Source organism: Acipenser ruthenus, chromosome 24 (assembly GCF_902713425.1).
Source record: "Acipenser ruthenus chromosome 24, fAciRut3.2 maternal haplotype, whole genome shotgun sequence".
NCBI lineage: Eukaryota > Metazoa > Chordata > Actinopteri > Acipenseriformes > Acipenseridae > Acipenser > Acipenser ruthenus.
In genome coordinates, this window is record NC_081212.1 from 28770207 (window position 1) to 28842295 (window position 72089).

General features: G+C 41.2%; 2 protein-coding genes across 4 annotated transcripts; both read right to left on the reverse strand.

The window, feature by feature from the left end:
* Positions 1 to 14327: 14327 nt before the first annotated feature.
* LOC117429258 (lysM and putative peptidoglycan-binding domain-containing protein 4-like) lies at positions 14328 to 16887 on the reverse strand. Of its 2 annotated transcripts, none has more exons than XM_034048577.3 (3): positions 16761 to 16887; positions 15470 to 15750; positions 14328 to 15191 (listed from the first exon to the last, which is right to left on the reverse strand). In XM_034048577.3, the coding sequence occupies exons 2-3, from the start codon at positions 15737 to 15739 to the stop codon at positions 14541 to 14543; spliced, it is 921 nt and encodes a 306-aa protein (XP_033904468.1). In that variant the 5' UTR covers positions 15740 to 15750; positions 16761 to 16887; the 3' UTR covers positions 14328 to 14540. The 2 variants fall into 2 exon arrangements, with proteins under 2 accessions (XP_033904468.1, XP_058855145.1); XM_058999162.1 differs by lacking the exon at positions 16761 to 16887 and adding an exon at positions 16321 to 16339.
* Positions 16888 to 48804: 31917 nt separating this feature from the next.
* On the reverse strand, positions 48805 to 56188 carry LOC117429222 (arrestin domain-containing protein 4-like). Of its 2 annotated transcripts, XM_034048493.3 has the most exons (9): positions 55840 to 56188; positions 55277 to 55603; positions 54473 to 54551; positions 53560 to 53707; positions 53002 to 53104; positions 52320 to 52576; positions 51914 to 52076; positions 51402 to 51556; positions 48805 to 50903 (listed from the first exon to the last, which is right to left on the reverse strand). In XM_034048493.3, the coding sequence occupies exons 1-9, from the start codon at positions 55880 to 55882 to the stop codon at positions 50862 to 50864; spliced, it is 1317 nt and encodes a 438-aa protein (XP_033904384.3). In that variant the 5' UTR covers positions 55883 to 56188; the 3' UTR covers positions 48805 to 50861. The 2 variants fall into 2 exon arrangements, with proteins under 2 accessions (XP_033904384.3, XP_058855148.1); XM_058999165.1 differs by lacking the exons at positions 53560 to 53707; positions 55277 to 55603; positions 55840 to 56188.
* Positions 56189 to 72089: the final 15901 nt, after the last annotated feature.

Genomic DNA, 72089 nt, shown 5'->3' on the forward strand with positions numbered 1-72089 from the left:
ACTACCTTGACTTGTGTTTTCCTTAGAAGTTTTACATATTACAAGCCAGTATGATCATGTGTATAATGAAATAAAACACGCTAACATTGCTGGACTGGTGACCAGCATTACGCTACTTGAGAACTGAACCTGTGCATTTGTGTTCAAGCCCAAGATATGGATGAATTGCTCGAAACATTGAGCACAATGTAAATGCATCCATATCGGAAAGTAAAGGGTTCTATTTTGTATGGACATGTTGAATATATATATATATATATATATATATATATATATATATATATATATATATATACACACAGTATATGGCACAGCCAGGTTGAAAGGTAAAACTTGATCCTAACAGTTTGTATTTTCAATCTGCTTTTCTACTCAACACTGCACTGCCCAAATTTGGATTGCCAAGCCTAATATCCAGTCTTGTTATCTTAAGCCCCAATTAAAATCTATGACTGATTTTTTTTTTTTTTTTTTTAATTAGAGAAATTAGAAACCTCAGCTAGGGAGCAGATAGACTTTTATTTTTAAAGCTGTCTCAGTATTCAGTTCTTTTTTTTTTAATTAGAGAAATTAGAAACCTCATCTAGGGAGCAGATAGACTTTTATTTTTAAAGCTGTCTCAGTATTCAGTTCTTCTGGTTTTCATTGGCAGTTGGGGCCTAGAACTATCCAACAAGAATTGTGGTTTAAATTGCGTCTCAGTCTGAAGAAAATAACAGTCTGCATCTGGCCTGGCACAGCTGTTTTGCCCATAGGAATGATCAATAGTGTTGCTATTGTTCGACAGGAGGAAAGCGATACAGAGAGCTGCATGGAGGAAGAAACGTCCACTGTTGAGACAAGCTTGGGACAGCAGGAGAGGTGCCGTTACTGGCTGTCTTTTAAAGAAAACGATGTCTGCCTTTTAAAACGCTGGCTGAAGATAAATGACCAACGGAAGGAACTTGGACGAGTGTTATGGGAACAGCTGGACCAAATTTCTACAGAATAGAGAAACCCTTCTGAGTTAAATAGAAACCGACACGCCATTCAGCAAGGGTGGAGGCAGTAACTTTACTTTTCCAAATGCTACATCACCAATATTTCCTCCATTCCATGTTTAAAATGCAGGCGTCAGCTTTCAAACGTACACTACCAGCCCAAACTGACAGATGACATTCCTTGGATATGCGTTTTTATTTATTTGTAAAACATGCCTTGGGTGAAAGCAACACAAGACAGATGTCCAGGCAGTGCCTTGAAACCTGGCATTGTTCTCACCTCTCCACCACCTGCTCTAAAGACAATATTATTCAGCCATCAGGCTGCTGTATGACAGATAGAGACACCGAGTGCTTGCAGCTAGCACCATGGCAGTTGTAAAAGCACAATTTGTTTATTTTAGGATTTTATTTGAAAAGGTTTTTGTAAAAGACAGTGTTGAAGACAGTGTTAAGCAGGAATAGCCTAAGTAGGTGGTCTCGCTCTCTTTTGCTCTCTTTCGCTCTCTCTCACTCTCGCACTTTCTTTTTTTTAAGACTTGTTATCCTTTAGTGTTTGGCACTGAAATGAAGTGTCTTAAAGTCTGACACAGGCAGCCCCTCAAATCACTCATCATTAAACAGTTATTATGGCAGTTTCTGTGTAAACATGTGACTCACCTAGTGTACAATAATTCCTTGGTTAGGGGGTATAGTCAGCTCCAAAACGCAAACACTAAACCATAACAACTTGAAGTGGTACATTTGATATGCAGTCCAGCCCTATGATCCCTCGAGTTCAGCGCTACAAGCTCAGGTGGGTGTAATTAAGCCAATAGGAAAACCTGTAATGCTATGGGTGTCTTAAAACCCTACGCATTGTGGATGAGCTGCTGTTGAGGCTGTTTGATCAAGGTGTGTGCGTGTGTGGGGAGGGTTGCTGGGGTTTGTCAGTCAGCCCTCACAGTTAATTCAAACTAAACATATTTCAACATGGCAGTGAGCCAGGGACACTGTGCCCAGGGAAAAACAAAACATTTGAGCCCATCTGGGTTTGTTCACAGCAGGAACACTGTCAAGTCTTTTAGTGGTGTCTGTTTTATGTGAGCACAATGCTCTGTGCAGCATACACACACACACCTCTGGACCTGTAGGCAGAGAAGAATTGACAAGAGCAAATTGAACTCCTGTGCAGCAGCTGTGTCTGAATAAAGGCAACTCTGCTTGCGCAAGTGGAATGAAACCAATGCATGTCTTGATTCAACAAGGACGGTTTTTAGTGGTGGTATCTAACTTGTATGTTTGCATGTAACTCGCTTCACATGTTTTTGTTTTCAATCATTCTGAGCGCTTCTGGTTTGTATTTATTTCTGTATTTATTCATTTGTCTCTATAGGTCCCTATGCCTGGTTTTGAGCTTGTTTGGAGAGTCCTAGTTGCCTCCAGTTTCTGGACAATTCCTCATTCCAGACACATCGGGTCCTACACTGTACCATCGGCCACAGCATGTGCTTTCTGGACTGGGCAGGCTTTTTATGCAGTTGCTTGGCACAGAGCTCATCAGTCTGCACATAGGAGCTGTGTCAATACTTTATTAAAAATGAAAGTTTGGTAAGACACACCCGGTGGTGAGTGGCAGCAGTTATGCCATTTGCCATTGCTGAACCTCTCCTGTTTTAGTGCGGTTTCCTTCGGCAGTCATTATTACTCTCCTCTTTAACAAACACAATGGGAACCGCTGTGTGTTTGTGACAGTATGAATCTGGCTACCTTGCAATGAGGTATCACAGCAGCATGAATCCCCCATGTGGAGCTTAGAATACAAGTGGGCCTGCATCAACTGTGAATCAGCCTTCGTCTTTGCTCCCGGAGTAGTGGCGTTTGTGTGCGTGTCAGTTAGCACTGGTTTATCAGTCCAAACTGCACTCCTGTCTGATCCACTCCAGTGCACTCGAGGCGGACAGGCTTCTGCTGGGTGTTGAGGAGCTGGTCCCGAGTGTGGGAGTGCCGTCGCTCTCATTATCATATCGACACACAGATTACGCTCAAAACGGCACAGCTGGCACTGTGCCGGGTCAGGGCGCTTGTGGGGTAGCTGATTACCACTTCTCTTTATTTCAAATGCCACCTGACTGACAGCAATATTTCTGTGTGTGTCCTGGAAGACAAGCATTTTATTAACAGGGTCCCCATGGCTAACCAAGTGAATCTTGGATAGGGACCCACAGGGGGCATTGTATTGGTCTTGGAGAATTTTGGGGATACAAACAGGCTGGGAATAGTCTGTAGTGTGCTGACATCCATGACATGGACTTGAGAAAGAGGGGACTGTCTCCAGTTGATCGTCAGTTGAAGAATTGCTCGCAATTGGGTATTATAAATTAGACAGAAAGAAAATAATTCTGGTGGATTCAATCGAGCCCCTACACAAAAGCACTGCACACTGCGTCAGTTTTTCAGCATGGAATGGCAGAGCATTATTAAGATGCAGGACCTGGGATTTGTGAGAGGAATGCTGCATGGTGCCCATCTGGCTCTAGTAAGAACTATTAAATCCTACAGCTCATTAACAATAAAAGCGAGAATTCTTCTATACTCCATATTCCCCAGCCGGTCCTTACTATTTGAACCTGGCATACCTATTGACAGGCTGAGCAGCTGGCAGCTCCCACAATTACTGACTTTCCAACTGGAGTGGAACCAGAACCAGAGAGATTCAAACAAGTGACAGGAGTTCAACAGCCAAGCAAACCCTGCCTCCGTGCCCGTGTGTCCTCACAGTACCCCGATACTGGAATCAACTTCACAATCGCTATTTCAAGTCTTCTGTCTGTCTTTCTTTCTTTTTCAAAGACACAGCTGATTGTTTTTGTTTGGTTGTTATTGTTCTCTTAAACCACGATGAGGTGAGGCTTGGACTCTTTCGGTTCTCACTTCTTTGTTGTTTTAGTGCCTCAGTATTATTTTTTGTTGTTTTTGTTTTGTACAGCGTATCAGCTGGATGTGCTGCACACACAGCTTTTCAGATGAAGGAAGTGGTTGAGACATCAACATGTTTCTGGAGATGGTTAGCAGAGACACGTCTCAAGTGAGCCGAGCTGCCGAGAAACTTGTTTTTTTGTTAAAAAAATTAAAAAACATATTTTTTCTACCCAACACATTTCTAAACAGTTGATTTGTTGAACCTGTGTACCCTGCAGGAATAAGACACAGAACATTTTACAGCACTGGAAAGAAATAAATCACACTGGACTGCGTAAAACATTCAGGTTGACCAAATCGAGCTCTTAAACAGTAAACTCAATTATTCATCTTCGGTTTTTGTAAACAAAACACTGTATTGCAACATTTTTAGTTGCTCAGACAGGATGCAAGAGATGCAAGTACTTGTACAAGAAAAAATGCCTCTTTTTTCTTCTGTCCTTTAATTTGCCTCTATTATATATATATATATGAATCAGTACTTGGAAATTCTGGCCTGTGATTGGTTAAAACCTCATCATAGGAGCAAAAATAGATTGAACTATTGCCCTCACATCCTTACACCACAAGTTACCGCATTTCTAAGACAATCATTTAAAAATGACACCGACACCGCTGTACAAAAGAGCTGGCTCCGTTACAAGCAGCGTATATCGGGCTTATGTCTTCATGTATGATTATGTCAGCTCCCAGCCCTGCTGCAGCCTTCCCCCCCGTCCATGCTACACTCGTCTCTACCAGCTAAAAATCTGATGAGTGCGTGCGGGGTACCTGTGTCCACTTCTGACACCAATGTAGCGAGCCTCAGTTCCTGCAGGCAGACGCATCACTTTATTGCAAAAGCGCTGTGAGAAGGAGGTCATTACAGTTGTGCAGCCCACGGTAATTCAACAATTCCTGTTTGCACATTAATTGACAAAGGTTAATTACGGTTCTTCACTTATCTGTGTTTCCAATCTCGTTACCTGTTTTTGCTAACCATTTAAGCGAGTGGCGCAGAACTAACTTGTTTTCTAACAGAATCTCATTTAGTACGGCGGAGCCTGCTCCCTTCGTCCGCACACATGTTGTTAATTAGTGATCCGCTGCAATTTACGAGCAACCAATAGTTACCTCGAGCGACTGCACACTTTGTTAAAAAACTAAACCAGCAGCTTTACAAACATCCCCCAGACTAGTCAGGGATACAGCTTCGTAGAACAGAGCCAACATGAACCAACTGGAGTTGTTTTACAGGTCTGTTTGCAGATCACTCATTCATTAGCAAAAACACATCCACAGCAGAACCTGCTAAGAGATCTGAGAGATCTCACATAGCAAATAGATATATGTATTATTATTTTTGAATATGTAAGGCTAGTGCTTCTCTCTCTCTCTCTCTCTCTCTCTCTCTCTCTCTCTCTCTCTCTCTCTCTCTCTCTCTCTCTCTCTCTCTCTCTCTCTCTCTCTCTCTCTCTCTCTCTCTCTCTCTCTCTCTCTCTCTCTCTCTCTCTCTCTCTCTCTCTCTCTCTCTCTCTCTCTCTCTCTCCTCGTATTCAGGGCTCGCAGACAGCATATTGCTTCTCATTCCCCACCACGCCCCGCTTGCCAGCCGCCTGCAATGAGCCCTGCTGGACACTTTCCTACCAATGACTCTGAGTGGCAGATCCCCTGGCAGCCTGACATATAGCTGCCTCTCTGTCTGTAAATTTCAGCTGCATTTAATAAATAAAACTCTTTGATTATAGAGTTACACGGTAGGTGGTGATTTAAATGGTATTTCCATGTAAAGTTGCTCCACCTGATATCCTTTGTCTTGCAACATAATGAAATGAGCCACCTGTGTGTAAAGCACTGATCCTGCCCTGCTGTACAATGCTGTGCAGTTTACTCAGGTGTGTTACTGATTGAGCCGCGGAGGGGGTTGGATTCCAGTCTCATCACCCTCATCATTATCTCCATCTATCTCCTGCTGGATAAAAGCTTTTCAAATGCCCTAATGCTGTGAGGCAATCTTATTACCCAGAATGTTTTTTTTTTTTTTTTTAATCTATTTTTGTTGTTGGTGGTTTTATGCTTTATCTGTCATCGGGCTATGGAGATGTGCTGTTGCTTTAGTCTCCAGTAGGTGGAGCTATGCTGGTTGCAACCTTTGTCACTCCTGCAATATTCTTATTTAGATCATTAAATATGGTTTATATAACTCAGTTACTCAGATTTTTATGGTTGACAGGGAAGTATAAACAATGAGGACAATCTTGGGAGAAAACAGGCAGTTGTCTGTCTGTCTGTCTGTCTGTCTGTCTGTCTGTCTGTCTGTCTGTCTGTCTGTCCATCTGCTCAGGTTGGGATAGGAGCTGTGTTTATGGATATTTATTGGAGGGTTCAAAGTAGTAACAGGAACTCATTATGAAGGTTTGCACACTGGTATTAATCCTAGTACAAATTGTATGGTAATTAGCCACCCAAGAAGCTTCTAGAATTTAAATGTCACAATCTATACGGAACGAAAAACAAAACACTAAAACACTGTAATAACAGCATGGTAAATCATGGGGCACAAAGTGAAGGGACAGTGCTGTGAGAGTGCCCTCCGTATCACATCCCGATTTTCACATTCCATTAAAACAGAAACAGAAAGTTATTCCCTACTTCCCTAATTATGTTGGTGGGCCTCTCTGTGAGTTACCACGCTGTCTAACCCTTTGGACCTGCACAGCGCTGTGTTAGTGAATTGTTTTCACAAATACCATGGTGCCCCCTGGTGGCGGTTTTTCAACTTCCCGGAAAGGCTTGGCATTGACACAGAAGTGAGTGATTCACTGGTGAATGTGCCAGGGAGATGAGCGCTGAAAGCTCTTTGGAAACATGATTAAACCCATGAACATGGCCGAGTGGTCGACGACCAAACAGCACAAGTGTATACTTCTCAAAGCTAGAGTGTCAGAATCATAAAGCAATGCATGTGTGTGTGCACTCTGCAATACGCATTGCATGCTGTTCACATCACTTCCCAAAGACAGTAAGGCAGGCATGGTAATATAATAGGACTGTGAGGCAGAGTACAGTCACTCTGTCAGCCATCTCTCTACCTCTTTCTAACAATGTAAGAGCTCTGCGGTGCACTGGTACCTATATCCTCTGTAGCAGAACTGGACTCTCTTCTCCCAGCTTTAAAACAACTGCCCACTGCTGTGGAGGTGCCATCCGCAACCAGACTTAAAAAAAAAAAAAAAAAATTCCAAACCCATCTTTGGGTTGTGATAAACACAGCCTGGAGATCAGAGGCACGGATATATCTTCCTTCTTCCAGGCTCTGTTAGCGGTCAAGTCTTCATCCTGGTCACTGCAGGGGGTGTGCTTTTGTTCTGCATTTGAAGCGTGACTTGTCATTCTAACATGCAAGTCAAAGCCAGCATGCACTGAAGCAGATACTGTAGTTGAAGTGTTCAAACCCTTCTTGAGCTGAACCCCTGCACCATTAACATGTCCTGATGGGTCTCAAAAACATTCATCCCATCAGACAGCACAGAGAGCCAGTGCCACCTCACCCCAACCCCGCAGAAAATGAATCCTTACCCAGCACAGCAATCCAATTATTTCATAATTCTTTGCAAACAGGCGTGGGGGAAAGCTAATAAAGCACTCTACAATACAATGAAGCAAGCATTAAAATGAATAGTTGTCAGTTTGCCAAGTCAAACCAGTCTATCAGTAAAAGAAACTGTGCAGACCATAAAACAACCTGGGGATTAGTTCTTTTCTTTTCTTTTTAAACACTTTATCTTCCTTCAGCGTGAATTAATTGTGCACACACACAGAGCCCTGGAGCCCCCAGCACACATGTCAGGTATCATCTCTCCCAATGATTTACCAGGGAGAGGCAGCGCTGTTTGGGGCCTAATGACAGACGGGATCTTTTCATTGGGATCAAACATCTATAAAAGACTTTGTTCAACAGCTACGAATACAAACGGCAATTTCAAAAGGGGAGGAGGAAGGGGTTAAAAAGAGGGTGTCAGCTTATAGAGACAGCAACTTAATCAGAAAAGGCATGTTTGAATAGTAATTCAGACAGGAGGGGTTTTCTTTCTTAATGCTGTCATAGTCTCAGTTCAGACTCGCTTTGCAGAGATACTTGAGTGGATTCACTCAATATCAACCTGCTGTATCTTATACAAAACAATTGAGCTTATAAGGTATTTCATGAGTTGGTTTGTAGCCAGAGATCGAACTCTTGAAACTAAACACTAAGGAAGAACAAAAACAAAGTGTTTAGTTTTTTTAACTAAAGTTTCTAATTCTGTAATGTTTTTCTTTTTTATTACTACTGCAACTCCCTCCTGGCTGGCCTCCCTGCGTCCGCCACCCGTCCGCTCCAGCTCATCCAGAACTCTGCTGCTCGCCTGGTGTTCTCTCTGCCTCGCTTCGCCCATGCTACTCCACTACTCCGCTCGCTCCACTGGCTCCCGATCACCGCTCGCATCCAGTTCAAGACTCTTGTACTAGCCTACAGATGCCTTGATCAGACTGCACCCAGCTACCTCCAGACCCTCATCTCTCCCTACACCCCCACTCGACCTCTCCGCTCCGCCTGCACTAGAAGACTGGCTCTACCTCCGCTACGCTCCCCTGCCTCCCGAGCCCGCTCCTTCTCCACCCTTGCTCCGCAGTGGTGGAACGACCTTCCTACAGATGTCAGGACTGCCCAGTCCCTGACCACATTCCGGCGCCTCCTTAAGACTCACCTCTTCAAACAGCACCTGTAGAACTCCTCTGTTGTATCCTGGGACACTATCACCCTTCATTTAAATATGCTTTATTTTGCTCTTATCTGCCCCCTATTTTACTGCATTTAATCCTGTACCTCAGAATATTGTAATCTGCCAAGTGTTTAATCTGTAGTATTTTGTACTTAATCATATCCTGATGTAACTATCACTATTTAATCATATCCTGATGTAACTTTCACTATTATCTGCTGTATTATTGAATTGTGGTTTGTTACACTTGAGAATTATTGTATTTCTTGTTCTTATTGTATGACTTATATTGTAACACTTGAATGTATTTGTATTTGCTTGCGATTGTAAGTCGCCCTGGATAAGGGCGTCTGCTAAGAAATAAATAATAAATAATAATAATTATGATTATTTGTGTTTGTTTTTTTGTGTTTTGAGTGACCAGGTGTATCTGCAGTATCTCTGAATACAATTTTCCAAGAACACATTCCACTTACCTGCAAACAAGAGAGCCACGTCTTGAAGTGCACCCTGTCTAAATGAAGCCCTCGACCACAGCTTTGTGGTGGATGCTCCTGCAGGACTTTCTGTAAGAGTGGGAAAAAAAAAACAGACAGCTGCTTTAAAACCACTTCATTATTTAAATCTGTTTTTAATACAATTTTCAACTGGCGAGACACAGATCTGTACATAAAATTGCAGATAGAGTTTAATACAGAGTGATATTTACTCCTTTGGGTTTAGAAATGTATGAAGGCAAAGCTGTGTTTGCTCGTAGGCCCCTTAATGAATGACTTGAACAAACAGACCATGCCTCTCAGAAAAACCCAGAGCTTGGGTCTTGGACTTCATCAGCATGTGCTCCACTCAAACTCTCTCCTTCCTGTCCTGTAAAGGGCAGGTCATTTATGTGTCTGTTTCCTAGGTTATCTCAGTGTACAGGGCATGACACTCATTTACACCACAAGAGACAGGGGTAGGCGTGCATAAAAAATAAAAAAATGACACAAGAGGAACAGACGTCAGTGTCCTGGAAACTGGCAGTGAAACATTAAATGCCTTTGATGTTTTGCATAGTTAAATGAAATGAGTTCATTCTTTGCTACGCGGAGCAGACAGCACAGATCAGATCACAGGATCACATTCTTTGGTAAGGTCAGTTCATACTGTCAAGACACCCACACCGTGAAACTGAATTCCTGTGCACTTGCACAAGTAAACAAACTACACGCCTTTTCAAAGAGACACATTGCTTGTTGCTTACATTTTAGTTCAACTAAAGTGAGTTTTGACTTATGGAATCTGCATCACCTAGCCTTGATATACAATGCATTTATTAGAACACCCCATTGCTTCTGTAGTTTTGAATTGTCCATTTCCCATAAACAACCTAATGAATAAACACATGAACATTACAAAATAAAAAAATCAATAGGATATGTCCATCTGTCACGGATAGGCTTGGCAGTGACATCAGACCAGGAAGTACAGGCACACATAAGGCTGCGGGGACGAGTAGCTAATGGATTCGTATTTATTGATTAAATAAAACAAAAACAAAACACTTTTCATGAACAAAAAGGCACCCTGGCCAAAACAAAACACACGGTAATTAAAACAAGTATGGTGCTGGTGTAAAGCCAGCACGAGTGGCAATTGTTTTTAGTTTTTTAACTCTTACTGTGTCTCCGTCTCCTTTCTCCAAACTCTCGCGCACTCTCACCCACCCAAAAGGAGCGGCTGCTTCATTTTTATATATGTGGCCATCTCCCAATTGGCAATTACTTGATTAATTGAGAGATGGCCACGTTACACACACGTTTTAGCTGGATGGGGGATTTTAACTGCGTCCATGCTGTAAAACAATAATAATTTTTAAACACTAAACAATATATTTAAATCATAATACAACAAATACAAAACATGCACAGGGGCGGGGCGCACCCCCGCCACACTATCGTAAAAGTAACTTGTCATTTACAGGCAGAAGAGGCAATATACCAAATCAAACATACAGTGCTACATAAACACAAACACATCCTCAATTAACACAAACATTATTTGTGTATTCTGAATTTATATATGGTGATGGATGTGTCGGAAGATCAAATAAATAAGACAATTAATATTTTCAATAAAAAAAAAAAAATATTTTTAAAAAAAAGTTAAAACTGTCTCCACTACAAGCAACGCATTCAACACAAAGTAAGGCAGTGCACTGCCCCCTGGTGGACAACAACAACACCACAATGCAAAGAATGAATATCTGTAGAACACTGACATCTGCTGGAAAGTTGTTGTGCTGCAGGTCTGTGTTTGAATGGATGAAAAGGCTTTTTGTGCCATTTTGGGCAGACGTGAGGTCTGGAAACATTTCACAGAAATAAGGGTCACTTTCATTCACACACTACTGCCCACACACAGGACAGCTGTATAGTTCTACTTTAAGAAAGTGGCGATCTTTGTAATCTGTTGTATGAAACCTCACAATTCTTCCCAGATTTGCCTGTTTTTTCAGCTGGGTTGTTGTACACACATGCTCGTTTGGTTTCCACCTGACATGTGGAATGATCGTCACAAAAACGCAGATCATTATGTTGTTAAGTTATTTGCTTTATTTGAAATATTCCATGTCCACATATTAAAAAACCCTTCAATACAAGACAATAACAAGCCACAACAGTGACTTAAATAAATACCATTATAATACTAATACTTGTATCCAGTTTTGACAATTGAACAACACTGTATTTACTGTTGTCAGGCTAAAACCCAAGCATGGCAGAACTGTGGTACAGGTAAAGGATACAATAAGTATTGTCTGCTTTCAGAACTCATTCACAATCCATGACTTTGAAGGGTTATGCTTGTAATATTTTTAACTGGGTATCCTCTGCCTAAGTCTGGCTCAGTAGCTTTCCCATAAAAAGGCAGTGTACGATTGCAGGGTTGAGAACTGTGACATACCTGTTGAATCTTATACTGTACTTCACAAAACTACAGGACTGACATCTACAGATAAGCCCATTTTAGATCATCTCTCTTAATATCATACCGTTTATTACCACGATTGTTCAAAAACCACTTGCCATGCACCATAGGTTCTTTGAGAAATTACCTCTCTTTAATATCATCTCACAAACCCGCTTACTGTCATGTTTTGTGCAGCCTGTCAAATGCTGCGTGGCCAGACTTTACTAAGTAACCACAGGATATAAATAACGTAACTAACAACCAATAATCATCTCGGCTGATAAACTGACATTTTGTGCTGCGTGGGCGCTCATTAAGGGATACAGTTCAGTTACAAAATGCCAACGGCACCACATTTTTTTAACTGTCAGTCTTATTCACAAAAAAAGTGCACCAAGTGCAACGCCTAATTGATAGCTCTCATCATTCGACAATTCATGCCTTTTTTAGATAATGACACAAACTGTTTCGTTCCAGTTAATGATACAACATGTATTTGTCCTGTAGTAAACCATATGCATGTGTTTAAATGTAAAGAACGACTAAATGTACAGTATTAAAACACTGCTCTTTAATTCACCCTCAGTTTTCTTTCTTTTTTTCTCTCACTCGTAATGTGCAGGGTTAGGCAAACATGAAACCTGGTTTATATCATAACTCGCTTTATATCAGGAATTATGCCTGCATGACAATCACGATATAAAGTGGGTTCATCTGCATTACAAGAACATTAGCGTTAACCTACCTATCACACCTCTGCAATCACATTTGTTATCAGAGTTTTCAACTACAACTTTTCTGTAGTCACACTTGTAGTCAATTTAGTACAGAATACAATCACGAGCAATTCATAACAGCATAGACAACAATGATATTTTGAGTCTGGAACACGTACTGCAGAAATCTACATTTTAAAAGTAAGTACAATTTACAGATATAATATGCTTTGCAACCAATACCTTTACCCCATGTTATTTTACCATGAATGTACAAAAGATAAGCGTGTTGTTATTTTTTTTTTATTTAAAGTACAGTACATTTTTTCAGAGGCTCATTTCATTTTTACATTTATCACCCCCAGAACATCTCTTGACACTTCTGCTGTCATTAACACATACTGTACACTCCCTTTAAAACAGACATCGAAATCATGATTTCAAGATCAAAATTAAAACGAGACTTGATTGTGTCGTTTCTACCATATACATTTTTTTTTGTAAAAGTGTCATCTTAAATACAACTTTAATTTTCAAAGAAAGAGAACTGCAAATAGCATCTGCAGGAGAGTTACTGTAGCAGCGTTGACACTTTGAAAAACCATCCCCACAAGCATGAGAAAATCCAGACTGTCAGCAGCCCTTTCTAATAAAGTCCACAGACAGCCTTGTGATTTATGAACCCCTGGCACTGGATTAAAAACATTTGACAGGAGAAATTAGTTAATTATTGGTCTAACAATACAGGGTGGTCTGCTTTCAGATGAGGCTTCACAGAGATCTTTTTTGGAAGACTGAAATCCCAAATTGCCTTGTCATTGCTCCCAATTCTGCGTCATGCTCTGGTAATGCATGCTAGGTAACAGTGGAGAAGATGCCTTGGCATGGCAACATGGCCTGAAGTGCATTTAATATTACATTATTAACAAATCTAACAAAAACTAGGGGAAAAAAAACCAAAGGTATTGTTAAGACTTTATTAATGTTAGATTTATAAATTCTTAGTGTTATTAAAAACCCACACATTTATAGTAAATTATGTTTATATAAATATTTAATAAGGCATGATGCCCTAACCTGCCACCTGTATATAAATACTTTATTAAATATTTATAGTATGTGTTCAATTGTAACTTTCAGCAAACAGGCAATTTACTCAACAAACTAAGCATTGTAAATTTCACCGCTGGATAAAGTCATAAAATTAGAAGTGTAATGAAAGAAAAAGTGTATTTTCTAAAACACCTTGATTATATCTGGTTTCAAAACTTTTCACTAAACCAGTAATTCTGTTTTCAAGCAGCATTTAACTACCGGCAAGAAGACTTCGAAACTTCTGTGTACCTGTAGTAACCCTCAACACAAAAAGCTTGGGTTTGTTATTTGTTTGATATCTGTGACTTATCGGTGTAACAGAACACACCGTTGCAAAGGAGTGCCCTGCTGTATTTTTCATAAACAGTGTGGCACAAAAGTGTGCAATACTGGTTTCATAGGAGACTAGTCAGTGAGATAATACACTCACAATCTATTTGCCACAGAGTTTACACTCTGCCAAACTAACACTACAAAAGTGCATTTCTTAATTACTGGTTGTAAAAAATATTTCTTATAACTGACCAGGAAATCAGAGATGGGTGAAGAGGGCTTAAAAGAGATTCAAAATCGATGGGCGAAACCAAGAAAAAAAAAAAAAAAAAAAAAAATATGAGAAGTGCAGTGAAATGAGGGCTTATTACATGTACTGCAGTGAATGAGGGGTTATTACATGTACTGCAGTGAATGAGGGGTTATTACATGTACTGCAGTGAATGCTCCGTGTGTATAGTATTCTGCATTCTGATCAGACAGCTAATAAGTAAGCTGATACAAACCTCACCAATTTAATGGTTGGGATCCTAAGTCTGGCACTTCCTGGTTTCATACAGGATTCATTTGAAATTGTGTGGTAGATTTAGGGCATTCTAAAATGTGTGCATGTCAAGCCAGCCCATATGAAACCTGTAGATATCTCTAGCTTCTATTAACTATACCCACAGGGTCACAGAACCTTTCACAATGTATGGCATCACAAGGCATGTGCACAGGACATTTCCCCTGGAGCCCAATACTGTAATGTAATGCTTTCCAAGTACATGAAGAGGATATCTGGGCATGCCCCTTCCCAGTGTCCATTCCCAAGCACCATTTTATCCTAATGTGGCTGTCCGTTCATTTGGCGTTTCTTTTATTTCACTTGAAAGAGGAGATGAAGAAGAGTTTTTTTGAATGGCTGAACTCTTCCCAGGACTCAAAGCAGTCACATTAATCTCCAAGCAGTCTGAGGTAGGACTGGAAACGTTGAGAGAGTTGGCAGTGTCCTGGAAGGCAGACCTGCTGTCCTGCGTTTTAAAATAAACCACGTAAAATACTGGCAGAATAATGCCGATTAAAAGCATGAGCGCGACAGCGTTCCACCACTGGATCCCCCAGTCTGATCCGTGAGGAGAGGGATTTTGGTTTCCTGTACCATGGGGAGGCCCATCATGCGGCTCCAAACAAGACACCTCTTCCAGATTGTCAGTGGACTGGATCAGTCTCTCAATATCGTGGTCTATTTCCTTGAGAAAGTCAGTGCATTCTTTAATATCCGTCCCGCAGCGCCCAGCAGCAGCTGCGTCCTCATACAGGGAGGGCTCTGCGAGCATGTGGAGACACCGGGAGGAAGAGGCTTGAGGCTCCTTCAGATCATTGCTGGTCTCTGTTAAAACACTGTGCTTCTTCACTGGGATCTTGATGACTTTCAAGGCATACAAGTCCTGCTCCCGTATTAAGTTGTTCACACGCTTAATGTCTGCAACCTAGATTTTAAGAAAAATAAAAAAAAGATACACTTTTTTCATGCTATTTTACTAAATATGAACGATAACCAAGCCTTTAAAATCCACTGCTTTACCTAGAAGGGACCGCAATATGAAACTGGGAAGAGCAGTGAAAGCTATAGAGTGGATCTTCAGCACAAAGAAAATAAGAGCAGAGATTGGCGTGAAAATGGATTGGATTATCACTTGTTAAAAATCTCTCTCTCCAGCCCTCATACAGTATTACGAAATACGTCTGAAGGTGGTCAAGGACTTACTTTGCAGCCATATTGCAGAGCTAACGTGTTGAGGTTGTCTCCCTCCGAGATGTCCTTCTCTAATAGCAGCACGTCCCCCACTTTCTCTCGATCAAGCCTCGCCTGCTCCCGGCCTCTGGGTCTCAGCTCCATCACGTTAAACTCATCCTCCGAGGACTGGTCTGAGTCTCCCTCCACCTCCCTGAACAGGTAGACACGGCCCTCCTGACTGGCAAGGACATCCACGGGGGCCTGGAATGGTCTCAGGAACGAATCCCTCAGCCTTATCATGCTGGCAGCACCTGAGGAATGGCCAGAGAAGAGGGAAGTCACTCACCCTGTGCAAGTAAATGACAGCTTGGTGTGTCAAAGGCTCATCAAATCCTGCTCAACAATGTCACTTTTGCTATCTGACATTGCGTAAGTCACACTCTGTGCGTGTATCTACATGTGTGTAAAGAGGAGGAATGTGACGTTAAAGGGAGGAGAAAGTATAAAAATAACCAAAAAAATATGAATATGTACTGCACAAGTTTACAGCTCCATAACAATTAGACATCAGCTGACAAAGCGACTAAAACAGAAAATGTAATCATACCCCATTTCATTATTATTATTATTATTATTATTATTATTACTTATTGGTCGCTCTTGTGTTATTTTTATTTAGATCCCCAAACTGTATCTACAGTGGTGTCATTTATAATGACTTACACTATATCCCGTACCTGTAATTATATTAATCCCGGATGAGTAAAATAGTCTAGCACTACGTTTCGTCCTCTGCCTCAGTCTTATAAGTTTATGATACTACCTGTCAAACGTCTAAACTAGTAGTATTGTCTTCTGTTACCGTAAATGATCGTACTTACTCGGGATTCACCCGTGTTTACCACATCAACACCCAAAATCATACAGTAGAGAGTTACGCTGTAGACTGTAGTACAGAATCCATTACCTTGTCTACAGGTAACGTACCTCCTACTACGTCACAACATCACCGTGCCGGACTGCAGTGGTTGGCAAAACACGACTGTTTACAACAAGTTTAAATAGCGAACATATATAGCGTTTGAATTATTAATTATACGGGTTTGCAACTCTCGCAGAAGCTGTCTTATTAATACAAAACTAAAACTAACTGGGAAATAATCAACTTGTTCCACACCGGGTATTTTAAAAGAACAAAGACAGTTACATTTCAATAACACGGTAGTCAAACATGTACACTGGACGTTTTGAATACTAATTTGAGCGAATGCTACACATATATTTATATATAAAATAAGAATATGAAGTCAAATTGACTTACCTAACTTGAACTACATTGTATGAACATACAGTACGTTAATTCTGCACGGATGTAGCACATACTAATATGATGGGCAGACGAGACGATTGACAGACCGATAAACCAATCAGATCCCGTGAAAGGCTAGTTGGCTAATCACTGCTCAGTGTGAGCGAGCTTTTGGGTGTATCAAGTTTAGGAGTCGATGTCCGGGATCTACGTGTCAGGGAATGCAAAACGGTAATGCATAGCGCCTGCGCATTTAGAAACGCCTGCTATACTTACAAACCGTATACGAGACGCTGTGTCTCTCTCAAATTCAAATTAAAATTCAAAGGTGCTTTATTGGCATGACCATTATTTACAGTATTGCCAAAGCAATGTATACACAGTGCATCATCTGAACATTAAATAGACAATAACACTGATGAGAATAATAATGATAATAATAATGGTAAACAAATATAAATAATAACCACGTTATTAATAATTTAACAATAACAACAATGAAATATAACAAGATTTGAACTAATGTAGAGTGCTCACTGTTTGTCCCTCAGGCTGTGACAGGCGGCTGTGTACTGGGCTGCCAGTTGGACACAGCTGGACTCCTCTCCGAGGAGGATTGGGAGTTTTTGAGAGTCTGGCAGGTCTGGGAATGTTTTGCAGAGATTTTTTATTTGTGGGAAGAAAGTTTCCCTTATTTCTGTGTATTTTGTACACTGCAGTAGAAAGTGCATCTCTGTCTCTACTTGTTGGAGTTGGCAGTGATGACACAGCCGGTCCTCTTTGGGCAGCCAGGTCTGCCTGTGTCGGCCTGTTTCTATGGCCAGGCTGTGTGTATTTGGTTAGGATCTGCCTCTGCTTGTTGTCTTTCACCCTGCTCAGGTATTCAGCCAGGGTGTAGTGTCTTTTTAGGGCCCGATAGCACTCTAATTTGCTTTGTGTTTTTGTGTGTGTGTCCCAATAGGTGAGGTAGTTTTGTTTGTGTTGTGTTATAATTTGGTTCACTCGAATTGTCTGTGCTTCAGGACCAGCTGGCTGAGGGGACTCTTCTTTTGGCTCAGTTCTCTCTCTCTCTCTCTCTCTCTCTCTCTCTCTCTCGCTCTCTCTCTCTCTCTCTCTCTCTCTCTGATTATCTGAGAGGTGGAATGCTATCTTCTCTTGGAAGCCAAAGTCTTGTGGGTTCATCTCCTCAAGTCAATATAACCTTCTGGGATTTACTTAGTCATTATTAACCCTATAGCAGTATTATAGATGGATGTAGAGACAAGCTATGGTCTCTCAAGTGCTGTACAGAGAATTGTCATTAGTAAATGGCGGGCTACCTGCACACACACACCTTGGTATCTCTATTCTAGCTGCGTCGACCCCATAAAACAGAATTGTTAGTAAGCTGCTCAGTTCGGCAGATCTTGGGAATTACAAAGTGATACAAGGAAAGGTGTACTGCACAGTCCCTGCCTTTTTTTTCTTTCTTTTTGAAATATATTTTTTTCTTATTACATCTTCTCACAATGACCACAAGGTCAATACAATACAATAGAGTACACATGGATTTGTATAGAGCACCCTTCATGCTATGGCATCCCTGAGCGCTGTACAAAGTTCAAAACAAAACCACATGTGTACCTCTCCCCTCTACTGCAGCAGGGCCGACCCCAAGGTAGAGTCATTGTTCTCTGTCAAGAACTGTCAGTGGATTAAAATGACGTAATTCAGCTTCCCTCGCCATGCCTATGGACAGGGCATGGTTTTTAATGGGAAGTTAAGTCAATAAATCTGAGTGATTCCCTGTTGTAGTTCCAACGTTTTACTACCAGAGGTTCACTCAAGTTACCCAGCTTTAAAAGTACAGCCCTCAGTGTGTTTCTATTGGCTGCTGGCTGAGATGAAAAGGCCCGTGGCTTGTTTTTGTGGGACTGTTAGTGCAAAGCTGAGTTGTACCACTAGATGGTGCCGTTTATCCACAGCAGTAGCATTCGAACAGTCATCATCAATGATACATACTGTAGAAAGCAAGGGAAAATACAGATGAAATGGTTGTAATGAGTAAAAAGTTCAGAGCTGTTCACATGCGTTCTCTTTTGCGTGCATCTAATTAGACGGTGCTTATTTGCTCTTGACCAGCCCTGTGCACCCGGCTGCAGCCTAGCGAGACGCAGTTCTTGATATTTATGTGCAGCATATAAGAGACTCGACTCACAGCACTGTGCGGGGTTGGGAAGTCGCCTCAGCCATGTGGATCATGATTGCGTGATCAAGTCAGAGAGTCGTTCTTTCTTATGCACAGGTGAGCGAACTCCCCCGGAGGAACCTGAAGGAAAGGACTCTGACTGAACTGATTCAGAAACGGACACTGATGTGCAAAGGCTGGGGGCAGCTTTCTGTGATGCTTCAGTCCCTTCATGTAGGCACAAACACTGCACAGAGTGCCTTCTAAAAGGTTATTCTTTGATATAACTTTTAGCATGGTGCATTTTCACTGTGATTGTCCTTTACTTGTACTGTGCATTGACCACGCTTCACCATACCATGCTTTACTACACTCTGCTATGCACCTCTGGAAGAGTTTAAAGAAGTCACAAAACTGGCAGAAAGCATCAACATTGCATTTCAGTTAATTATTGCAATTAAAACTATTGAAATCCCATAATAAGCACACACACCACAGCCACCCTAAGACTAAGAGCGGCTGCTGAAATATATTTGCTTTAATACTAGACTGGAAGTAACTTTTCAAACAGCTCCAGTTTATTTGTGAATACTTTATTGCAACCCAGAGCAGAATAGAAAAGCTGGAGTCCATGAGGGGCTCACCTTGTAAAGGCATGACCATGCGGTGTGCTGGGTGAGTCATGCAGTCAGGCTGGGCAAAGCTGTTGGCCTTCGCTGGGGAATCCACAAGAAGCATTGGATTGGCTCTGGCGCTCTCGTGGGTTAGGGAGGTAAATCCTTCATCAAGTGGAGACCTTGTCCTTCCAGAGCTCTGTGGAGCTCCTTCATGTCAAGACGCATTTGGCTTGGCAGAGGGATCACAGGATACCCACTGGCATTCAGTTTTCCTGAGCTGTCGTATGGGATTGCTGCATAAAAAAAACTGGGGGTACGAGAATATGAGCTGAATTAGGGAGGTGTTTTCTAAAATCTATTTGTGGCTAAAGTCTGAAATATTACCATACCAATTTGCTCGAGCATGGCTGCAAATAGAAACAAATGCTGTGTTTAGCCTAGAAACCATCTGGCAATGATGAGGCCTGGCTTCAGAATCCAAAACGGAACGTGCCAAAGCGTAAAACATCAAGGTCTCTTAGGTCTTTCTAGTACTGATATGCATTTCTGAATCCATTCATTAACTGCCAATTAGCTGCATGGCTCCACTCAGATTGCATTTGTTTTCATATGGTAAGGGTTTCCATTGTGTTTCTCAGCCGTATTTTTTTAACTTCACCAGCACAGTACAACAAAACCAGCACTGTAAAAGCGCCAGCTTCCAGGGGCAAATCTCAGACTCCCTTTTTAGCTGCTTTTGTTATATCCCATACAAAATGTAATAGAGTTTTAAAGTAGACAGGGTGTAAAACTGCATCATGTCTTTAAGCACATGGAAGTTTAACGCGGCTGTATAATTGGAGCCTGAAAGGGGTGCAGTCAGTTTAAGCACCCTGAACTAATGAGAGGAAGGCAAGGGCTGTGAACGGATCAGTAACTCTAATAGAATTAGATTGTTTGTAAAATAAATTAAAACTAGGAAACAAGGCAGAGTTAATCAATGTGTCTAAAGCCCGAGACTGTTTGCAAAGATGCAGCAGGGCAGAATAAGGCTGTTAGTTGCAAATGAAAAGAGGAGGGTTCCCTTGGTTTAGGGAATCCAGAGCGGAGGATTAAAGGTTTTTATCTGGTCTTTGTGCAGCAACAAATGCTGGCCTGAGACTTAGATTATGAAGACTTTCGAATTCCAATAATGGATAAGTCAAGTTCGCATCTACTGAGGAAATCAACTGGTTTGCATTGTACTTCAAATACTATAACTACTAAGAAAACAAGAAGAAAATAAATGTATTCCTTGTTGTGCATCAAGAGTTTCTGGTGACAAATACTGTTCTCTATCACTATAAATGCCAAGAATGTTGTGCAAATGTAGTTTTTATAGCCCAAGTAGCTGGTTGTTACTTGACATAACCTTGTGCTTAATGTTGCTCAATGAATTGTACACTTGTTTGCTTTGCCTGATTTAGATAGCATTGAAATGAAAGAATGCTGTCCATTTCAAACCCAATGCACAGTTTAACTTGTAAGCCAGTGGTACCGCGGGAGCAGTGAGTTTCTAAGGAAAGATCCGCTGTGCTGCTTTCAGTCCTCTGATTAGTGGGTGCAAGGCTTGCTCCCTTGTGACTCTCTCTGCCATCCACTTTGCACTTGTGAGAAACCTGGAAGGACTGTCATGAATGTGAACGTTGCTTTATATGGAGGCATCATATCATTTACATCACCTCCAGTGCCTCTATTCTAGTAATAGTCAATAATTGTGTATCGTTATCTCATTGCTCCAATTATCATTATTATTATTATTTTTTAATGTGTCTTCATAGAAACAAATGCAACATAGGACCATGAAGTTCAAAAAGCAATGCCACAACCAGCCCATAGGTGGAACTGTTGCTCCTTGTTGAAACGCTAGTTCCAGAACAACCTTACCCACTCCGCATTAACCTGCTTAACTATTTCCAAACACGCAAATGTGAGATGTGCCCGCAGAGCTGCAAGGAATGGATTGCCACAAATGACATCATAAATGGACCTGACACGTCCACAGACTTGTGTTTGTTACAGGCTCTATCCTAGATAGACTTGTGTTTGTTACAGGCTCTATCCTAGATAGACTTGTGTTTGTTACAGGCTCTATCCTAGATAGACTTGTGTTTGTTACAGGCTCTATCCTAGATAGACTTGTGTTTGTTACAGGCTCTATCCTAGATAGACTTGTGTTTGTTACAGGCTCTATCCTAGATAGACTTGTGTTTGTTACAGGCTCTATCCTAGATATACTGCAGGGAGCAGGCAAAATAAGGGTCGCTTTTATTCTCGAGAAAGCACATTTTCAATGCAATGTACAGTATAAAGAGAATCCTGTGCAAAACAAGCTGCTGTCTGTAACTTCAAACACAAATCTGAACGAAACTATCAACTGCAAGGTGTAGTGTTGTTTAGCTTATTTTACATGTTTGCACTGGAACAAACATCTGAGTTCTATACAAACTCAAGTAGACAAACACTTTGGCTAGGGCCTTGACAGTTCTACCTTATAATCTGTTATTTGAATGTTTTTGAAACTAGGAATGCCAACAACAAAACAAGAACTCTTTCTGTATTTCTCTACAGCAGTGACAAGGACACACAGCTGCAAACACACATTAAGAGAGCGGGCCAGCAATTGTACAGACAAGGCTCAGGACATTGCTTCCCTAAAATTATTATTATTATTATTATTATTTATTTCTTAGCAGACGCCCTTATCCAGGGCGACTTTTTACAATCGCAAAAGCATCCTGAGCCCCTCTGTTTGCAGCTCCAAGGCCACGTTCATGATTGTCAGGATTGTAATGGCCCTTGTATGAACCACTTGTACAGCATGTTTGTTTCTTGTGAGTAAAAGGGGGAAAACAAAGTAAATCCCTGCAGGTCTGGGTCACGGAAACAAGTCAAAAGCATATTGATTAAATGTCAGCTTTGCAGGTGAAAGTAATTCATAACCCCAAGGGTAACTGCCACACAGATTCGAGGAGAAATGTTGAAACGGAAAATTAAAAGATAAATTACAGCGGCGTACAGTTTTGTCCCCTTTGTAAATTCTCTCCAGATGAGAGCGTCCGACACGCCAGAAATATATGAATAAAACAAAACAAACAAAAGGCATCTCTTAATAAAGATTTCAGTGTTTAAAAGGGACTGTGTGTCACTGTTCAGTAAGGGTAAACGTAGAGGTGTGTTTTTTTTTAAACATCTAAAATCTGTGCATTGCTTAATGTTAGTATTAAGTTAGTTTGAATGACCTTGTGTTGGCTTGGCCACTCATTTACATCCTGTGCATTAGTTACATTATACAGCCACAACTATACACAACATTCAGCCAATCAATAGCTTGTAATATTGCTGGAGCTAACATTCGTTTGGTTAAGTGATTGTATTGGTACAGTATTTTCTTTACCTGAATGTATAGGCTACAGTGTGTAAACCCTGCAAACCACGCTGCATGATCCAACAGAACCACTGCTGGTACAGAAAAAATAACAAAGTAAAACATCATTGTACTGTCGTACACAGCCTATTGAACTGTACAGACACTTCTACATCATGATAGAAAGTAGCATGTGTAGAATAATTAGCTACAGCAACCAAATCAAACAGAGATCCCAGGTAGACTGTCTGTGTGCGTATCACAGGTGAGGAGTTTAGAGTCTGGGAGCCCTGACATGAATCAGTCAGCTACAACCTTCCTCCCCTAACCGCTTAGGCCAGGCCACAGCAGGAGACACCCTGAGTATGTAGCAGGGTTGTAGGCAGGCTCGATATCACACTGGGGGTCCGACTGGTTGTTTAATACAAGGACAAGTCTTTGGAAATAGGAGGATAAGCACTGCAACCAGAGGCTCTCATCACCCTTCAGAGCTCCTCAAAGCACATACAGTCGATGCAAGCAAACTCCCAGCCTCAACAACAGTGTCGGGGCCCTTCCCGGACCCCATGGCTCTGGGTCTGTCTGCGTAACCTTGCCCAGCCACCACCACTTCTCAGTGTGTCAGCTGACATTCCCCTGATTGACAATGACTGAGCCCTGAGCACCAATGAGGTTAGAGGCGCTGTGTGACCTCACCCAGAGAGATCATGCTGCCGAGGACGCTTCGCCGAAGTGTAAAAGAATCGTTTCCAGCCCAATCAGCCTGCAATCCCATTTGAAAGGGCAAATCTTTCAACAGCTACTTCATATAAACACCAGGCGCTTGCTCTGAATTCATTAGCAGAGGTCACGCTTCATCCGTTTTTTTTTTCTTCATTATATTTTGCAAAGAGAGCCAAATAGGCTGCTTAATAAATCCCATTGTGAAAGTTAACTGTGGCATTCCATATGCCAGCATGAACGCATGGTGAAGCCGTTCTGTAAAGCATACCGCTGGGAGCGTGGTAGAGTTTGAAATTGACATTCCCACCCCCATAGTAAAGCACATCAAAATGCAATTAGGAATCCTGCTTCTAGGAGGACAGTGGGCTGGTCTGCTTGGTTGCTAACTCTGCTTCCTGGGCTTGAATCCCTGGGTGTAAATCAGAATAAAATTCAAACTCAAACTGTATAGTCAAAAGCATTTTTGTTTTCTTTGCTTTAAAACTACCCTAATCCCAGAGCCATGTTAAAATAACTACCTTTAAGCAGCTGACTCATATATTAGGAGGTCATTAGTTCAAGGTTGGCGTAGCTGTTTATCAATGATGTCCTTGTCACAGTTTCACCAATCTGACACACAGGTCAGTGCTTTCTTAGTAAAGCCCCTGGTCTTATCCTGCTGCATGCCAATCAGCTCCTCAGGCCTGAGACAATGTCGTTCACTGCAAACCAGGGCTCACTCCTTGTTTGAACTCTTCAGTGTCTAGTCCATTGATCTAAACACTGGAATCCATCAATTCAATATGGCCCTCCATATCGTTTTAAATACTTTCTGCAGAAAGCCTGTACTGCGTGTGAGAGATGTCAGTTTTCATGAACGTGGTATGCAGAGGGCCCTATTGCAATGATCTGAATGGCAGTGGTTTTAAGATCTTCCACTGCTTAGATGAATGGAATAGTGGACACCTGGTTTCTTTTGATCACTGTGGAGTACATGGGTTATCCGCAGATAATAATAATAATAATAATCTATATGGTCACAATCACCCATAAATCACACATCTTCCTGAAGGAGAAACAAATACTAATAAAACTCTACATTTTGCCTGTGTGTCTGTTTGGATTTCCTGCTTAAACAAAGACACAGCCCACCTAGCCAGGATATCCCGGGGCCGCGTTTATATTAAATATAAATGACAAGGGGGAGAGGGAGCTGCCTGTTCTGTGAATTCCTTGAGATCTTTTTATTAAAATATGCAATGACCCGTATCACACACAGAGCTGATATCATGAATGTTATGTAACTGAGCTAATGCTGTGTACTGTGCTGTGCTGCCAATGCACAGGTAGCATGTTACTGTGTGCTGCTGTACACGTGTGTTACGCAGCTAGATCGGCTTCTGCAAATAAAACGGAATGGACAAGCACATCTGTATAGGTTCTAATCATTCCACACAAGAGGTGACTGAAAATAAATGTATACATAAAAAAATCTCAGACCTTAAGCGGCGGGGTGATGCGCTCAGTTTCAACTCTCTACAGCGTATTTGTTAAGATTAATAAATGATGAAGTTCCCGTGAATTACACAAGATTTCTTTCTGACAGAGCTGTAGGGGCTATAGGGGCTGCTTGCTTGTAATTATATAAACAAACTCTACTGAAACACATACTGAGAGCCGTTGCAATTGTGAAGGTTGCTCTGTTTATCCAGGGTTCAAAAAAAGGACAGCGGTATGAGGGTGGGGTCACTGACCTGCTGGCAGATTGGGAGAGACTGGGTGGGTGTGCGGGCAGGAGGGCAGGAGGGCAGGAGAGCCGGAGATTGAAAGAATGGAAATCGGTTTGATTTGCTGTACTTGGCTGCTGGCACTGTGGATGGATTTTCTGTGACCAGTGTATGCAACTGATTGAAACTTCACAATTTGGCATTAGGAGTGGTATGTTCAGCTATGACCAAAAGTTAAGCACCATTCTACAGAATTAACGAATTTTGCGTCATAAAGACGAATGAAACCACACACACACACAAAAAAAGATATAGAATATCTTTACTGCAGCAATATCGGGTGATTGTAATCTAGATAGGATTACGCCACTTTTTCACTCACGCAAATGGTCATTTGTGTGACGGATCTTATAAACAATATATTTTTGTATTCGCGGGAGGTAAATCTGTCGCACAGTTTGAGTGAAAGTCAGGTCTGTGCCACTGTTCACAATGTGTTCAGTTATAACCCTGAAAATGCTCTAGAACTATTTGCAGCTGTGGACAAGACACCCATTCGTTCTGTGGATACAATGGTTTAAAAAAAAAAACACATCTATATACCAAAAAAAGATTGCTCACATTTAAGGTTAATTGGAGCCAGAAATTTCATATTAATCTAGCAGTTTACCAGAGGAAGTTGCCCTGGCCTTTTATAGAAAGATGACTGAGATCCCCGCATGGGGCCAGCACAGATAGTCAGTGTTCAATTTGTATCTCGCTCGCTGTGTCTGTGACCTAAGTAGTGCTATGTATAATCCTCCCCAGTACAAGAGCTGCCAGTGTTCACTTACAGATAGCATCAAATTAACATTGCTGACTGCATGCTGTGCACTTGAATTGAACTGAAAGAGATTTAAATATACTTAAAAACCTCCTGCATCTCCCATTTCTTACTTTCTAAAGAGAAATGAGTTCCAGCATCGAGTATTGCGCATTACATTAGTGTCTATTTATTAAACTGTAATGAGCAAATACAGAGTTGTGTTGCATTTTAGGCACTGGGTAATGTCTTTTGTAATTGCATTGTATTTACACACCTTTCTGTGTATTTAAAAGGTGATACACATGCAGCCTCTTGTGCGATTACAGAGAAATAAGAGGCGTTTCATGTAAAGTGTTTTAAAATCTCAATCAGATAAACCTACCTATTGAGGAATCCACTCAAGTCCAATCGATTTAAGTCCAGAGGTTTAGAAGCATTCATTTCTCTAAACCCGATTGTGTTTGGCATGTAATCTCTGCACATTTTTTATAGGGTGTTTCATTATGATGTAAGAACTGTCCAAGTGTTCAAACATTAGCTCGAGACTCCTGTATGAGTTTCACACCAGGCTATTGGCTGTAATTGCAAATTGATGGCTAATTAAGACCTTGTTGTCGGCTAGTGTTAAATTGCGCAAAAGAGAACTTTGTAAAAAGTATTTTGTTTGTATTTCTTTGGATGGAGCAATAGCTAAATCAGACCGCCCTTTAAAAAGTGTAATTAGTTTATGTATGTCCTATTGGGTTTTTATTGTATTTTGTATTTTAATTATTTTATTTATTTAATTCCTTATTTTTCAATTACAATGTTGCGCTCTGTTTCCTAATAATATATTTTAATATACTGTAAGGTACCGTGACAACAATGCCCCATGCGTGTATCACGATGGTTATAGGGACTGTGGCACAATCTCAACTCTGGTGTGATACACAGTGGAAGCTGCATAATACAGTAGGGCCAGCAACAGTTCAAAAAGTCCATCAATGAGGAGCACCGCTTTGAAATCGGAGGGGAAGCTGAACTCTTCCATCGAACGTGATGTTACTGCTTTCCTCTAGGAACCACAAAGATAAGGTGCTGTTAAAAATCAAACTGCCTTCATTTCTCTTTCGTCGCCGAGGACTCAGAAGGAAGAATAAAAAAGATGACCTCCGTTAGCTGCTGCTGATCATGCCGAGATCAGGCCTAATTGGAAGACCCTTTTCTACAGTCCTGTGGCTGGCTGTTAGTGAAGCGGTCAATTAATCTTTTCTCTTTTAATGAGGTGGGGGATTTCCTTTGGCTCAAACTCACCACGAAGTCTGCCGAAGCGCCCAGAGGAAGCAGCGGCCCTACATTGAGTGACCCTCCAATTAAAAATGCACACACACACCCTCCCCAGGTGGTAAATTGGACTGACCCTGCCTCTGACAGAGAAGGGCTTAGCCATCAGTTAGAATCATATTACGGGGAGGGGGGGGGGTAGGATTGCCAGGGTCAGGCTTTCATTTATTTCCTTTTTGTAAATTAGTGGAAACTTGTTGAAGGTTCCCAGCTGGGTGACACATTATTTTTCTAGTGGAAACAGATTTCTGCCATTGTTCAGGGACGATATGGCGACAATGATACTATAATAGGAATAAAGGGCTGTGCATTTGTGTGGATTTAATCTAGCAACTTCATAAAAGGTGTGTAAGCAAGAGTAAGGATAAGGCTTCAAACCAACAGGAACCCCTATAAGCTCTCTCCAGGCATTCTTTGGTCTCCATAGATTTGTGGTTCAGGAATTTGAAAGGTCATCGTTAAGACCATAGTCAGTACATCTCTATAGAATTTCTCTTTGGCATTGAATTAGGTTTGTTCACCAGGCTACATGTATAGTTTGTATACATGTATAGGCTACATGGGCAGCAGTGTGGAGTAGTGGGTAGGGCTCTGGACTCTTGACCGGAGGGTCGTGGGTTCAATCCCAGGTAGGGGACACTGCTGCTGTGCCCTTGAGCAAGGTACTTTACCTAGATTGCTCCACTAAAAACCCAACTCTATAAATGGGTAATTGTATGTAAAAATAATGTGATATCTTGTAGCAATTGTAAGTCACCCTGGATAAGGGCGTCTGCTAAGAAATAAATAATAATAATATAGTTACAAATACATGCTGCATTTTAATGGGATTCCTCCTCTTGACAAGTTTATTTTTTACATTCAAAAGACTGATGTTTCCCCAATGGTTCATGTGATAAAGTTACTCCCAAGTGGAGTGCAGGGTGAGTCAAGTCATCGGGAGTTGGCTGGTTTGAATACTGTCTGTTCCAGGTTGTCATTGTCAGCCAGGGGACTGCAGGAAGCCTCTAACAGTGCCGCACCACATTTGAGTCTTTTAAATGCATGTTTGTCATTAAATACATGCAAGATCGGTCTGTGACAGACTGCTCCGTCAGACCCTTGCTTTAATTGCTCCGCTGGAGGCTGCAGGTACTCTGTTCACATGGCTCTGACTTCATCTGCGCACTTTCAGGAAAGAGGAATTAGAGTGGATCTAAGCCATGGCTTTCTCACACTACCAGAGTCTTCTCTTAAACTGCAGGGCTGGCCTGAGCTTGGAAAAGGAGCTCCCATCTCAGCTGTGTGAACAGCGCCTCTGGGTTTAAGGTGCAGCAGTCCCCCGGGATGACAATGTCAACCCGGGGGACTTCTTTGACTTGAAAAAAGAAAAAAGGACCAGGGGTCATAAATGGAGATTAGATAAAGGGGCATTCAGAACAGAACATAGGAGGCACTTTTTTACACAGAGAATTGTGAGGGTCTGGAACCAACTCCCCAGTAATGTTGTTGAAGCTGACACTCTGGGATCCTTCAAGAAGCTGCTTGATGAGATTCTGGGATCAATAAGCTACTAACAACCAAACGAGCAAGATGGGCTGAATGGCCTCCTCTCGTTTGTAAACTTTCTTATGTTCTTATGTTCTTATCTCCGATCTGGCATGGTCCATACATCAGCCAGACTGGGGTGTAAACACCACTGGAGTGCAGTTAAAATCATCAATATAGACTGCATTATGAGATGTCCATACATCAGCCAGACTGGGGTGTAAACACCACTGGAGTGCAGTTAAAATCATCAATATAGACCGCATTATGAGATGTCCATACATCAGCCAGACTGGGGTGTAAACACCTCTGGAGTGCAGTTAAAATCATCAATATAGACCGCATTATGAGATGCTGCACGTTAGCGTTCAATTATTATTGCTCAATCTTCTCTGCAGGCCGACAGGACAGAAACAGGCTAATTAATGGGAGGCAGGTGATCCGTAACACTTTGAATGTGTACATCATTTCTCATTTAGAAACAATGGACCTTTTTGAAATAAAATACAATTGAAGCATGAATAAAATTCACATTAGGTTTACATGAATGACACTATGCTTACCAATAATATCTTAATTTATAGAGACACTGATATACGCAACTGCAACGGAGATGCCAGGAACTACATTCAGGGAATGATTTGATGGGAATTGTAATTATTGAGGTCTTACTTTGTAAGCAGTGTTAAAAGCTGTGTTTACTGTACACCTGAGACTAAACAGCCCCTTTTGATTCAGATCCATTTATTTTTAAATGTAAAGCTCTAGCAGAAGGGAGATGGGATGGGGTTTGTTTTCTACCAGTAGGTGGTACTCTCATCACACTACAAGGAATTTCACTTTATTTTCAAATGGAGCTCTTTCTTATTAAGCACAAGTGAAATATTCCTCATACAGTATAGAAATGCTAGTTCCCTGAAGAGGGCTAATACCTAAACCCTGAAAGGATCAGTCTCCGGGTTAAACACGGGCCAAATAAGCTGCCTCCTGGCGCTATACAATTTGACAGAAGGCAGGGGAATTCCTGAAGGTATTATTTTTAAAAGCTGGTGAATATTGCATGGGGTTCGCTCCCCATTTCTGGCTGTGTTACATTAGCAGGAACACTGTTTTAACCCTCTCTTCCACTCGTGGTTACAGGAGTGCAGTTTAAACGGCATGTAATAATATATAGGGCACTGAATATAAAAGAAAGTTCACGTATCTGTAGAATCGTCTAAAACCTATTCCGTGACATTCGTAAAGAATACTAAATGTGACGTTGAGGAGCCGTCCCTCGGAGGTGTCACAATAAAGCCAAACGTCTCTCCCAGTCAAGAGCCGCCCAGACGAATGATTCATGCACGCAGAATAACACACAGCTCTGCTCTCTTTCTTGTGCGTGTTTATTAAAGGTATGTACAGCAGTTATCAGAATACTCACTATAGCACTTTCCCTTGATCATCATAACTTGTCATGTCAATGTGTTTTGCTCTTCTGTACAGATCAGAAACAAATGCTGTTTACCATTTAGCTTTAAAACTACACTATTTAAACCGATGTACATTTTTTATATATAATATTCCTCCTCCTTCAACAAACACACATTATAATCAAATAAATACATGCATCTTCAGTCCTATAAATACACATTTTGTGCTGCAATGCTCCTGTATTGCTGGCAGTGAGGATTTTGAACTTGTCTTGGTCAGCACAGGGACACATTCATTTCAAACCTATTAACTGCACAAAATTGCCCTTATTGAGGAAGAACATTTCAATGCCCCTGAATTAGCATTTAATTCCATACATGTACTACACCGCATCTGCACCCCATAAAATATAAACAGCGCACGGAGCTCAGAGGAGGAGATCTTTTACACAAGTGGGTTTAAAAGCCTCTGTGTTGCTGGTGTTGTTTACTACAATACAAATTGTTCTGAAGTATCGCAGCACAGCCAACGAATCCTACAACATATAATGTGATATTATTACGTTGAGTAAATAAGGGTCAAGTTGGATGTCATTTGCTGTTTCTGTGGGACGTGCACGGTGCAGATCGTGTACCCCAATGATTACGGTGAGTTGTGACCCCGGGGGGGGTGCGGTGCGGTGAGATGGAAAGCGCGGCAGGCAAGCAAGCCTCACAGTTGATGCTCAGTGAATCTGAAAGGTCACGTCATGTTTTCTGGCAATTGACTCGATGGGTTTGGATTCTACAACATAAGGTCGGGCCATTTTTCACTCAGCACATGTTTACTGGGAAATGTGCCTTCCAGTTGTTTTCACATTGACCTTATTACCCTACCACAGTGATGAGCCTGGCACACTATCTCTCTTCAGCTTCCCACTTTTCTTTCTTTCTTTCTTCATATCGCTTGTGCCATTTTAATATATATATATATATATATATATATATATATATATATATATATATATATATATATATATATATATATATATATTGTACTGTCTGTTCTTTTGACTGACAGACACTGGCATACCAAGTAGGAGATCAGGTCACATAAGCCATGTTAAAAGTTTTGTTAAAAAGCTCCCTCTGAGATGGAGAGACTGGGTACATTTCCACAATTGTGTCACAGCATTGCTCAGCCTCTCTTACTCTTGGGTAGCCATGTAAGTCACATTGTGTGGCCCCAAGATGGGCAATCATGGGGCCAGACAATGTCCAGGACAGATTACAGTGCAGGTTAGCCAAAGACCTTGACAGGGCCCGCTCCGTCCTTGACAGGGCCCGCTCTGTCCTTGACAGGTCTCGCTCGGTCCTTGACAGTCCAAGGATAACACTTCTTCCAGATGGATGGGAACAGATTCCAGCTCATCTGGGGCTCCACAGGGGAAATGTAACACAGGTATTGAGACTCGTGGAAGCAGAGTGAAACTCATAGAACCAGCTCTGAATGAACATTGCCATCACTTCTGCAGGTTCGTCTAATCTGATATTGAAAATCCTGCTCATACTTTATTTCAAGGGGCACTTTTTGCAGTTTATTAGCTGTTTAGTAACACACTAACCACCGTTAGTACTGATTAAATAAATGCCCCCAAAATGGCACGTGAATACAATCCTTACCATTGGCATGCACTGTATACTACAAACACACCTGTATGAAAGTAGAATAAGATGGCAGAGAGTATACAGAACGGGTTTGTTCTTTTTCACCACAGTTTCCAGCACTGTCATAAAAAACAGGTTTTAGCAGAGGTTATAAAAGCTCCATCAGCTTTTCAATGTTATTTCTAAAAACACAGAAATACCCAACAAGGTTATAGCGTAGAAAGTGAGAGTCATTAGGTTGTTATTTTAAAGGCTTTTTTAAAAAGTGTAACCATTTCCTAATGCCTGTTCAGTCTCTTTATTTGTTTACTTTCAGTGCCACCACCATGCTCACCGCAGTGCTGGAACGCCAGGCAGAGTGGGCATGTGGCAACAGGCCAGGATCACTTAGATCATTTAGACTGGGGACACGCAGGGAGCAGCAAGAGACTGCACCCCCTCCGATCGGAGAGCAGATCTTTCCGCTCTGCCGGCTTGCGTCGTGTGACATTCCTCTCACAGTTGTCCCCCCGCATCATGGCCAATGACATAAAAAGAACGATCGTTGTCTCTAGATATCAAAATCAGATTAACAGCAGCTGGGGTCAATCTGCTGTCAGCGCATGCAGCCGAGCGCTCCGGCTCTCCTGCATATGATCGTGTTTTGTATTTCTTTTATTTTTTCACTGTTTCTGGAATGTTTCTCCTGTGATGATAATCAGCAGTCCACGCTAAGGGTTGCACAGCGGTCACAACATTATTTTAAGATCAATTGTGCTTGTAAAACATACTCCGAAATTTATGAACAGATGATGTTTTTGCAGGAAGGCAATAATATATGACTCCCCTTTTTGGATTATAAAGATTGGCATGATAAATAAGGAGCTGTATGTTGTATGCTAAACTTATTATGCAGGGTTTACATAATCAGACCCTAGTACAATTCATTACTTCTAAATCAAAGCAAAGTGTAGTGAAATCAGGAACAATTATCTTTAATAGAATTAATAAGGGGCAAGACTAGCCTCTTTAAATACAGCTTCCCTTTGATCCAGGGAGAGAGTAATATAGTACTGTTCAGAATCCAGAACACACTCCAGTAATAACAACACATGGCTATGGAGCCCCGAGATTCCAGAATTGTGTTCCACTCGGTTTCCTCCTGCGACCCCACCTCCGTTTCACAGTGCCAGTGCATCAGCGCACTCCACTTAGCTTGAGCAGAGCACAAGCAGACCACCAGTTTACTAGGGAGAGAGGGGGACGAGTCAACCAGGACAAATCAGTTCAATAAAGACAATAGCATCCACAGGGAAGCCCAAGCTAGAGGAGGCCCCCTGTGCTTTCCTCCTCCGGTCAGTGGAGCAGGCATTGCTTCGACTTGGCAGTCCTGAAAAATGACACTTTCAATTGGGGTCAATTGGACTCCTGCCTTTGAATTTTTAAAGGCAGCCCTGCCTAGGGGGATCATAAGCCACAGAAATAATTGGCTGTGCGGAGAAACACTAGGGGTCCGTCCGAGACCGCAGATACACTTTCGATCTTTCGAATTGGAACTTTCTGAGGATGAGTGCCTGAAATAAATAATGTTACAAAATACAGTCTATCTACAGTGCAGGCAGTATCTATTTCTTAATTCATAATTGTTTCCCCCCCAATAAGGTTCAACTAAGACTATTTAAAAAAATGAATGCACAGATGGAATTTCAATAAAGGTAAGCTCGGTGTTACTCAAACAGAGTTTATGCAATGTTGTGAATAGTTGTAGAATCCTGGCACTGACAAGGTTATCGTAATATTGAGATCTATCTATCTGTATATCTATCTCAGGCATACAGACTTTGTTTGGTATTTAAACCCCCAGCTCACTTTGGTTCTCGTAAGCTTGCTTTATTCTTGCTTCTTGTTTGTTCAGAGCAAGACGAAGCACGCGGTTGAAATGCACATCACCATAACGTTTGAATATCCTCGTATTGATTACTTTTAAAGGAATGGGGAAATAAACAACCCAAACGAACAAGCAGGGCCCTGATTAACGACGCTGAGAAAATGACTCAAACATCCAGCCTCTGAGAAGAAGAACTGCTGTATTCACAGGAGTTTACCTTCCAATTACTGGCTTTAAGAGCTCTCTTCTCTTCACTCTCACCCCAGTTAGGAATTAGACTAATTATGAGTGAGTTTACAAGACGCTTTCTCTGTGTCTCCTCGCTCCAGAGCGGCCCAGTTAAACATCAGCAGCACGGGGGTCTTGTAATTATCTAATTGTTAGATTGCGTGTCTTTCCTTGATTTATGATGTTGCATCGGGGGCTGACCTGATTTATAATGAGGTCCCCCCACTTGTGTCATGTAAACTTGAATTAGGTGGCAGCTGCCCAATTATTTCTTTGCAAAGTTCCAGCCTTCCATAACACTGAGACTTTGTATTACAAATATCTGTCTTCTTCGCTTTATCTTAGCACCACTTGGAATTCAGATTTATAATAAGGCTTATTATACCATTGAGTTAATAATAAAATGCCTCTGCCTATTTTGCGGCGATACTTTACTAACCTTTATAATAAAGTCATAAATTGTTTGCATATGTTATCTGTATGTTGTTTCTGTAAATGAATAATCAACGTAAAAAAAACCCAAATCTTTTCCTGGTTATATACTGTAGTCCAAATACTGTACATGTAAATACAGAAATCCCACATTCAAACCACCTTCCCTAACATCCTCCTCCATGCCCACAGTGTCTCTGAATTGCCGTCAACTGGAATCTCCAGGCTGATTTTCCTACCCAAACAGGACCAAGAGTAACACACATTCATAAACCTCGCAGGCCTCTGATTATCAAGTTCAAGCCACAAAGTCAAAGAAGTTGCCGCAGAGTGGAGCAAGTTGTTTGGCGCAAGGACAAAGCTGACAGAAAGCATAGGACCCTTTTTCTACATACAGCGCTGAGACAGCGTTGGGGCGCTCAGCATACCTGTGAAGAATAGACTGTGGAAACACCTCTACTGTATAGATGAGCCCCTCAAATTAGCACTGAGCAGGATGGCTAGTCCGCTGGCTGCTGATGAAGAGACATGCGGGCCGGCTGCCACTGCTCACACTGCCCGGGCATTCATCACATTAATTACTGCTGCAGCAAACACCTCTGATGCCTCTTCATTTAGGGCCCTGGAAATGAGGCCCGAGACAGGGCCTGACAGTCCTAAAGCAGCCAGAGCCTTTCCACACATAATTCATTGAAAACATTGACAAATTGGAATGATGAATCTATCTCCTATGAATAGCTTAAGAAAAAAAAAATGCATAATCAGTCAAAAATTGAGATGCCACATGTTTCTCTGGCATCGCACTGCATCTGAATCCATTAAGGTGAGGAAGCATCGCTTTGTGAAATGGCAGCGTCCTTGTCCTTGTGCTCGATTGATAACTTTTGTTCTTCAATCTAATGGAGCGGTCAGGAAGGATCCATTCCTTTGTATATTTTTGGCGCTTTACCCTGGTTTAAACACTGCATTTACCACGCTTTACCCTGGTTTAAACAATGCATTTACCACGCTTTACCCTGGTTTAAACACTGCATTTACCACGCTTTACCCTGGTTTAAACACTGCATTTACCATGCTTTACACTGGTTTGCCATGTCCATACCATACCTCACTATTCATTACACTGCTTACCTATGCTTTACCATGCTTTTACTGTGCTTTATTACACTTTGCTATGCTTTTACTAGGGCAAAGCTGCCTTTACTTCTTTATTTTCAATCGAATCTCTCTCTTGCACCAACAATGAGCAGTTAAAGCTCACCATGAAGGTGAGAAGGGAACACTATGATGAGAATCCCCTTTGGTTTCCACCAGCAGAGTGAGAAGTCAAACACTTGTCCCAGTGGTGTGGAGATGAAAACTCAAGCCAGTTAAATCACATAGCCCTGCCCGGGGATGATCAATGGCATGGCATCCCCCATATTCATGTTCATATTAGCGAGGCTCCTGTTCTGATAAATGATTGGTGTGGTGTGAATGTATTAATGAATTATACTGCCGAGTTCGTCCCAGACCAGCTTGTCAGGGTTCTTTATCACAAGTGACAGCCCCTGTTCTCAAGGTGCTCCGGGTGGAGTTCAACTAAAAAAACACAGCAAGCGAGGTAAAGCGGCACAATGCCAGGGAGATGCACCCAGAGAAATAAAGTTTAGTTTGGGTTAGTCGAGGTTGAGCGAAAAGCTGCACTGCAAAGCAGAACAAGAGATGAACAGACACTAGAGAGCTGGGGCTTAACTCCAGCGTGTCATCTCTTACCATCTTCAAAGGCAGCAGTGGCACTGCTATGGCAATGTAATGAATCTCTAATGAGAGGCAATGGTAGCACTATGGTATGCTATGGTATGGTATCAGCTAGTGGTAGAACAGTGCTGGTAATACTTTCATAATCGTCATCCCAATGGTGTCAGAATGATTTGAACCAATCCACACCATTGCAGTGATCTGGTAACACATCATTACCAGATACCGATACCAGCGCTACTGTATCAGGGCCACTGTGCAATACCCATTGCGTTGTCAAACAAGGTAGTGCCATGGTCCACTCATGCCCCCACAGAGTGACCCAGTGCCTGTGCTGGAAGTCTTGCTCTGTACCTGAGCATGCAGGTGAAAGCCCCCGGGCTGACTACACCCTTGTCCTCTCCTTGAACCTTGTGACAGGCCACTGGGATGAGAACGCACTGCAGCCTGTTTGTGACATTGTCTCAACTTCAACCAAGTGGCTCCTCTTTGAAAGCACACATTAACAAGCGTCTTACATTATTTAGAGTGTTGTGTGATGAATAACTGATGTGCACCAGGGACAAAACGGAGGCCACCACAACTCGCCTTGCAAACACACTTTTCATTCTCTATATACTTCCTCATCACTTCCTCAAGTGATGATGCTGTTGTCAAGTACAGTGGAGGCTTTTAGCTGGGGGCACTGTGTGATACTGTGGCTCCGTTTCAACTGTTTGTGCAGCAGAGATTCAGTAGATCTCCACACACAGTAATATGTAATGTGGTGTATTTTGCTTTGGAAAGTTGAATTAGCACACACACACACGCAAACACACACACACACACACACACACTCACACACGCACGCACGCACGCACGCACGCACGCACGCACGCACGCACGCACGCACACAGGGGAATACATTTTGCATCGACTGAGTTGTCAACACCAGCACATTACCATTTTGAGACTCTGTGCCTCTATAGTCTTATGGTCATGTCAGCTGCTTTCAGAAGCTTGTTAAATTGTTCGACTCCCTCGCTGGAAATCAGTGAAATTGAGACCTCAGTACATACATCCCTGTTAATCACCAAGCTCTTCCCATCCACAGCCAACAGAAATATACAGAGAGAGAGAGAGAGAGAGAGAGAGAGAGAGAGAGAGAGAGAGAGAGAGAGAGAGAGAGAGAGAGAGAGATGATCCTAATTGGATCCAATGAAAAACAGCAGTTCTAAAAAAATGAACTATGTTCCAGGAGTAAGGAGGTTGTTTATGTGAAGGACACATTATCCTTTACTGTGGTAAGTAGTCATTCCTAATGGGTTTAAGGTTCTGTGTGAAATATAGGAGTGCCGGGTACGCCTGTGACATTACTGTCATCCCCAGGGGGTCCGGAAACTGATCTCAGCACAGGGAAAAACAAGACGGGACACAGAGGCTAAATAAAGCCTTAACAAAATACTGGGGAGAACAATGGGAAGTTTTAACCCAGAATGGTGGAGTAGGACATTTTAATACTAGCTTTGTCTGAAACAAAGGGTAAAATATCACCTCTGGTCTTGTTGTTTCTCTTCACGGGGCCTGTGTTATCCTTATTCCTGAGTTTAAGCCATGAGCCATTATGAACCCTGTCTGGGATTGGTTCTGAATGTTTATTCTCCCTAGTCTCAATCCTCAGATCACCCCAGGAGATGGAAACAAATGAGTCCGAGAGTGTTTCTCATGCCAGGGATCAGCCAGAGTCCACCCAGAGGGCGTGGGTGCCATAGCAATGCTGTCAAAATCTAAGATCGGGCACCTTCTCTTGTAGTCTGTTTTACTTATTAAATAGTTTTAAGCTTGTTTAAAAAACAAAAACGAGATGCATCCATATTTTTTTTGAGACGACTCGTTTATACGGGAGGTCATTATATATCTATTTAAACTATTTTATATTAAAGGTACGAGGTGGTTAACTGGCATTCCCAAACATGTCTGTTAAAATAATATCTGGAGCTGCTATTTAAATTTAAAGGGGAATTCAATGAACAGACACAGCACCCACGTTATTAGAAGTAATGAAACTCCAGTCCGATGACCTGGAGCTTCATTACTTCTAAACACAGATTACATCCTGGGCACCCAACGCTGCTGAAGCAGGTGCGACTGTTCTGCAAAAGAAATGACAGCGGGCACAAAGAATGAAATAAAACAAAGGGCTCTTAATAGTACATGTGTGAGGGGGTTGTGCTAAGATTATATAATCAGGAGAGGATCTCAATGAATCTGCTTATGGTATCTTACTGTGCACTGTAAATGGCACAGTACCAGTGGAAAGCTACATGTCATATTGTCAGCTATGTTTCAGGGCTCTTTACACTAGTTAAATGTTTTATTGGTATAGCCTGCAAGGGAAATAAAGGTGTTTTATTTTCCTCTGGTTCTGTCAAATAGAAGTGCCAAGGTCTTTGTAACGTGGGTCTATCCGCACTCCTCCAAACAGTAAGAAAATCACCCTGCGCCCTCTTAGACAGATTCTCTTTAAAATATTTATACATTTCCCCCCTGGCATGAGCCTTCAAATGCAGGCAGGCAGAACACATCCCATTCTCGTTTTCTCAGTTTCTGCTAAGCCGCTCTCCTATCTGAAATCCAAACCCATTGTCTCAGTATAAACCTTTAAATATTAGATTAACCAGTTTCTCCCGTCAGCCTTCGAGAACAGCACATCTCCAACACTGGATCACTCACCCCGTTTTTCATTACAAGCCAGTCACTGCCTTGAGTCTTAAGCAAATGCATTTTTAGCAGCCCATGCACAGCTCCTCCTCCCTTTAAGTGCAATGATGAAACACCCCTAGCTTAAAGCACTGAAGAATGCATGGCTTCCGAGTCTAGAAATGAGTGCTGTGACCTCTTAAACTCCATGAAATTAATATAAGCAGACATCCTCAGCACTGTGGGCTTCAGCAAAGCCTTGGAAGATCACTTAAGCGCTCAGAGTTTCCTTAAAACTTTTATAAGCTGGCTTTTAAGATACGTCGTCACAATTATTGCTGGTGACAGGGAGCATTATAGCAGCAAATAAACCTTGACTGACTCCACTTAACCCCTAATATAGTACAGAGATGTTGTCAAGGGAAATACGGGCATCCAGGCATGTTATTACACTCAGGTCCTGATTCTGGAAATATACCTCACAGGCCCCCCATCTCTCCGATTTAACATACAGTTACCAGTAAACCAGAAGAAAGCATAACAGCATGTGATATCTCTGTAGACCTCTGGAGTTTAATAGCATTGAAATGGGGAGGGGCATTTCGAGGGTTGCGAACCACAGCTGTATATATATATATATATATATATATATATATATATATATATATATATATATATATATAGATAGATAGATAGATAGATAGATAGATAGATAGATAGATAGATAGATAGATAGATAGATAGATAGATAGATAGATCTATCTATCTATATATATATAACCAGGTAACCAGGTAAAGACATTGACATCCTAGTCAGTGCATCTAATACAGGGGCTCCTTTGTTTCCCCAGTTATTTGAAAAGCAACAGGAAATGGCATCTTGTTTAATGCATATTTTGCACTTCATTCTACACCATGCACAACCCCGGGGGTGGCTGAAAGGATTTATCCAGTGATTTGTAGTGACTGCTCTTCAGAAATAATATTTACATCTTGCTGAAAATAAGATGCTGAGCATTTATTCCTGAGGTAATGAATGCGAATGGCACCCTGTGGAAAATCTTGCTAAAGTGTAATTTTCTAATAGAGCTTGCAATAGCATATATACAGTACATCTCAGGCATCTCAGACTGGGATAGAAGCTTGGTACACATCACAGACTCACAGGCAAATGCCAAACGTCTCATCAATAAGCAGGTCAGATATGGTGAAGCATCAGAGCTGTTCTCAAATCATGTTATCTATAGCACAAGTCTATTAACTTCAAACAGAATAAACATCTCTGTCAAAATCTGTATTATAGATACACAAGCTTGTGTTATAGATGCACGATCTGCCATTCTCCAACAGTATGCCTCATTGCATTCTCTGAAACCTACCAATGCAATAAGTATCTGAGGTGTGAAGCACTGGGTGTAAAACTAGCTGTGCTAATGCTGCTAACATCAAGCTTAATAGCTTATTATCTTTAGAGGAATCTAGTTAATGCCAGATTGTAATAGAGATAGTGGGTATTAAGCCATGTGGATTGCATACATAAACATGTTTGTTTCATTGCATCTACCACTTCATCTTCCAGGGAAAATGAAATAACAATTTAGTGCAAGTGGGAAAGGGAATGTAATTAATATAAAGAGGTGGCCCTGTGCCTATTGGAGTGAAGGAAGCAGGGCAGTGCCAGACAGGGGGCTGAGGGGAGGAAGTGATGGGCTGACAGGGGGTTAACAAGGCTGGGACGTTATTAAGACAAATTGACAGCTTGAAAGAAATAAAATAATAAAGGCGAACGGGCCTTAACCTTGGTCAATGCTTTTAATCTTGCGAGAAGATATGAAGAAAAAAATTAATCCTTAAAATACTTAGAATTCTTAAAATTTAAATCCCCGATTTTAACTTAACATTAACTTGTCTGGGGTTGTGAAGAATATTCAGATACAATTTCACTTACATTATCACAGTTTCTGTTTGATCCCACCTGGTGAAACCAGGATAAAGTGCTTTGGATAAGGACTGGAAGATGAGAATGCGTGGGGCTAAGGCTAGGTTTAGGGTTAGGGTAAGAGTTATACATTTGATGTGGTTTGATTGTAATCAATCTCACTATCTGTATGTGGACAGCAACAGAGGGTGGTGAAAATTATTCATTTTTTACCAAATCTATACAAAGAGGATATCCAGTCTATACGTTCTCTATGGTATATGACTGTTTATGACTGTCTATGACTGTTTATGTTGAATGAATAGATACATAGCTTTAAACACACGCTCATAACATCTGAAGTAGTAGGGATATTATACTTATACAAATGGTTGTTGTGTGTGTTGTGACTATAATAAAGTAAATTCCAGGTCCTTCCTCAGACTCCATGAAAGAATACACTGCTGTTCTCAGTAACTAGCCCATTCCTACCATTAGGTGGTGCTGCAGTCCCATAGTTGGCCAGCAGATATCGCGGTAAGTCCACCTTTTAAAATGTATATGGTTGTGCTTGTGACCGGTTTAAATGAATATTCTCTTGATGCTCACTTCAACGCACACAGCATCTAATTGGTATGAGACACAATCTGTTCAGAGACTTGAATTATTGGTGCTATACAGTATTGAGAGCATGTGATTCATTATTACTGTGGCTGTCTATACCTGAAACACGGACCCCATTGTGAAGCCAGTGCAGTCTAACCCTATGTATTCTGAGTGTGTTGTTTTCAATGATAATATTTACTGTGCTTGATGTGGTTTGCTGTGGAGGTGGGAGCCTCTTGCCAGCTCCTCATTGTAAATGAGAATTTCTCAGTCGACTCCTCTGGATAAGTAAAGGCTTTGATTGGTTGACTGATTGAATGCAATTATTCTTTTTGTTTTTAAACTCTGCTGTTTGCATTATGGTTCATATAAAGCTCATAGTCTTCCAGGCCTCTAAGCCAGCCAGCTGAACCCACATGTGAACAATTGAAAAGAAATTTGAACAAACTTAGCTGAACGTACAAACTGTTTAATGATTGCTTTGAGTTATGTGGTACCAAATTTACAGCATTACATTATTTATGGGGGCAAACATTGTACTTGAAGAAGGGCCCCGTAGAGTTTCCAGGTTAACTAACCTTCCCTGCTCCATTGTTAGATCTGAAACAAGCTGGTTATCAAGTCATTTGTGTTCAAATCCACGGAAGATAAAGCATTCTCCACCACCAATTACCTGCGCTTTGCACCCTGGCTTTTTACTCGACTTACAAGATGCAGCCCCTTAAATTGATACTGATCAGGGAGATGGATAGATTCCATAAAATCACCTGTCAATTAACAGACAAAGCATTTCATCATCCTCCAATGAAATATGTCAGCCTGGGAAAAGATATGTTTACGAACAGCTGTCAGTAGCAGCTCTCAAGTCATGCAATTACCAAAGACTTCCAGCAAGCCTGTGCATCACTCCCCTTCAGTGATCTCCACAACAAAGGAGACGTTTTATTTATCTGGAGCCAGTCTGGCTTCATGTCATGTGCAAAGGAGTCCATTTGGATGGAGTCACAGCGCACATTTATCATCAGCCTTCTCAATGTCTCGTTATTTCCATTTGAAATCGCAGTCCCTCACCTGCGAGTCGCTGTGCGCTCAGGAGGCTTTGCTGGTTTGTTCAGCACTACTGAAGGTGTGAATACAGTCTACACTGGACCTGTTGGTTTTATTGGATTGGTACCAGACCAGGGTTGTCCTGGACAGCCCTGGGATTCAACATTTGTTTCTCTGTCCAGCTGGATGTCCCACACGTTTTTTTTAGCGGCTATAGTTTAAATGGTCTTAAATCATTTCCTATCTTTACCTTACAGAAAACAAGTGGTACAACACATATCTTGCCCTGTTAGTTATAAACTGGTGCGTTTTAAAATTGTAAAATGTAGAACAATATATATGTAATTATGTAATTATATGTATTTACAATACACCATTGCCACCTGCAGGATAGGTAACACATTACAGCTGACTCTACCTACAGTACTATATATATATATATATATATATATATATATATATATATATATATATATATATATATATATATATATATATACTGTATTTATACTTCAGCACCTTCAGCGGCTTTTGCATATCGGATTTGCTAACGTTTACAGAAAAAAGAGCCAAAGTTTAGAAATCTGCCCTGTTGAGCCTGAATGTACTAATCACACCACGCAACACAGTCTCCCATACGTCTTGTGTCTCTACAAGACATGTAAAAGATGAGTTTCTTATTTGCCACTGTACAAATCCACCCACCCCTTCTTTCTGTGCTCTCTGTCTCGCTCTAATATTGAATCAAGAGGCGCCGAGTGGAACTAACATTTACACAAGGAGAGCGGATACAATGCATATTTAAATTCCATCTGAAATGTTATCACGAGCGAGGGAACAGGAAAGAGAGAGGGAGAGAAGCGATGCGTTAAGCTAATAATGAATGGCACATCATATAAAATACCATTACACAGTGTTCTGAGCAGAAGAATGATGGTATAATTAACATATTAAGATGTACTTAGGGAAAACATGACGCCGAAGGTGTAATTGGGGAGAGGAAATACACAGGAAGTTTGTAATCTGCATGTCAAAGCAAACTCTCTCCCTCTCTCTCCCCCCTCCCACATACACACAAACACGCCTCCTTTTCTTCTTAGAAAAAACATGTGATTGGATTAGTGACTGTCTTTCCACTTCAGTTATCTTGCCTCAATTGGAAATATTTAAACTGACGTGCCTCTCCGTCCATATAGCTGATGACTGCTGCCAACAGAGGCTGGCTGATTCTGAGAGACACTGATAGGGAAACGGGGCACAGCATTTGTTTAGCCGAAGCTCCCCACTTTATTAACCCCTAATTTGCCCCTCAATGAGGCTGTCACAGTGTGTTATTAATAAAGAGTGCTCAGTAGAAGTTAACACACGCCGCACTGTGAATTTCAATGCAGATTGCTGGACCGGGTGTCCAAACTATTTGTAGATAAACGACTGGATTCATTTATTTTTCATCAGGATTCATATCAGTAGGGTTAACAGCCTGGGGTTCTGTTGCTTTGATCTAAGCAGTGCCGGAGTAACGTCTGAAAATGCATCCCTCAGAAAAATGCATCCCTTGGTCATATGAGCATGCGCAACAGCTCTGTCTGTCATGTGGGTGTGCGCAATACCTGTTTCAGTAGTCACTGCCTCACTTATTTTTGGATCCCCGGTTATTTATTATTTAAGTTAAGTTGTTAAGAGTAGCCTATTCCAGTTGAAATAATTTTATCACAATTTTATTTTTTTAAATTACCCAAATAATTCGACAGGATTTACATTATGCCTTCCTGCTGTGTTAAGAAAGCCAGATGTTGGGAAATAAATCCACATTTTTAATGGATAAAACTAAATAACATGAAAATCTTCCCCAATAAAACATAAATCACTAACATTTTCCAAAATGTACTTTATACTCTTTATACTCTGTGCTTTTGTACTTAATATTTTCAATGATACATTTTTTAAATGCTTTCTTATTGTAGTGGGGTGATTATTTCCATGTAAACATTGTAACGTCAATAAATGAACCTTGCATAAATAGTATGCGGAGGCATTTTCTGGCCAGGATGCAAAATTCACTACACATCAACGCCAGAAAATGCTACCGGGACACTGGATCAAAGTACATTAATATGGTAAATTGGGCCTGCCTTTTAAAGACACAAATACACAGTGACGTCTTACATTAAGCGTCTCTAATTACATAGTAAAAAAAAGAGGGCTTTCTTATAGCATGCAAGGGAGTTTCCAATTATAGCTTATGCTGAAATCGTCTTGAAGCCAAATTTGACTGTCAAATTGGCCTAACAGTTAATTAGTTAATTATTAATTAGCCCTAATTAGCATCACTATTAGGGGTACTACTTCTCCAGGGTTCTGATAGAGGACCGCAGACCCCACGGTAATTGCAGAATACCCTACAGTAAGAAGAGTAGTGACTTCAGCACTTTGGTTCATTGTCTGGCAAGAGGTTATAGAAATCCTTCAATACTGCCATTCACATGAAAAAAAATAAATAAATAAATACCTGCAGTGGAAATGAAGCAAAGCACTGCAAGAAGATAGTGAAAGTAGAAATGTCATTATCTTTTGGATTGCATAATTGTAGCCTAATCCAGTTATTGAATAAACTGTACGCAAAACCGTACACATGCAATTCTGCCATTGCTATCAAGGCACAAGTGCAGCATTATTGGGTGGACTTCATCTGTAACAATGCTTAAGCAAACCTATAGAGCAATCAATGGATCCAAGGTGTACCGGGATGCTAAATGTGATCAGGAAGACAGGTCCTAATAAAGTGGCCAGATAGTGGAAGTGCTGAGGGCAGCCAGCATGCAAACCATCAAGGTGTTTGTGCCACCTAGCCCTTATTGACTGAAGCAGGCTTTCGGTTTTTTCTTTCAGCTGCTGTTCCTGTATTAACTTCCTAATCCATTGAAGGTGAAAAGAGCAGTATTGTTATGATGTGATGTATGCTAATGATACGCCTTCGCTAATGGAATCCTGGTTTAGTTCCCTTCCTACTGCTCCCCCATTATGCAGCCTGTTTTGTGTTTTGAAGAATGAGAAGCTTTTAATACAGATGGTACACTGAATAAAATGCCTAGTTAGGTCATTAAAGCCCCCCTCCTGCACCCCCTTTGAGAATGCCATGTGGTTTTATTCTGTGTGAAATTGTTTCGCTTTTGTCTCAATTAATGAAACCTGGATGATCACACGATTGAAATGCAACACAATCAGGCTGTTATCTTTTTGCATTTTTTTTTTTTTTTTTTGCCATAGCTTCAAGGCTGTGAAATGGGAAAAATGAAAATGAGATAATGGCTCTAATCCAACTAGAAATGCATCCCAAAAGATCTTCACTGGCAGAGCAGCGGTGGCCCTGCAGAAGCACAAGAGCCTGCAGATATTCTACTTCAATTACCACATATACCGGGATGTACTGAATTATTGTAATGCCGCTCAGGAAGCTGACCACTCGAGGAGTGGTTTTGTGTTGTTCTATCTAGGGTTCAATTTGATAAATCCTCTAATTTCATTTTGGAATCCTAGAATGTCTATTAAAGCTTTTTAAGTTTCCCCAGCAGATGGTGCAATTACTCACGTCAGACTGTGCTGTATTTTAAAACTAGCTGTGGGACACTGAAGTTTCCACTGCATTAAACAAGGAACCCCATCTTGTCAAACGATGTTGATGCTATCTCTCTTTGACACATTTTGCAAAGTCTGCGCATTCACTAGGCTTTAAAATGGTCTTACCATACTTTTCTTTTCCATGCTTAACCATGCTGTTACTGTGCTTTACTCAGCTTTTACCATAGTATGTACAGTAAACTTTTAAATAGCAAGTTGGGATTTCTGTGAATACAGTACACATCATGTACAACTGCACCTTATATGAACACTACAGCCTTGAAACCCGTAACATCTGGGCTGTTTTGATCTGAAGTTACATTATGTGTCATATGGTCAATAAAAATCAAACACAGATTGATTATTTGATCCATTACTTAATTCATTTTCCGTCGCTCATGATCCAGTGCTGAAGAGGGTGAGTTATCTAAGCTGATTAAGAATGTCAGTTTCACACGGCTGTATTCAGTTCAGTGTTGCTTTTGACTGTGTGTCATTTTACTCAGGTTTACCATGAGTGTGGAGAAACAGAGGTGTAGGAGAGGGAATGGGGGAGAGAGGTCATGCTGTGCTGTACACACTGTGCTGCTGCACGAGGCTGGGAGCAGGACACACAGCAGACAATCACATTCATCTGGCTGAAGCACACCCTCGCCTTGTAGTTTTTAAAAAACTTTTTCACGCTAGCACCTCCTTATTGCACCTCCAGCGTTGGGGTACGATAGCACTTTCATATAGCATATGGTCCAGCGCATGCTAATTTAACTAGGCTCAAAAGTTGCAAAGGGCTCCCTGTTATCGGAACCCTGACTATTAAGGTCACACAAGGAAGAAGACCCCAGCACTGACACCTGGTGACAATCCGGCCTGCCTGGTTATTGATCAGGGTGGGGTGTGTGAAAAGGGCAGGGATGAAATGTGACCCCAGGAATGAGCTTGTAAGTGGATAAGTGGGGATGATGCCAGGACTAGCGTGCAAGACAGGATACACAGTATGTGTACTGCTCCAGTAACTCCTTGTGCTCCTGAAGGATACTATATTGTATCCTTTGGTGAATGTGTGATGTAAAGGAAACGGAGGACAAACTGTGGGAATCAGACAGCACTGCAGGCTCCAGGAATGACATTGAGAACAAGAAATACAATCCAAATTAAAAAGAGAGACAGAGAGCGAGGAAACGATTCCCACACACAGCTGAGATTGAGATTGCTGAGATTGCTGTTTCTGAAAATCTACTGTACCTGTGAATCGCCACAGGCCTGCTAAGAAGTATATACACGTATGCCACCTACGTATGGACACAGTTATTTGTAGTTACTTTCTTTCCCAAATATTTGCATTGGACCAAAAGTGTAGAAGTGTAGCGTATTAACTGCTTCAATTCCAATCTGAGCTGAGATAAAAAGCAAGGGAGCTTTAGAAGATCTTTGTCAGGGCATTCCTATAGACCGCTATCAGCTGGGTGTTTTCAGTATTTGCACTACACAACTAAACTAGTACTTCAGGCATGGTCATCATGCTCAATGCACCCTGGTTAAAACCTGGTCTTTTTCTTATTCCCACACATTAGAGGAAGTACACCACTGCTGCAGTATGGAGGGCTACTGTCAGTCTAGACCCTCCATGCTGTCAAATTCTGCGGGGAACTTTAATCAGAGCTATGCAGCACCAGATCCAGCAGTGGCTCTCCCACCTCTAGAGCACACAGACTGCAGCTGGTACATGCCCAGCCCTATAGCAAACAAGCCTTTCACTCCAGTATCACCGCTCCCTAGTGATTATTCAGGGAATCCTTTGCTGACACTTGCTTACAGGCGCAAGGATTCTGTCGATTTCCGTGGCTCAATGTAGCAAGTCCACAGCATTGCAGTCCCCGGTGTTCATCAGAATTGCTCAATGTAGTGCATCGAGCAGAAAGTGTGTGAGAGGGGAAAAGTTCATCTGTGCCTGATTGTGTTCCAGAGCTCTGTAATTGGATCTCATGGCTCAGCACATCACGGCAGTTGGCCCTTCTATAACCCAGGAGATCTTGCTGACAACATATAGTAGTGTACTCATTCCACAGCCCGTGTCACTGAAGGGGTCCCCTACTGTGACAAACAGCAGAAATCCAGGTCAGAATGCCTCCAGGTCAGGCTGAAATCAATTGGGTGATGTGTTCAAACGCAGCAATGCATGCAGCCATTTAACCTTGAAACTCAAATAGTACTTTGATGACATACCGGTATATTCAAACACACGTCAAAGTCAAACACGCACACTACCAGAACCACACATGTTCATCAGGTGGCTGACATGATGAATTGTAAAGTTGTTGGTTCGAAGTTTTAAAATTATAATTCAGGTCAGAACGCTGATGCAGTGACGTGCGTTACGTGATCTATTTGCTTATGTACCAGGCTGATTAGACATGCACAGTAATCCTACGGCTGTCTCATGCATGCCTGAGGGGAACTAGCATAACAGCAGCTGGGACCGTGTCAGACCTGCTTAATGTGAAGTGTATGCTGCTTTTCATGTAACCTGCACTCCAACACTGTCTACAGTTAACAATTTCACTGAGTGCAACAGTGTCCTATGCAAGGAAGAAAAGACAAAAGAGAAGAAATAAATATCTAGACTTTTATTAGCAAAATGAAACCCATTGGGTTTAATTCATCATACAAAATAACAATATGCTATTTTAAAATACATTTCAAACGATGAGTTACAGTTTAGATACAGAGAAAAGCACCAGCAGTTTCTTGTGTGTATCCAGTTCTAATACAGCTATAAGATTATCCAAGCAACCATTGTTGTGCACATTGTATTTCAAAAGGTAAGTCTGCAAAATAATTTGGAGTAAACAAAATAATAATAAGGCCACATTGTGATAAAATACAGAAAACATGACACAATGATTACATTGCATTTTTAAGGGCACTGAGACACACATTAAATGGCTTAGTCGGCACATTTTGTTATTTTGAACGTAAACAATAAATTAAAAAGCACCCAAAATAATGGACTTATTATATACAACAGAACAGGCAGCTTAGAACCTTCTGGAGGGAATTTTACAAAACGGTGCTTTGTACCCATTGCCAACTGTATCTGCCTCTATCAGCAAAGACAACTCTTATGCAGCAATCAGCAACCAAAAACAAAAGAAAAGCAATAATCAAGTTGCAGCAGCAGCAGCAGCAGATATCTCTCTGAACGGGAGACTGAAGAAACAGCAAAATACTCCTCCCTGACCACAGAGACACCACCGTCTAAAGTGATGGGAATGAGGTGCTAACTATGACCATCAGTCATTCAGCTTCAATTAATGGGTTTCAGAAAAAATGCAAACAGTTTAAAGACATAGTGTATTCGGTTAATGTTTTAAGTGAATAGGGCTAAAGAGCAGAGCATCTTTCAGACCCTGAAGTTGCAAAATCAGTTTCAAAATGAAGACGGGTTGTTCCAGCACAGAATTAGCATGCAGTGATACTGTCAGCTGCTTAGTGTCTGTGGCCTGTTGTATTTTTTTTTGCAGTTTTCAAGAAAGTTAAAATCAGATCTTGAAATTTCAGCTATTTACTTACTGTGTGTGTTGATTTAAACTGTTGTTTTGCATGGTAGATACACATCATTAATAGTGCGTAATAATTCTTTGAGTATCACAAATATCCTTTAGTGACCTGTCATGTTCCCAGAAACAATTAAGAGGAAGTATCTAAGGTCACTAAAAAGTACTTTAGTTCCAGAGATGTAGAAATGTTCTCTTTCAACTCACATGGCAGCATCGTTTTCTTCTAATATCATGTCGTATGGACTTATTTCCATATTCAAGTTGGTGGTGCAAACAGATCAGATGGATTCTGTTCTCCCTGCTTGATAACGTTTTACAATCCACTCTAGAAGTTTGGGCAGTGACAAATCATGTTAATAGCATTTAATACTTCAGTAGAAAAAGTAGGAACCAAACGAAATAAAGCACGATTCGCCCATTATTATTATTATTATTATTATTATTATTATTATTATTATTATTATTATTATTATTAATAGGAATGTTAAAGTGCAAATAAAGAAATACTCTTCCCTTTAGTGGTCTATCAAGTTACCGGTGTCATGCCACATTTACTTTCAATTTAAAATGGAAGCTGCTTTCGCTAATAAGTGCTTTAGATATAGAATACAAATACTATTCTCTTTATCAAATATCACATTTGGATGATGTCAAAAAAGGGTTCATATCCAACATATTCAGCTTTGCTGATATTTACAATCACATTATTGCATCAGCGAGTGTGCCTCACATGTCAGTCGCTTCAACCTTGTGCTGTAGTGCATTGTTTCAGCTGCACAGGGGGCATCCACTGTGCCTTTCCTTTACCCCTCTCTTCATCCCAGATTACTGCAAGTATAATTTTCCATCACAACCTTCAAAGCACTTCTGTCTGTAAAATTATGAACGTCTTCTTCTTAAACCCATTGCAACTTCCCAAACTCATTCCAGCTAACTTCACTTTTATTTGCTCTAACGCTTCAATCCACGAGCAAAGGTTTTTTTACGTACTTCTTATTTTACAAACATTCTGTAGATCATTTAGAATTAAGGCAGGTATACTGACCACATTGAGGAAACTAAAACAACAAAAGGATCTTGCTGCAAACTGTTCAGATTACAAATGCAACTCAAGATTGTTCCTCTTCTGTTAGGGTGGGATGCGGATCAATCTGCATTGAGAAACATTAAGAGCATTACATAATATTATTAGTGTTAGCCTCTGCTTATTAGAATTTAGTCACAGATTTGTATGCAAAATAAAAATAAACTGTGACCCATTTCAAAACAAGGACAAAAGCAAACCTCCTGAAATATCTGTATTTTACTGGCATATCGTTAATACCAGTGAGTGGCAGTTACTCATTTATTCTTTTTTTGATATTTCTATTCTGTGTAGATTCTAGCTAGTTTAATATTGTTAACGTTATTGCAGAAAATGCACTTTTGCACTTCACATGCCAAATTGTTACAAAAGCAATAACCCATAGAAAACAATGCCTTTTCCCCTTGCTGAGATCTTTCATTGTTCCAAGCATCAATCCACATTTAAAACCTGAAAACAAATCACAGTGTCCCTGATTTTTGCAGCTGCACGTATTGTCTCTTCATTACATTTTGCTGCGAGCAGGAAGTAAAAAGTTAGTGCTATACTTGAGGCTTAAGCTTACCTCTGAATACAGAGGTGGAGGCTGAAACCTGAACTCCTGAATGTAGGCAAAGATGGGCCTCCCAAGCTCCCTCTCCAGGTCATCTGGCTGGGAGTAGGAGGGGGTGTGCCGTTCAAACTCCTCTTCTGACACCACATCTGCATAATTCGGTGGAGCTGTTAAGAGGTTGAAAACACAGTAAGTTAGTTATTGCATCAAATAAAATGAGTAACTTAACACAAAGCCAAGTCAAACCGTACAGTTTCAGATTTTGAATTGATTGCTGAAAAAAAAAGGTGCCCCTCCTGTTCAGCAAATGTAATGATCTGTTAAAAAATGATCCTTTAACCAGTTATTAAGTTGCGCAACTGTAAGCTTGCAATGACAAGGACTGGTATTTCCAGTCTGTCTTTGCATACCCAACACAAGCATGCAAACACCTTGTGAGTAGATTGGGGGGTTAGGCTACCAGTGCTAGTCAGAGTCTGTGCTGTGAAAGAGATTTAACAGCATGAGGTGTCACTTTGTCTCACCTTCTGGCTGCTCAGGCAGTGCCAGGCTGAGCCAGCTCATGTCCATGCTAAACTGGCTGTTCACACTCGCCGTTCTGCTACCAAACCCATTGTAGGGAATGGTTCCTATAACCAAAGGAAGTTCCAACTTCAACTTCTTTGCACCAGGAATGTGAGCATATACCTAGTAGCAACAAAGACACATGGAATTATTTAGTTCAGATATTTTTTATTTGTTTAGGTATATTAAACTGCATGTTCATTTCATACACGATAGTTTAAGGTCTTTCATAGGAATGTCTTATTAAGGTGTTTTTTTTAACAATGTTACCCTGTGGCTTGGAACTTGTTTTTGTGTTCCTCCAGCTTAACCTTTTGAGGTTCTGCTGGGACTCTGTATTTATGAAACTAACCAGCTGTCACTTACTGCTAAAGAGTATTCCACTGTGATGATGGAGCAGTTGAGGATGGAGGCAGTGACTGGAGGGATTTTAAGTTTCTTCCCGTTCCAGGTATCCATGCTGCCAGAGCCGATGTGATTGCCCCTCACGTTTGCTACCATCTGCTTGCAGGTCTTGGTCCTCCCATTGGCCAGGCAGGTTACAGTTTGGTATATTGCAGCTTTTGGCACGATGAGTCGTGAGGAACAGTTCTCAATCTCTGCGTAGATTGGGATAGCTTCCCCTGTTCGGTTATAAGGGATGTCAAAATGAAGAGGTCTGGAACAGTTTCCTAACTAGAATTTATAATACTTGTTATTCAACCAGTGATGCTGATTTATTATTATTATTATTATTATTATTATTATTATTATTATTATTATTATTAATAATAATGTTTATGAACAGTGTCTATGCAAGGCCACTGTTTTAAATAAATGTTTAACTTATTTGGTAACCCTCTCTCCTCACCTACAAATTAAGTTGACAACTAGAATTAGCTACAATGCTTCGGCTTCCGCCTTCGTCAGATAGCATGGTAGAAATAGCCAGGTAGACTGATGCTGCTGTTTCAAGTTTGAAATCTAACAATATAATAATATAGCAATTCATTCATGGGTCATGCAAGTGTCCCAGTTCACAAATCTTGAAGGTATAGACTTCTCATACCGTTGCAGTAGCCTCTCCGTTCGATTCTGGCACTCAGCGCAATTGGACCTGAGGTGAAAAACCAACAGCCAACCATCTTCTCCTTGTTCGTGGAGACAGGAGACTGAAATAAAGTCAAGACAGCACTTCAGACAGCTAGAAATACTTTAGAGGTAAAGTAAGCTCTAGAGCAGGTTCCACAACACCAGTCACACTATCCCATTGATAAACACAGCTCATCTGCTATGCAGTTTCCACAGCAATGACCTTGAAGCCATGGGCTTTTGTATGAGGAATATCAGTGCTTTGACTTGTTATCTCCTTCACGTGAGAAAGTTTATAAAATACAAAAATAAAGTATTATAGTTCAAATCTACAGTTATTATGAACAGGAATAGACTATGGGATTACAAAAAAAAAAAAAAAAAAGACAGCAGCTGAGTCTGAGAACTTGGGGCACAGTTGGGGTACCGTTTACCTGTATGAATAGATTTCACTGTTGTATTATCTTCTGTAAATGTGACTCTAGGATGACGGGTATGCGGCATATGGTTTCTCATACGATTAAAAGGAGCTCACCAGAAGGGTGGGGGTGTTGACGTCCATATGGCTGATGACAGGAAACTCCCTCCGCACACTTTGGTCTGGGGCAGAAAGCCTCTCCAAGGTTGCGTTTACCCAGTACTGAATGCAGCCGTACTTCCCAGAGAAAGAGGTAACCAAAGGCCTGAAGAGAGCAAGGCACCACTTCAGAAACAAGGTCCTGCCCGCTCTAGTTCACTATTCCAAATCTTTTGAAAATGCATGCTTGTTTCCAAAGATAGGTGGCAAAGTAAAGCCTTGAACAGCAGTCTGGCCAGTAAAATGCCTCTTTTTTGGTTGAGGTCCACAATGTAGATCAGGACGTGACATTAGGAAACATAACACCTTTCTGCGGTGTTGCAATCTGTACATGTCTTGATTACCACCAGGTTTCAATTTCACCTGGTAAACTGGATTCTATTACAGACGACACCTTATGAGCCACTTACAGCCTCGCTGATCTTAGAAAGCAGAGCCAAAACTACATGTCTGAACTCAAATAAATACCCATGAATCTGGAGTGTGAAACTTTTAATGCTGTGTCAGTGTCATGATCATCATCAGGTATAATGACAGCTGTAGGATATCATCAGATCTCTAGTGAACTGTCTACCACACACAGGTATATATACACACACACACACACACTCAACGTCTCGTCTGTAAACCACTGTAAATGTATCAGCATAAAGCAGTAAGCAGTAGTGTACAAGTCAACAAACAGTAATCTAGCAACTGAATGAAACAAGGAGGTGTGTGGTCCAGTGGTTAATGAACTGGACTTGTAACCAGGAGGTCCCTGGTTCAAATCCCGGCTCAGCCACTAACTCATTGTGTGACAATGAGCAAGTTGATGATGATGTCACTAGATAATACTGTAGGTCTTCTTGTACTGTAATACTGCACTTACCCCTGTGGGAGCTGAAAGCTGAAGGGGAATTCATGTTTGCCTGCATGTAAAGTGATAAAGCTCTCTTCGCTGTTCTCACCTACAAAAAAAAAAAAAGACACGGTAAGCCCAGTTATAAACAAGCACAAACTGAAGAGCTGTCTGTCAGGACTTGTTAAATGACGCGTTGTTCATGGCCTGGGGATATTAGTGCATGCGGTACACAGATTCCAGTGTGCAAGTGTCTTTTCCAGGTAAACAGTGCACAGTGACTGCTGCAGACCGCAATTTCAATGTGACGTCTCAGGCCTTGCATAACACAGGGTGTTTTCTTGGAACAGACACAGAACAAGGGCTCCTCAGCAAACAAACACAACCTTATTCTGGAGAGCATTTGAGAAACAAGATAACAACGGCAAAGGATTACAAAGGACTGGCCTTGAACCTCTTGGTAAAGTAATTATTTCTACCAAGAATTGTGCAACACAACAGAATGGTGGAAGACATTGTGATTTTTACTCAAGACATTAGGAGATACATACTGTGGGTGGATGACCACTTTACGTGAGTCAGCATGTGTGTCAACTGCAACATTCTCTGGGTGTACAGAACCAACAGTGGTATAACATGTTTGTACCAATACATGGCCTTTACCCAATCCCTATGGACCGGCGGTCTGAAGTCACCAGTATTCAATCAAGGGCTGGCCAATGAGCACACAGTTTGTGACAGCCAGTCCTGACAATAACAGGTGTCTGAACCTGTGAGCGCACTGGTCTACTTGAAGAACCAGGTACAAAACAGATCAAGGCGTGTAATTATTACCTGGCGCTTCTATAAGGGTCTGGGCGGAATGCACATACTCCACTTCCTCCCGGAAGCTGCGTGATGATGATGATGATGACGACGATGGTGATGATGTTGCCATGGCAGCGCTGCTTGGCGTCGTGGCTGTGCCTGGTCCTTCGGTCCAGTTGACCCGGGCACACCCCCTTGCCACCAGCCTCAGAGCTGTGACCCGCATGTCCTCCGAGAGCTCCACTAAAACCTGCCCCGAAACCAGCTCTCCACTGCAGTACCCGCTTCTCTGCTCATCGTCAAACACAATGCCCAGTGTTTTCACTTTGGCCACCATTTTCCCTTTGTAGTCACCTGAAAAGAAGCAACAACAACAATAATACTAATACTATATTATTATTATTATTATTATTATTATTATTATTATTATTATTAATACGACTACTACGACTACTACTACTAATAATAATAATAATAAAATAATAAACAACATTTTTATGTTATAATTTGGTGATGTTAAAAGTTTATTTTACAGTAATGTTAATAAATAAATACATAAATAAATAAATGAATGAATAAATAGGACATACCACCAGTAAGACTTTTGCAGATCAGGTCCACAATCGGTATCATGAGAGGTTTTGTTAACTACCGCACTACTAGTAGTATTGCACCGCTAGTAGTAATCTGCTCCACAGGCATACACAAGCTAGCTGTGCCTTAAATCAGGATCATTCATTCACTAAACATCCAAAACATGAATTCAGCAGCCTTCTTCATGAAAATGTAACCGCTTTTCATTGCAGTTGTCTCTTGTCCTGGTGTAATAAAACACTGAGATTCAAAAGCTCTCGTGTTTTTCTTGGGTTAATACGAAAACACAGCATCTAGTAATACCCGCGTCCCGGCTGGTAAATTATAAATGAGTAATCCTTGCCGCAGCATTCTGACAGCACGTTGGAAACGCCCAGAAACTACCAATGCCAACAGTTCATTGGTCAGTCACAGTGACTGAGAGCCACATGGGTGGGAGTTAACCCGATTCAAACTCCGCGATTCGATGAATCAAGTCGGGGGACACTGTGACACGAAGAAACGAGAGATGTTAACAAACCGGCGTGATCAAACAGCGTTGGCCAATCAGAGGCAAGCATTTTCACGTGAACAGCTCTCTTATTGGCTTGTGCCTGACGTCAAGCTGAGTGAGAGCCAATGGGACAGTGCTTCCTGCCATGTGGACAGACGATGGCAACAGTGTCAGCTGTACCGAGGGATAATGGCGTTGTTTCGGTTCCTATGGAAACGGGATGCGCGTAAAACGCTTGTTTTACGTAGCGTCAAAACACTACAGGTGCGGCGTCTACGGACAGAACCCGGAGACAGCGTTTAAACTTTATTTACTAGAAAATGTCCAGCTTAAAGAGGTTCATACATACCCCAAGGACAGACTGGTTGTATGGTATAAAACAAACGAAATGTAGCGTTAATTAATGGCAAAGTCATCAGAATACCGGTGTGTCTATCTGGCCTGAGAATTATACCGCGTCCTATCTTATTGTGTGTCGTGCAAATCATAAAAACAAAAGGCATAAAGTATTAAAACAGTGTTGTTGTTTGTTTGTTTGTTTTTATTCAGGAACCTCTACACGCAGCATTTCTCTTTGAAAGCAAAATATAATAAAAGATAGACAAAATCAAACAAAACATGTCTGTGTGAATAAAAATAGACGCAGAGCCATTGTGGATACACACATGTCCTTGACAGAATGCTCTAGACAGATTTGATTAGGAATACGAACTCTCACACACAGACACACACGCACACGCACGCAGAGTTTGCAAGTACAGGTACACTGTGGTCAACCAAATCACTTCTGCTGGTAAAGTGTTTATTGGTATTGCTCTCTGCTGCCACCTTATGACCAATTTATAAAACTGACTTTTTATTTATTTATTTATTTATTTATTTATTTATTATTATTATTATTATTATTATTATTATTATTATTATTATTATTATTATTATTATTATTATTATTACTGTCAAGCCATGTGCCTACATTAACTGGGTGGTCTGAACTTAGCAACAGGTTAAGTAACCCCCACAATTTTGCACAATTTTCCCCTCAGGAAAGGCCCTTCATGTTTAGTGATCATTCATCAATCCAATCCTGAAACAGCGCTCGTACACTGAAGAATGCATTAGCGAAACGGCTTGTCAGTGACTCCTACTCCCTTCCACAGGGCTTCGCTGTGATGATTACGCACGCATCAGGAGAGACATGTTTAGCTGAAGAGAGTTGCTATTAGTCCCTTGCCAACACAGGAGATAAAGACAAACACACAAACCACTAAATAACTAAGTGGCTGTGAATGTTCAACACGGGTCATTCTTAGGAAAGCAGCGTGACATCACATCAGAGACAGGGGCAGTACAAACCCCCTGCCATGAACATGGGGACACTAAACTATTCAAACACAATACTGGGGCATTTGTTCTCTAAATGGACACAATGACTACAGTTCACAAGCCCCCAAATGAACTGTTGTTCATTTCTGGTTTAGTAACTGTATTATGTGTGTGTGTCCTTTCTGAAAAGATCGTTGAGAATCCAGTGTTTATTGAGCATTAGAAACCTGGTCTTCCAGAACTCTTCCTGGAATAATCGGGGCTACCCACTTTAAGAAAGATCATCTTTTTTGTTTGTTGTAATAACAGGACCATCTCTTCAGAATCCTGTATGGAAAGCACTAAATCAGGACAGCTTCAACAAGAAGGGGGCTACTCCTGCAGGGGGAGCTAGACCCCTCACCCCCTCCCGCTTTGCTCCAGCTATATTTAATTGCATCTCCTTACAAACTGAGCTCTCAAGGTTTAGAAGATGCCTCGAATGTGACTGCAGTGCACAGATTGCTGGGTGCTGTGAACTCCCCTGTGGGTTGATAGATATGAGATGACATTTTCTTCCTCATCGTTGCTGAATGTTCACTGAACTTTCTGGCAGAGATGCAGCCTCTAAAGTGGGTTCAGAGAGAGGTTAATGTAAACAAACAGCAGAAAACGGAAAGGCAAAAATTATTAAACGTAGGGTCTGACTGACAAATCCCTCGTTGCCATTAGCCCTATGGCCTTCATCTGCTAACCCTAACCCTAACCCTAAACTTAGGGTCTGACTGACAAATCCCTCGTTGCCATTAGCCGAATGGCCTTCATCTGCTAACCCTAACCCTAACCCTATATGTAGGGCTGACTGACAAATCCCTCGTTGCCATTAGCCGAATGGCCTTCATCTGCTTATGTCTCCAATTTACTACAGTAAATAAAATATGCATCATTACAAACTTATATAAAGAACTGAATTTACATGTATTTCCAGGAGTTACTAGCAGTTATTAATTACTTAACAATATGGGGTAGGAGATGTGCACATTAAATGTAATTTCAGTGTTGGGCTAAATAATTGTTTGTTCAGCCACAGTAATTCTTTTCCTTTGTGCTCACAGCACATCACACCAATGGAAAGCTTGTCTCAAGCCCCACTTATAATAAAAGTGTGCCCTCGGTCTCGCTGTCTTTTTTGATTAGAGCTTATCTCACCCAAAAGCGCTATTTCATTAGCAGTTTACCTTTTCCAACAACTGTAAGGGCAGCCCAGCAACAAAACCGCACTTGCTGCATGTTTGTCTACCATTTCTGGAACAGGATGCATTCATTCACACACATTGAAAATGCTTTAAGGATCTCAGTATTAAAAAAATAATAATAAAAAATACAGACTCTTACTGTAAGAATGGCATTGAAAGTCATTTGTTGTTTTCTTTTAAAAGTTTACCATGGTGACTTTAAGTTCACCATGGTGATTTGAAGTTCACCATGGTGATTTGAAGTTCACCATGGTGATTTTAAGTTCACCATGGTGATGTTAAGTTCACCATGGTGATGTTAAGTTTACCATGGTGATTTGAAGTTCACCATGGTGATTTGAAGTTCGCCATGGTGATTTGAAGTTCACCATGGTGATTTGAAGTTCACCATGGTGATTTGAAGTTCACCATGCTTTTCCTATGCATTTACTGTGCTATTCAGTTTCTATAAGGAATCTCAGAGTATCCTGTCCCTAATGTTACTGTACACCTGGGTTTGGGGTGGCTGTGATGCTAATTAATAAGATGACATGTATATTTGGAGCACTATCATAGTGTTCCCCAGCTTTGTACCTGGATCACCTGGATTAATAAACCAAAGCAGATGTAAACCAACACCATGCACACAATGCTGTGCTGTATTCAGTGCTCCAGCTGCACCTCAGCTGGTTAATTTAGATTCCAAATTGCTCCCTTCTCAAATGCACAACCCTTTAGGTTCAGTTTCTCCTCTGTGATAGTTGGCAGTCTTAAATGAGGTTCTCTTACTATAAATATCGTTTGCAATATCGCCACCTAGTGGATGTTTTCAGTAGAAACTACTCTTCAACCTAAATCTATCCCTGCACTTCATCAAACTTAATGAAGCAATACCTGTAATAATAATAATAATAATAATAATAATAATAATAATAATAATAATAATAATACACATCCCTCAAGATTATATTTACAGTAAGGTGTACATATATATATATATATATATATATATATATATATGTAACACTTGCCCAGGACACAGACAGATACGAGGCTGGGACACGTTAGCATTATCTGAACACAGAGGGATGTTAACACTGATCTCTTTCTGCAGCATTTCTATTGTATTTAGTGATTTTAATAGGCAGGTACTGTATATAAATGCTGGGGGAGCAACACATCTTGTTTCTACTTTCCAGGGCTGTTCCAGAGTTGTGAAGATAAGGGGAGCCAGCCCTTTAGCCCGACTGTGTCACACATCTAAAGCTATTCTAGAGCAGAGCACAGAGATGTAAGAAACCCCAGTGCAGGCAAACAGTTAAACTGAGTCCCTGTCTGGCGGTGAAGTGTATCCCAGCCAGTGGCAGCGTGCATATTCTGTGACGCTAGCTGTGCATTGTTAACAGTGATTGTCATCTAATTAAATGGTGGCTCATCACGAGAGCTGCTTTTTATACTGAGATAAGCATCGGGAGTCTGCTGAAGCGCTCCCCAGATCAATGAAGACGCTTCCTTTAGGATTACCAATCGTCAGAGGGTTACGCAGGGCACCAGAATTAATTGGGAGGCAACGCTTATTTCCCCCACTTTTACTTGTTGTTTTTAAAGGTTTAATGCAGGCATTCTGTACGATTTTCAGTTAATTGTTTTTCCCAGTCCATCTTCCTTACGGAAAATTGGAATCAATATGTTCTGAATAAAATGAAACAAACCACTAGGCTGCATGTGTTCTGTTCCTGGTATGCTAGAACCCTTGTTGCTATAGTCACATGCATGTCTTTCTGGGAGGCACAGTAGAGCACATGCAAAAAGTATTTTACATCTAATAAGCCACAGTCAGTCTGGCTTTTCCATGAGAACCAGTCTGTGTTTCAGTGGAGGCAGCAGGAGTTCCAGCTTTTCCATGAGAACCAGTCTGTGTTTCAGTGGAGGCAGCAGGAGTTCCAGCTTCTCCATGAGAACCAGTCTGTGTTTCAGTGGAGGCAGCAGGAGTTCCAGCTTCTCCATGAGAACCAGTCTGTGTTTCAGTGGAGGCAGCAGGAGTTCCAGCTTCTCCATGAGAACCAGTCTGTGTTTCAGTGGAGGGAGCAGGAGTTCCAGCTTCTCCATGAGAACCAGTCTGTGTTTCAGTGGAGGCAGCAGGAGTTCCAGCTTCTCCATGAGAACCAGTCTGTGTTTCAGTGGAGGCAGCAGGAGTTCCAGCTTCTCCATGAGAACCAGTCTGTGTTTCAGTGGAGGCAGCAGGAGTTCCAGCTTCTCCATGAGAACCAGTCTGTGTTTCAGTGGAGGCAGCAGGAGTTCCAGCTTCTCCATGAGAACCAGTCTGTGTTTCAGTGGAGGCAGCAGGAGTTCCAGCTTCTCCATGAGAACCAGTCTGTGTTTCAGTGGAGGCAGCAGGGGTTCCAGTGGAGTGTAAGATCTTGACCGGTAAGGTAATAGGGTTGTGGGGTTATTATAGCACAGAAGCCATTCACTGTCAGGTAAGGGTGCTGCAGCGATACCCCTCTCATACTGTAGGTGTAGCAAGGATCTAAGAAATATATGAGTGTATCCATGTTTAAATACACCAGGACACTAAGGTACTGTCACAGACCACATTTTGGGTCAGGAGTATTGAGCTAACAGGATTCTGTTCCTCTCAAATAACCCATTTTCATCTCTGAACAGCTTATTTCTGTCTGTCAAACCACTGTGGTGTTACCTGAGGTATTTCTGATAAACATCCTTCATCTGTAGTTTCTCTTAAAGTGAAAATACAAAAGGTATAACAGAAGAGGCCTCCCTCAGTGTGAGCAGTAATACCTGGGTTTGGCTGTTTGTTTGAACTGTGTTTTCCCAGGAAGCTGTACCTCACCAGTGCTTGGATTTGTGCTTCCAAGCGTTGCCCCTTCATGTCTGTAATGAGGATCTGCAGGATAGGATGATGGGAAGGGGGGTGAAAATTAATGTGAGATTGCACACCAATCAGCTGCGATAACAGGTTGCTGTTTTGTCAGGGGACTGTTAGAGCATGAATTTGATTGAATGCATTATATAATCACTTAGTCATCAACAGTATAATTCCTGTAGTGCACACACAGTCTGTTGCTTGCCTCTTAAGGAAAAAAAATAAACTACATTGTATTGCTTTCTATTATTATAATATCTATTTAATTTTATTTTCTTAAAAAGGGATTCTAAATAAGCTTCTTCTTCTTCTTCTTCTTCTTCTTCTTCTTCTTCTTCTTCTTCTTCTTCTTCTTCTCATCTGTTGTTATGAGATTCTATATAAAAAATGATACCGGTCCAGATTCAAACTTCAACTCAGACTAGTATAGACAAGCCTGACTGGGTCATTAGGACTTGACCCTGGACACCCAACTATACGGCCTGGAACTGGAATCAGCAGGTTTTGCTCTTGCAGTTGGAGTAAAACAACCATTTACTGTAAAGTATTAAAGTAGCATATTTTAGGAGTTTTTTTTCCAGCCAATCCCACAGCGTGTGTTGGTGGCTCCTCTGTATGTTACCCACACAGTCTACTAATACTAGTAAAAGGGTAAGAAAAAAAAAAAAACAGCAACACCTCCAAGCATTAAAAAAAAGAGAATAGAGGTGACTGGGTAACCTTACTGTTTGTGTCACCTCCTCTCACACCAACAAACAAACATTCACATACAGAGCCTGCACCGAAAAAAAAAAAAGAATCCGTGGGGTTGAGAGAAGTGATGTGTGTTTACAAAGCTGCTGTCAGAAACATTCCAGCGGTGTGCGTTCAGGGGAAACACAAACCTCATCTACCTTGACTGTCAGCAGCTCTTACAAATAACACGGTCTGCAATGAAGTGCAGGGGAGGCAAAACAACCCAAGAAAAATCCATTACAGAACAGCTGTCTGCAAAGTAACGCAGCACGCGGGCGCGGGATCGATGTGCGCAGGAGGTTAAATCTATTTCCACACTGTGTTCCTATTTCACACTTTAATGGCGTTTTAATGCAACTGTCACCTGGCCCCCAGTCCATGTCAGACAGGTAGAGTCTTTTACAGTGCAGGGAGAGGAAGCCTCACTACACCAGAGCCCAACTCACAAACAACATCTTATTTCTCATTTAAAACATCACTGCCAGGAGAGTAGATATGTGTGTGCAAGGGCTAAACTAGCCCTTTGTATTTAAGGCAACAGCATAGTCCATAGTGTCTTTAAAAGAATAATAATAATAGACTGGGTAATTGAGTACCCCACAGTGCAGTCTTGGTCTTTGTTGTCAGGTGCTTGGGTTCAGATCAAAACCTGAAAACAAGTTGAAGGAGTGGGTGGTTCTTGCTGGCAGAGATGGGAGGAGATGCCATCCAAGCTGTCTCATTCTATTGCAAAAGAAAAAAAAGGTTAATTGCTGAGTGGTTTATGCATTGCAGCATATGACATGTGATATTTATTGAAGCTGATATGTTTAGCCAGAATACTGCTTATAAAAGGGGCTGAGTGTCGCAGTGGTTTAATGCATGGCCTTGCCTTTTACCTGAAGTCCTGTGTTCAGTTCTGTCACTAGTGTTGTGCGTTTGTTGGGCTCACCAGTCCTTACATCGCACACACTTCAGCCCAAAAGGCTGCCTCTGCTCTGGGGGAGGCCCAGGGCATTCATTTAGTTCAGGATTGACACCGTCGTTTACTACTGTTTGCATGTAATGCACAACAAACACAACACATTAAGCAAACTATTTCTACTCATTCACATCAAAAAGTGCTGTAGTTGTTCCATACCGTTATGTCCCTTTATGTAGATACGTATTTGTAGATATGTAAGTCATTTCTACAAGAAATATAATACAAAACTCTTTGAGTTTTTGTTATAACGAATCGTCATTCGCACAAATGTTTGTGGTGAGCGCAGCAGAATAGTTCAGCAAACCAGTTTCTGTGTGGTGGTGGGCTTGCCTCTCAGGAGTACAGTACACACTCTGTGCCATGGTCTCGTACTGCATTCTCCAATAAACTTTTCCTATGATTTCTTCAGGACGGCTCTCTGCACAATCAAGTATTTTCCATTCACTCCTTGTTATATTGAATGCATGTGTGATACTGAAAGGCTCTGTTTGGAACGGTATTTAGTTATTTTACATTTGTTCTGCTGGTTCGGTGTTATTACAGCTGTTACGGAATCCTGACAAAGGGGGTGCATTCCTCTTTATGTTCCAGAATAATTGCTTTTTAACTGCATGTCCCCACGGTGGCCATGGAAACCCCTAATGCTCCACAGAGAAACTCTTGTTATTTCCTAGCCTTTTAAAAAAAAAAAATCATACAAATTCTATGAAAAAAAAGAAATTTGGCCTCAGACGGCTGAGAAGCATTGGCACAGTAGCGGCTCCTGTTGCTTTGTAGATAACAGAAAGATCCCTTTCTGTCCGTGTGGCAACGTATTGAGAAATGAGGGCTCTACTTGGGTGAAAGAAGTGTCTGTTACAGCGCAAGTGAGCCTCAATCGCGGTTTAGTCTTCTCCGGGGTCAAGCTGTTTACAGTCCTGCCATTGTTTGAACTAGAAGTCAATGTGGAACGCAATTATCATATTAAAGTCCTGTCAATAATGACCCAGGAAGTATGAAGTTTATGACAGTTAAGACAGCTCCAAGGCTGTAAATCACCATTATAAAGCCTCCATTCAGGCTGTGCTGCCACGTGTATCAGTAGAAAGGGTTGTTGAGGACTGGATGACAGCCTCAGAGTGAAAAAAAAGCCATTAGCAACTGTTTTTAATTGGGTACCATGCTAAATTGGATGATTGTATAGACTCCTGTGGGCAAGGTCGGTTCATAATAACTTAGATAATGTTCTTATCAATGGAGGGTTAATTAGTGCTAATAGGCTACAAGTCTACATCAGCTTTGCATGAAAATACTTTTCTTCCTCGTGCCTGTGGTGCAGCAAAGTAAAGCTTTTATTTATTCGGTTGGCAAAATGAAGAAACGCTTTCTACTGAAATTGGAAATGTGGGTTATCAATGATGTATTTGTTTGTGTTGTTTTCAGGACACACCTCAACTGTTTGTAGACTCACCTGTGTAGATGGTGCACAGTGGAGGTCTTGAATCAGCTTGTTTGTTTTTTGAGTAGTTAGCAACTTATTATAAGAGCTAAACTAGAAAAGACCTAAAACCGGTCGCCAGGCACATCCAAGCAGTTGAACCCTAATGGCTGGTTTCACAGACCCTGATTAGCACTAATCTTGGACGACCTTATGTTACCTTAGGTTTAGATTTTAGAGCATAGTCTTTAACCCTTTGTGGTACAAAGGACATGTGTGTCCCACAAATACAATGCTGCTAACTTTCTTATTTTTGCAATGAGGTGCATGAAACAGGGCTTAAAATGTACTGACGGGTTGGATCTGTTCATCCATATTTTTTGTATATAACACTATAACACAAATTAATGCTGTTTTAAAATGGAGAGCGATTGGACTGTGCAGAAGAAGGAAGCATCTGGGAGGCAGTACAGCAGAGAATCATTTGGAAAGAGAAGAACACATGTATCAAATGAATTAAAACAATGAGATATGTCTCCACATTCCTGTATTAGGATGCATGCATTAGGGACCATTTGCCATATCAATACTTGCTTACTGCCATGCCTGTGTTTCCCTGATGCTGTATCACAAATTGCAAAAACACTGCACCAGGTAACATATTCTGGCTTGAGTGGGTGTTGTTTTCCTCTCCAACAAAATTAAATAAAAAGTCCAAATTTGGTGGTTATGATTCTTGTTTAGAAGGAGCTGAGAATGAACAGTAGAGTGCGCCCTTAGCTAGGCATCGACACAGCCAGAGAGAGAGAGAGAGAGAGAGAGAGAGAGAGAGAGAGATATCTCTATTGGAAATGTGTTCTGTCCTTCCATCTCCTCCAACGTCAGACCTCGAGGGGACAATCTATGTGCCTGCCTAATCCGACTGCCTCCAATGGCAAGGTGTGCCGCAGCGCTGCTCGGCTGCTATCAGGAGTCGTGCTCCAGTCGAATCGCAATAAGATCACAGCACAGGAAGACAGGAGACAGCCTTGATTTTAGTCAGCGTTCCCTGTTAATCCACTGGACTGTAGTGCCCATTGCGTTAATAAGAACAAAAAAGGTTCTTTATAAAAACGTCATACTGACCAATAGGTCTCAACAGATAGCATCTTATCAGCTGTTGGGTGTGTGTGCAAATTTTTTTTTTTTTTTCCAGTGCAGCATTTACAAAAATACTACATTGTTTAAAACACAGTGGTTTATAAACTTGTCTGTGTTGATAAGTCAGTTTCATGCATTTACCAGCATCCTGGTTGTTGATGAATGCAGCTATTGATGAAGTGTGTTGTTATTGCTTGCATTTTCTTTTTCTGTCTTTACCTGAGCTTACTGAACTCTTTGTACTGTACATGAGCACAACTCAATATTACCAGTGGTTTCCACAGTGATGGGTGTGTGGCAATCTTGCATTTTACTCATCTTTACTCAGGGTGGTGGACTATGTTTTAGGAAGGGCAAAACCAGCTCCTTGCGCTCTGAACTGCTAGATCCAACCAGCATGTAGGCTATCAGTGGCTCTTTAATTCCATCAAGAATTGTATAGCCAGAGGCAGTGGCCGGGGTGCCAGCCTGTAACCTCAAACATGCCTTCAAATGAGATAGGTTGCCACAAGTGGGTCAGTTTAGGGTTAGCAGTACCAATAACGCTGGCATTTCCTGCTGTCACTCTTACTACAGATGAATCCTCCCAGGGTACTGTAGGTTTACTGAAGTGAAGACCATCGACAAGTCATCTTTAGTGTGCTTTTCCCTGTTCCCTCTCTGCCTGGTTACACAGTATAATGGCCCTCTGGTGATCACATGGCTCACCCACTACCTTGATTTAGAGATCACAATTCAGTTTCTCGTATGGCAACTTTGGGTCCTCTGAACTCTGTAAGACTTCCTAAGTTTTGTAGTTATCGTTCTGACTCCCACTGAGAATGCCGGCACTCAATTAATTGAACAGAGAACTTGCTAATTAACAGTGTGCTCCGCAGAACAGGAGGGTGTCTGAAGTTATCACTGAAGAGGGCCGACAGGGGAAGACATAATAATTGGCGTGAAAAAAATTAAATAAAATCCTGTGCTTGTAACAAAGAGATTAATTTTGTAGCTTACAGATTCAGCTAATAGGTTCACTTGTAGTTACACTCATCACAGTTCTCCTCTTTGCCTGTGTCGTTACCGCACTGCACACAGCCTTGCTTCTGGCTTGCTTGAGACGTAAAACCTAGGTCCTATTTTAAGTTGTTGATGAATATAGTTCACTCCCTAGTCTCTGTAAGTCACTTTTGATAAAAGCGACTGCTAAATAATAATAATAACAAATAATAATAACTGCTTCAAACCATCATCTCTGACTTCTTTGTCCCTGTGTTTGTATTTACACACACCTCGGCCCTGCAGATGCCCACTCTTCCAGTTCCTTACAGTCCTGTGATCTCGGACTGTGCCAGGGGTCGTTGGGCTCTGCCTCTCTCTCTCTGAGCACGTTGTGCTGGACACTCAGCTGGAGGAAAAGCAAGTGCACCCGCTTGGCAGATCATGCCTGACTGCCCCCTGACTCTCAGGGTTAAACACATGTCTGGGTCATGTACAGTCTTGTAACCTAGTTTCAAGTGACGGAAGCCTGACAGCGGTTAGTCGATGGAGTAGAAGAAATTCATTTCCAGTTTCTCCGAAGAGATAAAACAAAGCAGTAGGTTATGAATAAGGTTTAATCTGCAATACTGCATAGATAACATTTACAGTATAGTTGAATCTGTTTCATTGGTATTGTTTTACAGTATTTATATTGCGTGCCACCTTTGGGGAATGTATTTTCAAAGCTAGCATGCCTTACATTGGTCAATGAGTACAGCCTTAATGTAACATTTCTTTTTTTTTTTTTTTAACACATCTGCTATTTATTGTAAGCCGATGTAGTTGTATAATGAATAATGCATAACAAGCTCAGCAGAATGCTGTGATACTCATTTTACAAAATTTGCAACAGTTAAGCTGTGCTCTGTAAATCAATGTATTAGAGTTAACAAACATTAGTTTAAGTGTCACAGCTTAAAGTTTTTTACTTTCAATCAATTGCTGACATGACTTTTTTGTTTCACATAATGAATTTATATTAAAAGCAAAAATAGACCTAAACAGAAAACGTTAGCCTTGAGCAATGTTAATACTGGAGCAATGATTAAACAGGGACCTCATAATGAGGACAGTGTATTTTTCTTCCTCGTATTCCTATAGAAGATCTCTGGAAACCCACAGAAGAAAAGCCTTGATTCTAAGAATGAATAGCCCGCTTAAAACCAAGGCTGGAAATAGGCATGAAGGGCAGCATTCATTTGAGTGAAGAAGTTACTTTAGCTTCAATGGAATTCTTCTGCTCTTTGGTTTTCTCCTTTTATTATTCATGGAAAAAGTAATTATTCCTAGAAAATGTCGATCTTTTTCAAATTCAGTTTTTCACTGTACCAAATGTGCGTGATGGTAATGACTCAACTTTTGCTCCAGTATATACAAAATAAAATAATTTTAAAACAAATGAGAGTGCATCGGGAAAGACTCGACCTGGTTTTAATACAGGAGAGGATTTGACAAGGGGAGGAACCTTTGCTCTGCAGACTGACCCACAGCAATCCCTCAGCTACATATTCAGTTTAGTGTTCAGATTATTTGTGTTCATCATGTGAGGGATTTAGATCGTTGTGTATCGTTGTGTATATTTTATGTTTTAGATTTTATGCTTCAGTTAATTAAGAGAGAGAGAGAGAGAGAGAGAGAGAGAGAGAGAGAGAGAGAGAGAGAGAGAGAGAGAGAGAGAGAGAGAGAGAGAGAGAGAGAGAGAGAGAGATTTTTTTTAGGGTTATTTTTTCAGGCTTTCCTGAGGAGAGTTTTTCTATTTGCTTCTCTTTGATGCTGCCAGGCCTTTCTTCCCGAATATTTTGCTAATTTCCTCGAGCTGTCTTCAGCTAAATCTGTGTTGTCAGATCCCATGGGATTATTTTTTTTTCTTAAATGGGTGGATACTGCGAGAGAAACCCAGCTGTAGAAAGCTTTAGGAAATTAGCCGAAACCCCCTAGGAAGAAATGACTTGCAGCGTTGAGTACAGGAATATCATACAATACAGACTCGTTGATAATTAGTTCCATAGCATGGTTATTACAGCCAACCAAACTGTGTGCTTGTATACAGCACTGCAAATATGCCACACAGATTGAATTCAGGCCCCTCTAGTTAGCAGGTAATGGGGATAATATGCTACCTGTGGTTCGTAATGTGTGCTTCAAGCATTCATGTTGGATTCCAGTTGAACTGCTTAAAAGCAGGGGCATTCCATTGGGGCACATGTCATTGCCCACATGGTAATAGATGAAAAACACCTGCATATAGGAGTTTGCAATCTAAATTAAAGGTTGATTGAGTCCAGGTACAGTAGGCGTCTAGCTGCCACTTGTTAGGGCATTTTACTTCTGTGTGTAACTGTATTAATTCAAGGGGACCCAGAACATCCCAGTCAAAACTAAGCAAGGGGAGAACCCATTAGCAACGCTGTGCTGTTTCCATTCAGTGGTGACGTTGAGGTTGTCTGTTAATGACCTGTAGAAGATGAACACAGACCTGTCTTGTTTTTGCTATGGCAGGGTTGTGCACCCTCTGCCTGGAAATGAGTGTTGATAGCTCTGTAGAGCAGTGAGATAGTAGTGAGTGTACCACAGCCAACCTCCCTGTATGGCATTTAGTCAAGGACACCAGTCCTGAGCTGTTGAATGTCACATGTGGCTCCCCTTTCTGGCAACTGCTGTAGTTCATGTAGAGATAAAGATTGTATTACAAAGAGTATTGCAAGTCATGTTTTATTCACACATTTAAATGAGGCAGTAGGGACCGCACTAGCAGTGGCTTGGGGTAACTTTCTTTTTAACGCCTTCCTCTGGAGCTCTAATTAACATACACTGCGCTCCTTCTCTGCACTCCTGACAAGGAGACACCATGGTTATTGTACAGTACATAGAAATGTGGACTGTTATCTGCTAGATAAGAAACTCGCTCTCAAGAGAAACGATGTACTGCAGTGCACTGTCAGTCATCTTTCTTTCTTTTCAAAAGGTACTATCCCTTCACTCATCACAGACGTGTCACAGCTGCTGCCTGTAGTATGATACACACTGTAGAATTTTCATTTCAGTAGTATAGTGCTACCAGAGTGACGGCATGCAAGAACAGTAGTGGACGTTATCCGTTGTTTTCATAGACGTCCCCTGAAGTCAACTGAAAGACACTCCCATTACTTTGAGGATCTGTTTATAAAGGGCATTAGACAGTTGCTAATAATAATAACAATAACAGGATTTAGCAATACAATCATCTTGAAGGCACAGTATTTAACAAGTTTGAAATGACTAACATTTCTAGAGAAGCTCCCAGGTAAACTCGACAGCAGCTCCCAGACTGCAAAGAGAGGTACGTTTAAATGAATAATAGTATTGGTAACTGCCACTCCATGAAGCTTCACTTGAAATTGGGAGCTACCAAGACCAATCTCTGCTTCACTTTCGGTGATGGTTGCAATCATTTTCCTGCCAATCAGGTGTTTGTTGCGGTCCATAATATATTTATATTTAGATAGACAGTATGAATTAAGGCAGCTAAGGTGTATAACATGTAAACGTGTGTGCTACATATGGCAGGCATTTTTTAAATTTTTTGGTTACGTCATGTACTTTGATGCCAGGACAGAACTGTTCTTTGTTTAAAACAGACTGTAAGGAAAGTTGGATTTTACATTCATTAAAGCTGACAGATGCTGTCCTCGGTGTGTGCTCTTAGAGTTATTAAAGCAGGATAGAGGGCGAGACTCACCTGCTCCTCTCTCCCTGACCTCTTTACAGCAAGCTGTCTGCTGCACAATACCAGAGCACTGCACATATAGAGCAGCAGAATCTGCAAAGGGATCTCAACCACGTCAAGGATCCAGGCAAGCTGACTGCAGCACAATACCAGAGCACTGCACATACAGAGCAACAGAATCTGCAAAGGGATCTCAACCACCTCAAGGATCCAGACAAGCTGTCTGCAGCACAGTACCAGAGCACTGCACATACAGAGCAACAGAATCTGCAAAGGGATCTCAACCACCTCAAGGATCCAGACAAGCTGTCTGCAGCACAGTACCAGAGCACTGCACATACAGAGCAACAGAATCTGCAAAGGGATCTCAACCAAAGAGAGTTTCAATTCTTCAGATGCCTCTCTGGTGAAAAAAGGGCAAGTCCGATAAAGAAATATGTATGTTTGGACACAGTGTGGTGCATTGGGCAGCAGAATCAAACCATTGGTGTAATTGAAAACTAGAAGAAAAATAACTCTTATCACCCAATATGAGACCTCCCAAAACAGATGCCATTTTTCAGAATAAATACAAATATTATTGTCCAGCTGCTATTGAAGGTTACCCCAGATCCAGATATTTTTGATCGTGGTCTTTTACACAACGCTTAGATCTCACTTTCCCTCTGAGATCAATGGTGCAATTACAGCATTTGACCTCTTGGTGACATTGTGTTGTGAGTTAAAATAACATTGTTATGCCATTCAGCCACCAGAGGCACTGTTTACATTTCTTGTTTTTTTGTGCCCAGATTTCATCTGGAAATGCATTTGTAAATTCCTGCCCATCCTTGGTAACTCCAAACCTCACTCTCCTCAAATCACATCCTGCATGTTTTCAGTATCAGCTCAGTTCATTTCATTTGCATATTCATAATGTTTGTAGCAACTCTAGTAATATTTTTTAGTCGTCACTGTTTAGTAAAGCCACAACAGCATGCTTGTTTAAAATAAAAGCAAGCACTATGTTAACCCGGGTTTTCATGGTTGTTTTTGCTACAGTTCCAAATGTGATGGTAACTTAAATGCAGCCTTTGTATTATTATTTGTATTATTGGCCAGATTGAGGGTGTAGACAGCAGGTGTACACATTAAAACCATTGAAAACTCATTTTCAGAGTTACGGGGATTTCTGACTTCCGAAAAACCTCCATTCCCAAAGAGTTCATAACTCAGAGGTACATTCTACATTGAAAAAGAACAGGCAAAGATTCTTGCTCAAAATAGTTTTTATAGATTTAAATACTAAACATGAAATTATTATAAATAAACATTTATAATACATAGACCTGGCAATTAAAAAAA

What these genes read in the sequence shown, in the direction of transcription:
- LOC117429258 (XM_034048577.3), bottom strand. Translation starts at nt 15,739, where the DNA reads ATGATAAGGCTGAGGGATTCGTTCCTGAGACCATTCCAGGCCCCCGTG. An exon ending in CTCTGCAATATGGCTGCAAA is followed by an intron (nt 15,192 to 15,469) that starts GTAAGTCCTTGA and finishes CTTAAAATCTAG; the next exon opens with GTTGCAGACATTAAGCGTGT.
- LOC117429222 (XM_034048493.3), bottom strand. Translation starts at nt 55,882, where the DNA reads ATGATACCGATTGTGGACCTGATCTGCAAAAGTCTTACTGGTG. An exon ending in ACGGAGAGGCTACTGCAACG is followed by an intron (nt 52,577 to 53,001) that starts GTATGAGAAGTC and finishes ATAACCGAACAG; the next exon opens with GGGAAGCTATCCCAATCTAC. An exon ending in CAGTGGAATACTCTTTAGCA is followed by an intron (nt 52,077 to 52,319) that starts GTAAGTGACAGC and finishes TGTTGCTACTAG; the next exon opens with GTATATGCTCACATTCCTGG.